Source organism: Anolis carolinensis, unplaced genomic scaffold, assembly GCF_035594765.1.
Source record: "Anolis carolinensis isolate JA03-04 unplaced genomic scaffold, rAnoCar3.1.pri scaffold_15, whole genome shotgun sequence".
Lineage (NCBI taxonomy): Eukaryota > Metazoa > Chordata > Lepidosauria > Squamata > Dactyloidae > Anolis > Anolis carolinensis.
Window position 1 is genome coordinate 4658117 of NW_026943826.1, and position 72089 is coordinate 4730205.

The 72089-nt window shown below is 41.3% G+C and overlaps 2 protein-coding genes across 6 annotated transcripts; one reads left to right on the forward strand and one right to left on the reverse strand.

Annotated features, from left to right (window-relative positions):
* The first annotated feature begins 2877 nt into the window (after positions 1-2877).
* On the forward strand, positions 2878-37316 carry masp2 (MBL associated serine protease 2). 3 transcript variants are annotated; one of them, XM_062966033.1, is made up of 11 exons: positions 2886-3281; positions 4907-5129; positions 6403-6580; positions 9658-9789; positions 24339-24535; positions 25282-25429; positions 28588-28706; positions 29079-29157; positions 29308-29445; positions 31567-31641; positions 35825-37316. In XM_062966033.1, exons 1-11 carry the CDS (start codon positions 3277-3279, stop codon positions 36598-36600), a joined length of 2070 nt encoding a protein of 689 aa, XP_062822103.1. In that variant the 5' UTR covers positions 2886-3276; the 3' UTR covers positions 36601-37316. The 3 variants fall into 3 exon arrangements, with proteins under 3 accessions (XP_062822101.1, XP_062822103.1, XP_062822104.1); XM_062966031.1 differs by having other exon boundaries at positions 2878-3281; positions 29079-29445; XM_062966034.1 differs by lacking the exons at positions 24339-24535; positions 25282-25429; positions 28588-28706; ... (2 more) ...; positions 31567-31641; positions 35825-37316 and adding an exon at positions 11886-12071 and having other exon boundaries at positions 2913-3281.
* On the reverse strand, positions 25071-50113 carry tardbp (TAR DNA binding protein). Of its 3 annotated transcripts, none has more exons than XM_062966036.1 (7): positions 49955-50113; positions 46291-46544; positions 44460-44623; positions 43837-43977; positions 43302-43472; positions 41623-41740; positions 25071-25655 (listed from the first exon to the last, which is right to left on the reverse strand). In XM_062966036.1, exons 2-7 carry the CDS (start codon positions 46526-46528, stop codon positions 25600-25602), a joined length of 888 nt encoding a protein of 295 aa, XP_062822106.1. In that variant the 5' UTR covers positions 46529-46544; positions 49955-50113; the 3' UTR covers positions 25071-25599. The 3 variants fall into 3 exon arrangements, with proteins under 3 accessions (XP_062822106.1, XP_062822107.1, XP_062822105.1); XM_062966037.1 differs by lacking the exon at positions 25071-25655 and adding an exon at positions 39600-40642; XM_062966035.1 differs by lacking the exon at positions 25071-25655 and having other exon boundaries at positions 39600-41740.
* Between the last annotated feature and the right edge of the window lie 21976 nt (positions 50114-72089).

The window sequence follows — 72089 nt, forward strand, 5'->3', positions numbered from 1 at the left end:
GTGTGTAATGTGCATAAGTCCCATAGAGTAAACAACAAAACCACTGGACCAAATCACACCAAATTTGGCCACAAAAGACATCAGTCATCCAATCAGTCTGCATGCGACAGCGTGTCAGCAAAAATGGCTAGGCGTGTCAGTGCTGACACGCGTGTCATAGTTTGGCCATCACTGGACTAGAATATTCTCCCAAGGTGTTTTTCACTTTCTTCATCTCAGCAGCCGGTTCTTAAATATATTTTTTTTTCTGGGATTTTTTTTTTAAGGCATCAATTTGATTTTTGGAATTGAACGGCTGGCACGACAGCGAGGGATTTGCCAGTGACAAGACACCTCCGCAGATAACAAGACCTGACTGTGATATGATGGCAGAGTAATTACAGGACGGCGGGATCCAATCCGGCTTGGATCCCCGGTGCAAAGAGGCGGAAGATGATGTCCGAGTAATGAGAAATTCTCTCTCGGCAAATAAGAAAAGATGCCAGCCCACCAAATAAGGACCCCACAAAGGGAAAAGCCCTGTCGCTTGACTTAGGAAGAAACAATGAAGGGGCCCAAAGTGCTGTTGCCTTGCAAAGCCCCCCAAAGAGGGGCTCAAGCAAACCTCAAGATCTGGCTGAGCTCCCATGAAATGATCTGACACAATTACCTTAGGAATTGGCAATCAGAAGTTTCAATATTATTCAATTGGAAGAAATTGAGCTCTCGTGGCAGGCCAATTCGGATGATGTTTAAATAACGAGGCTTAAAATACAGTCTCACTTATCCAAGCTAAACGGGCCGGCAGAACCTTGGATAAGCTAATATCTTGGATAATAAGGAGGGATTTAGGAAAAGCCTATTAAACATCAAATTGGGTTATGATTTTACTAATTAAGCACCAAAACATCATGTTGTACAACACATTTGACAGAAAAAGTAGTTCAATACGCAGTAATGTTATATTGTAATTACTGAATTTACAAATTTAGTGCCAAAATATCACAATATATTGGAAACTTTGACTACAAAAATGCCTTGGATAATCCAGAACGTTGGATAAGCGAGTCTTGGATAAGTGAGATAGTTTTCAATATGTATTGGTTGTAGCAACACAACATGATGCATCTACTATTCTATCATTTTTATTGAGTCTGTTGTTAATCTTTGGTTTGATTCATCACTTGTTGTTTTGCCACTGAATGTTTGCCTTTGTGTTTATTTTGTTGAAAACCGCCTTGAGTCCCTTCTGGGAGATAGAGCAGTCTACAATTAACCTATTATTATTATTATTATTATTATTATTATTATTATTATTATTATTATTATTATTATTATTAGACATGCTGGATTTCATATCACAAAATCACAAGTCGAACACTTCCCAAGTATCTAGGACTGTGTGATGTATTTTCGGATGATGCACGCAGATCCCAGTTGGGTGGCCTTTTGCAGTTGGCAGATCGTAATTTTGTCAATGTCTATTGTTTCCAAATGCCGGTTGAGATCTTTTGGCATGACACCCAGTGTGCCCATCACCACCGGGACCACCTGCACTGGTTTCTGCCAGAGCCTTTGAAGTTCAATCTTGAGGTCCTGAGTTTTTCCAGTTGTTTTTCGTCAATGCGACTGTCACCTGGGATGGCGACATCAATGATCCAAACCTTTTTCTTTTCCACAACTGTGATGTCTGGTGTGTTGTGTTCCAGAACTTTGTCAGTCTGGATTCAGAAGTCCCACAGTATCTTTGCGTGCTCATTTTCCAATACTTTTGCAGGTTTGTGATCCCACCAGTTCTTTGCTGCTGGGAGGTGGTACTTGAGGCATAAGTTCCCATGAATCATTTGGGCCACATAGTTGTGCCTCTGTTTGTAGTCTGTCTGTGCAATTTTCTTACAGCAGCTGATGATATGATCCATGGTTTCATCAGTTTCCTTGCACAGTCTGCATTTTGGGTCATCAGCTAATTTTTCGATCTTGGCCTTAATTGCATTTGTTCTGATGGCTTATTATTATTATTATTATTATTATTATTATTATTATTATTATTTGTGCCAAGTTGAGTCCATGTCTATCATCAGTGGAGGTCACAGTTTCCCTGGTAGTAGGTGAACTACAACTCCCAGAAAGGAAGTTCACCCGCCCCCAAAAAGACACCCCCCCCCCCCAGGTAATCAAATTGTGGCATACCAGGTCTGTGTGCCAAGTTTGGTCCAGATCCATCAGTGTTTGGTTTCACAGTGTTCTCTGGATGTAGGTGAACTACAACTCCCCCAAATCAAGGTGAATTTTCCCCAAAGACCTCCAGTATTTTTTACTGCTCATCGAGGCTCTGTGTGCCAAGTTTGGTCCAATTCCATTTTTGATGGAGTTCAGAGTGCTCATTGATTGCAGGTGAACTATAAATCCCAGTACTTACAACTCCAAAATGTCCAGGCCAATTCCCCTCAAAACCCACCAGTATTCAAATTTGGGAATATCGGGTCTGCATGCCAAGTCTGGTCCAGATCCATCATTGCTTGGGTTCATAGTGCGCTCTGGATTTAGATGAACTATAACTCCTATAAATCCCTCCAAAGACCTCCAGTATTTTTATTGGTCAACCACAGAGAAAAATAATGGAAAAGGGTCACATTGAAGGCTAAATGGGAATTCAACGTGACCTTTTTCCATTATTTTTCTCTGTGGTTGACCAATAAAAGTACTGGAGGTCTTTGGAGGGATTTATAGGAGTTATAGTTCACCTACATCCAGAATTCAAGTCATGTTGTCTAGAGTCAAACTATAGCTGACACACATTTCTCCTCTGTTTTTCCTCCTGACTTCAGTATGGAAGCCTGGCTTCTCGGTCTGTTTACTCACGTTGCACAAGAACGGGGAAGACCCAGCTGACAAAAGCAAACCAATATTGCCACACTCGCTTTTTACAGAAAATAATCCTGCATTTCCCTGAACAACCCCCTGCTTTTATCAGCCCGACTTTGCTCTCCTTTCCAACACAAACATTTCTCTGTTGCTTAAACTTCCTTGAAATGCTTTAGAATTCACACACAAACCTAAAGGTGTGGCAAACGGAACCGTTCGGTGTCAGAAGAGAGAAAAGGAAACAGCTTGGGAGTGGGATCGATTGTGTTTTACTTTTTGGTCTGACCCAGTGGAAAGGAAGAGATAAGGATCAGAGTTCAACATTCAGGCAAATACGGCTGAACCTGGAGAACTGCGAATCCCCGGCAGTGTCAATAGTCCAGGAAGAGACTGCAAAACAAATCCGTCAACCTCAAGAAGCGCTTTGCAGAGATGAGGTAGGTTCTCCTTAAAATGCTTCTTCAGGGATGTTCTCTCTATGAATGTTTTCAATCCATGTGAACACGGAGAGCTCAATGTACCCTCCAAGTGCCCCAATTTGGCCAAGAAAACGGATCATAGTTTCATCACAGGCAAGAAATGACTTGAAGGCACACAACAACAAAGCATAGTTGGAGTAAGATTTAGGAGGCCTAGGTTCAAGTCTCCACTTACTTCTGAAGCTCTTGGGTGACATTGGACCAACCCTTCTTTCTCCACCTGACTTATTTCACAAGATTGTCATGGAAATAAATGGAGAAAAGGAAGAAGAGGAGAGCCAAGTATGCTACCTGAGCTCATTGGAGAAAAAGATAACTTTCATAGAATCATAGAATAGTAGAGTTGGAAAAGACCTCATGGCCATCCAGTCCAACCCCCTGCTAAGAAGCAGGAAATCGCATTCAAAGCACCCCCGACAGATGGCCATCCATCCTTTAACCAGATGATGATCATAAAATGCCATAATCACAAGGATCTAATTCATCTAGTCCAATGGTTCCCAACCTTTTTTTTTTTTACCAGGGACCACTTTGACCAAAGCCCACCTTGTCTGGGGACCACCTTGACTGGGGACCACTTTGACCAGGGACCACTTTGACCAGGGACCACTTTGACCAGGGACCACCTTGACCAGGGACCACTTTGACCAGGGACCACTTTGAACAGGGACCACTTTGACCAGGGACCACTTTGACCAGGGACCACTTTGAACAGGGACCACTTTGACCAGGGACCACCTTGACCAGGGACCACTTTGACCAGGGACCACTTTGAACAGGGACCACTTTGACCAGGGACCACCTTGACCAGGGACCACTTTGACCAGGGACCACTTTGAACAGGGACTACTTTGACCAGGGATCACCTTGACCAGGGACCATTTTGACCAGGGACCACCTTGACCAGGGACCACTTTGAACAGGGACTACTTTGACCAGGGACCACCTTGACCAGGGACTACTTTGACCAGGGACCACCTTGACCAGTGACCACCTTGACCAAGGACCACTTTGAACAGGGACTACTTTGACCAAGGACCACCTTGACCAGGAACCATTTTGACCAAGAACCACCTTGACCAGGGACCACTCTCCAACATTAATACCAAAAGGGTTACGAATCAGTTTTGTTCAACTTTAGATTCAGTTTGGTTATTTAGGGTGCTGATTCAGAAAATTGCATTAGATAGACCACATCAGTTCTAGTTTCTGATCCAGAACATAGGCCATCCAGTAGTCGCTATCTGTTCACCCACAGAAAACCATCTTTAATATTCTAGAGCTGATGTGGACTATCCAGTGCAATGTTCTGAATCAGCACCCCAAATAACCCCAAGAACAGGCCAAAAAACACCACGGCTCCCCCGCTTCCAGGCGCCACATGAAAAGGCTCCCCTTAGGGGACGAAGGAGGAGGAGAAGCAGCAGACAGGAGCCTTGTTGTTGCCGACTCCGTTCTCCTACATCCCTTCAAATATTTAAAGAAGGTTCTCATGCCACCTCTCGATCCAATACATGACGATGTTGGTGAAAGGAGAAAATTCACCCAGTCTTCAGTTTCTAACTTTCTCCATCCTTCCATAGATCTTGCCTCTTCTTGGTCGTCCTTTGCCATGGGGTGCTTGGAGATGTCCTTCAGCTGGAGAGGATGTATGGAAGGATCGCATCCCCGGATTTCCCCAACATCTATCCAAACAGCAAGGAGAGGACTTGGAACATCACGGTCCCGCGGGGCTACGCCATCCGACTCTACTTCACCCACTTCAACCTGGAGTTGTCCTATCTGTGTGAATATGACTATGTGAAAGTAGGTGAAAGTAGAAACATGGGAGGCTGTTGTAATATGATTCTTCGTCATAGTATACCAGTGATTCCCAAAGTAGGTGTTACCGCCCCTTGGCGGGTGCTGCAGCGATCCAGGGGGGTGGTGATGGCACCTATTAGGACACGGGGGCGGGGCCAGAGGAGGGGCGGGGCCTCTTCCCCAGTGCCAGAGACAGGGCTGAGCATCTGAGGTGCCTGTTAGGACATGAGGGCGGAGCTAGAGGAGTGGGTGTGGCTTCTTCCCAAGAGCCTGAGACAGGGCTGAGGATCTATACCTCTCCTGAGGCGCTTGTTGGGACACAAGAGGGCGGAACTAGGGAAGGGGGCGGGGCCTCCTTCCAAGAGCCTGAGACAGGGCTGAGCCTCTATACCTCTCCTGAGAGGCCTTTTAGGACTAAGGGGCGGGGCTAGGGTGGGGCCTCTTCCCAAGAGTGAGAGACAGGGCTGAGCCTCTGTATACGTTCCCTGAGGCGCTTGTTAGAACACGGGGGTGGGGTATAGAGGTTCAGTCCCATCAGGCACTTGGGAAGAGGCCCCGCCTCCTCCTCTAGCCCAGCCCCCTGTGTCCAGGACAGGGATAGGAGCTCAGCCCTGCCTCAGAGCTCCTAACTCCACCTATTCCAGTCCTGGCTGCCCATTTGTGGCTCCACCCACCTCCTCCTCCCCCTCCCAGCCCTGCATCTTGGACTAGGGGAGAGGCTCCACCCCACCCTCTTGAGCAGGAGCCACGCCCACCCCTCTAAGCCACGCCCACTTTCTCAGGGGGCTCTGAGTAATATTTTTTCTGGAAAGGGAGTGGTAGGCCAAATAAGTTTGCGAACCACTGTAGTATACAGTAGAGGGGTTATGGGGCTCACAGTCCTCAGGAAAATTCCTGCCTGGGGGAATCCTTTGTTGGGAGGTGTTATCTGGTTCTGATTATTTCCTGTCTGGAATTCTTCTGTTTATTGTGTGTTGCTATTACTGACCTGTTTTAGAGTTTTTTTAATACTAATAGCCACTGAAGTACACAAGCATGTGGAAAATTTCAACAGAAAGGAGGAAACCATGAAAATGAACAAAATCTGGCTAAAATTTAGCAAAAGCAAACCACTGTGGCCTTTCCAAGCTAGCCTTCCTTATTAATAGCTCTTGCCATCTGACAACTCTGACATCTGACAACTAGTTTTCATTCATGAAATGTTGAGGGGGTCCGCCAAAGTTGCCAATATGCTGTTGTTCTTCCCTCGCCACCCATAACACTTGCCATTTCCCAGTTGCGTTCAGGAGGAAAGGTCTTGGCCACTCTGTGTGGGCACCAGAGCACCGACACCGAGGAAGCCCCAGGGGACAAGACCTACCACTCGCTGGACAACAACCTGGCAGTGACCTTCCGCTCGGACTACTCCAACGAGAAGGAATTCACCGGCTTTGAGGCCTTCTATGCTGCCGAAGGTGAGAGCGGGAAGTCAGTATGTTGGAGACTAGCCTGGAGGGAAAATAAAGGAGAATTCCAGGAGAGCAATGAAACAAGCCTTTTATTATTATCACAGCTGATGATAAGGCGAAACAGCCGTAGGTACCAATTTGTGTGTCCGTACTATGCAAATGGCCGTCGCAACATGTGCGTAGCAAACAAAGAATTTATATCTCTTGGCTTATCTAGAATTGACCAATGGCTGAGGATCTTCCCCACCTTCCACACCTACTTTGGCACAAGTGATACCAATGACCTAACTTGTTTACTCTGAGCTTTCTTCTCTCTCTGGATCTTCCTGAAGAAAGGCACCAACTCATAGGAAGGGAGGGGCACAGGCCCTGTGTTGCACATACTACTTTGGTTCATACAAAGTGCTTATATTGTCTATATCAGGGGTCCCCAAACTAAGGCCCGGGGGCCACATGCGGCCCTCCAAGGTCATTTATCTGGCCTGCGCCCTCGGTTTTAGACTTAGGCTCGCCCTAAGTCTGAAATGACTTGAAGGTACACAACAACATCAACAACATTAACAACAACATCAACAACCATTCTAATTAACTTGACTATCTCATCAGCAGGAAGCAGGCCCACACTTCCCATTGAAATCCTGGTAGGTTTATGTGGGTTAAAATTGTTCTTATTTTAAAATATTCTATTGTTCTTTTGTGTTGCGCATTGTAGATGGTAAATGGAAGCTCTTACTTGTGCCCATGAGCCTGCAGAACAATCACGCACCACTCAGATTTGCAGAACAAATAATCCAAAGAACAATGGTATTCACAATGGTCCCTCTGATTGCTTACAGAAACCCAGCAGTCATAAACGGTCCTTTTTCAGTCCATAAATCTGCTTCAGTGAAGAATACAGTCCTGGTTCTTCATCCTCTTTTCCCAGTAGCAAACAAGGCCTCAGAAATAGCAAGGACTCTCTGAGTACAGAGTCATCTTCCCCAGGCAGTACTCAGTCACCACACAGACTCACACTGAACAAAAACTTGTTCAAACCGGTTCTCCAGCAGCAGAACAGAAACAGTTTCAAATCAAATTACAGGTCTTTGCAGGTTCAGCCAATCGGCTTCATGCACTTCATTTTCGAGTTAACACACAAATATAGCACAGTGCCTTTGCAAACAATAACATTTCGTTGGCCTTTTTTTTTTTTTTTGCACTACAAATAAGACATATGCAGTGTGCATAGGAATTTGTTCATATTTGTTTTTAAACTATAGTCTGGCCCCCCAACACTCTGAGGGACCGTGGACTGGCCCTCTGCTTAAAACGTTTGAGGATCCCTGGTCTATATAAACGCTATATGATATATGCAGTAGCAATGCTATGTTAGGCAAAAGTTCTGGCTTATGGTCCCTACAAGCAGAGCCAGAAAATGGACTGGATGAGGGCTAACAAGCTGAAGCTTAATCCAGACAAGACAGAGGTCCTCCTGGTCAGTTGTAGGGCCAATCGGAGTATAGGGTGGCAGCCTGGGCTCAATGGCGTTGAGGACACAGAGTCATGAGGGGGGTTCAGAGGGGTCGCCAAAGACCAGTATTTTCTATTGGTCATGTCGGTTCTGTGTGGGAAGTTTGGCCCAATTCTATCGTAGGTAGGGTTTAGGGGTTCCTTGATGGTAGGTGAACTATAAATCCCAGCAACTACAACTCCCAAATGTCAAGGTCTGTTTTCCCCAAACTCCCGTAGTGTTAACATTATTTTCCACCATAATTTGCAAATAAATTCGTGAAAAATCAAACAAGGCGATTTTCTGGATGTGTTTTCTCATGTTGTCTCTCATAGTTGAGGTCTACCTATGATGTCAATTACAGGCCTCTCTCATCTTTTTAAGTGGGAGAACTTGTACAATTGGTATCTGACTAAATACTTTTCCCCCCCACTGTAGATAGTAGACATGTCCAAAAAATCGTTTTGAATCGTATATCAGAATTATTTCGGATTGTTCTCGCTTTTTGATACGCATTCCGAGACATTGTCTCACAGCGCAATCAGCAATGTAATTCAAACCATTGTTGACCCATTCTCTAATTGACTTTTAATGTTTCGTTAATTCCCCCCCCCCCCCAATTTTTTAAAATATATTTAAAAAAATTGTTTCTGCAACCTATCTTGAATGGGAGCTTAGCGCAGCCTAACATGGCTGCCACTCCCCGGCCAATCAGAAGCTTCCACGATGGATGCAAAGGTGGGGGCTAACATCCTCTGCGTCCACATGGAAGATTGCCATACAAGCCTGGTGTGTAGCGATTGCGCATGCGCGTCTGCCATTTTAGAAACATTTAGAATCGTTACGAATTTTCGGAAATATCCAAAAATTTTGGGTGAAAAAATCAGAAATACTTTCTATATCGAAGCGCCAGAGCCCCCTACTTTAGAAACGAGAATTGAAACATTTTTTTCATCGATCGGACATGCCTAGTAGATAGATAGATAGATAGAGATATATAGGTACATAAGGATTGCAAAATCTTGCAAGGGGTTAATGCCTATATATCTGTAGGAGAGTTTAACAAATATTTCAGGGGGAAATGCTTCCATAAGATTAATGAATATATATTTTTTCTTCTTCCTGACTTGCAAGGGCGTCTTTCCCTTTTCAAAGCATTCCCTTGATTAAGAGCGAGGGAGGCTTTGGAAAAGAAAACACACTATTAAGGGAGGGTAAGAGAGAAATATATCATATATTGCAAGCAATAGCCTGTTGGCTCCTTTGCCGGCCTTGACCCCATTATAAGCCCAGGGAGACTTTTTCAGCTTAAAAAAAGGCTGAAAAACTCAGCTTATCTTCGAGTATATATGGTATTAAAAATAGGGAAAATTGGAGGGGCTTGTCAAACTATCCCATAGCATTGAACCATAGCAGTTCAAGTGGGGTCAAACTGCATTAATGCTACAGTGCAGATGCATGCACCCATGGGTTTTTTCATGAGGATGAGTTATTTTATGGCTACTTGGACATCTGTTTAAAATAATTCCATCCTTCCTGGAGCGAGTCACATTTTAGCTGCTCTTTATCTCTCTCTCCCTTCTTACCGCTCCAGACATTGATGAGTGTGAACAGCAGCTCGACGGTGAGCCGATTTGTGATCATCACTGCCATAATCACCTGGGCGGCTTTTACTGCAGCTGCCAGGTTGGATACCTGCTCCACAGAGACAAGAAGACCTGCACCGGTGAGTGGCCACCAAAAAGGGAGATACGGAGAAACAACACACAAAAAATGGGGATAGTTTCTTCCATCACAACACAGAAGTTTTTTGGGTTGCTGTGAGTTTTCCGGGCTGTATGGCCATGTTCCAGAAGCATTCTCTCCTGACATTTTGCCCACATCTATGTCAGGCATCACTGGGTTGTTGTGAGTTTTCAGGGCTGTCTGGCCATGTCCCAGAAGCATTCTCTCCTGACGTTTCGCCCACATCTATGGCAGGCATCTTCAGAGGTTGTGTGAGGTCTGTTGGAAATTAGGCAAGTGGGGTTTATATATTTATGGAATGCTATCCCGGGTGGGAGAAGAAACAATCAGGGCCAGCTAACATCTCCCAACAAAGGATTTCCCCAGGCAGGAAGCAGCCAGGCTTTGAAGCTGACTATTAGCTACTGCTTGAGTATGTTTTAATGCAGTGTGGTCAAACCTTTAGTAACCCGAGGGCCAATCAAACTTTAGTATAGGAAGAGTGAGGCTTCAATATGGCTATTATATGGCTGTTTCTTAAGAAGGGTAAACGTTTTTTTTTTCTAAATGTTAAATTAAAATATTTTTCCAGTAAGTAGGGCAAGGGCCAACAAAAATGAATTGGTGGGCCGCATGTGGCCCGCGGGCCGTAGGTTGGACCTCACTGTTTTAATGTATTATATGTTTTATGTTTATATGTTTCAAATGTATTTATGTGATTGTATTATATTGTGTATTGGTGGGCATGGTCCTCGTGTGAGCCGCGCCGAGTCCCTTTGGGGAGATGGGGTCGGATATAAGAATAAAATTATTATTATTATTATTATTATTATTATTATTATTATTGACACAAAGACATAGTCTGACACAGCAAATGAGATACATATGCTGGACTTCATATCACAAAATCACAGGTCGAACACTTCCCAAACATTTAGGACTGTGTGATTTATTATTATTATTATTATTATTATTATTATTATTATTATTATTATTATTATTATTATTTTCAGATGATGCGTGCAGATCCCAGAAGATGTGCACAGATCATAATTTTGTCAATGTTTATTGTTTCCAAATGCCAGCTGAGATCTTTTGGCAAGGCACCCAGTGTGCCCATCACCACCGGGACCACATGTACTGGTTTATGCCAGAGGCTTTGCATTATTATTATTATTATTAGTAGTAGTAGTAGTAGTAGTAGTAGTAGTAGTAGTAGTAGTAGTATTATAAGCTTTAAGGCTTTTCAATGCTAATCAAGGTGGCCAACTGCAACATTCACACTTGCCTCAAACAGACAAGCTTTTTTACTCCCACCCTGGACATCATTCCACAGATATATAAACCCCACTTGCCTAGTTTCCTAGTTTCACAACCTCTGAGGATGCCTGCCATAGATGTGGGTGAAACATCAGGAAAGAATGCTTCTGTAACATGGCCATGCAGCCCGGAAAACTCACAGCAACCCACTGATTCCGGCCATGAATGTCTTCTACAACAAAATAAGGTTTTTTTTTCTTATCCAAACCTAATTGTATGCACATGTGAAATGAAAACAACTAGGTTGTACGAGTAAACAACGAAAAATTGAAATGAAAACAACTAGGTTATATGAATAAACAACAAAAAATGAAATGAAAACTAGGTTGTATGAGTAAACAACAAAAAATTGAAATGAAAACAACTAGGTTGTATGCGTAAACCACAAGAAATTGAATCTTATAGACAGCTTTTTCTAAAAGGCATCCTCTTTCGTTATGATTTCTACATTTGTGATCAAACTTACAGATCTTTGCTTAACTGGCGAGGCAGGATTGGCTTTTCCCTTTTCCTCTCTGTCCTGCTATTCACCCATGTAATGGTTTTTAAGTTCCTTCTGATCAATTTGTGTCCTTTGTCCTGCTTCGGTTATTGACACAACGCAAACATCATCCCTCCCAAGACCTTCCAATGCAACAAATAAAATAAATCAAATACGCTGTTATTAAGAAGGAAAAAATTAAGAATGAAAATGGCATTCTGCTCAGGAGGGTTGTATTTACCAGCCTCTTTTCTCTCCTGCCCCCCTCTCTCTCTCCTCCCTTCTTTCTTTTCCAGCATGAAATAACTAAATCTGCTTCTTCGGGACTTAGGCGGAGACGGAGATAAGATGTACGGAGAGGTTCCCTCCTGAACCGCCTGCAAACATGCCAAGCCTTGGGCTCAATCTGGGACTAGCTTGGGTCTCTTTCCTTTCCTTCCGCCTAGGCCTGCTCCCCTGCTGTTAATAAAGACATGACTTTCCTTTGCGCCTTCTGAACTTGCTCAAGGCTTAATGCCTCCCTCGGGGACTCCAAAAGTGAGCTGCTGATAAGGAACACAAGCGGATCAAAGAACTGTCTTAAGGGAAAGTTGGTGGCGTGGGGACCCAAAATGTAATGTTGGATGGAAAGGAAAGGAATTCTAGCCATTTGACACCACCTTAACTCCCTTGACTCCATCCACTCGGAATTGTAATTTCATAGGATTCTCTACTCAATAGTTCTGGGTGTTGATGTGTTGTCAAAGCCAGCTTTCATGGCCGGAATCTGTGAGTTTTCCAGGCTGTCTGACCATGTTCCAGAAGCATTCTCTCCTGACATTGAACCCACATCTATGGCAGGCATCCTCAGAGGTTGTGAGGTCTGTTGGAAACTATATATATATATATATATATATATATATATATATATATATATATAAAGAGTAATGGCATCAGGGCAGCGGACAAAACAACAAAACTACAGGCCCCCCAACCTCGAAATTTGACAACACAACCCATCATTCACGGCTCTAGGTTGATACAACAAAAAGAAAAGAAAAAATAAAGTCCTAATTACAGGGAAAGGAATACAGTAGAGTCTCACTTATCCAACACTCGCTTATCCAACGTTCTGGATTATCCAACGCATTTTTGGAGTCAATGTTTTCAATATATCGTGATATTTTGGTTCTAAATTCTTAACTATAGTAATTACTACATAGCATTACTGCATATTGAATTACTTTTTCTGCCAAATTTGTTGTCTAACATGATGTTTTGGTGCTTCATTTGTAAAATCATAACCTAATTTGATATTTAATAGGCTTTTCCTTAATGCCTCCTTATTATCCAACATATTCGCTTATCCAACATTCTGCCGGCCCATTTATGTTGGATAAGTGAGACTCTACTGTAATAGGTTTTATCCAATTGCTGCCAGTTTGAAGGCTAAGCTCCGCCCACTTGGTCTCCTAGCAACCTACTCAGCCCAGGGGACAGGCACAGTTAGGCCTCACTTAGGCCTCTTCCACAGATTATCAGATTTTAACTGGATTATATGGCAGTGTAGACTCAAGGCCCTTCCACACAGCTATATAACCCATTTATCTATATATATAAAAAAGAGTGATGGCATCACGGCAATTCACAAAACAACAAAAGTACAGGCCCCCCAACCTCAAAATTTGACAACACAACCCATCATCCACGCCTCAAGGTTGATACAACAAAAAGAAAAGAAAAATAAAGTCCTAATTAGAGGGAGAGCAATAATTTTTTTATCCAATTGCTGCCAGTTTAGAGGGCTAATCTCTGCCCACTTGGTTGCCTAGCAACCAAGGGACAGCCAGGTTTCAGTTAGGGGACAGGCAGGTTTAGGCCTCACTTAGACTTCTTCCACAGATTATCTAATTTGCACTGGATTATATGGCAGTGTAGACTCAAGGCCCTTCCACACAGCTATATAACCCATTTATAATCTTATATTATCTGCTTTGCACTGGATTATCTTGACTCCACACTACCATATAATCCACTTCAGTGTGCATTTTATACAGCTGTGAAGAAGGGGCCTCATATAATCCAGTTCTGAGCAGATAATATAAGATGAGAAATATACAGTAGAGTCTCACTTATCCAACATAAACAGGCCGGCAGGATAAGTGAATATGTTGGATAATAAGAAGGGATTCAGGAAAAGCCGATTAAACATCAAATTAGGTAATCGTTATACAAATTAAGCACCAAAACATCATATTATACAACAAATTTGACAGAAAAAGTAGTTCCATGCGCAGTAATGCTATGTAGTATTTACAGTAGAGTCTCACTTATCCAACACTCGCTTATCCAACGTTCTGGATTATCCAACGCATTTTTGTAGTCAATACTTTCAATATATCGTGATATTTTGGTGCTAAATTCATAAATACAGTAATTACTATATAGCATTACTGTGTACTGAACTACTTTTTCTGACAAATTTGTTGTCTAACATGATGTTTTGGTGCTTAATTTGTAAAATCATAACTTAATTTGATGTTTAATAGGGTTATCCTTAATTCCTCATTATCCAACATATTCGCTTATCCAACGTTCTGCCGGCCCGTTTATGTTGGATGAGTGAGACTCTACTGTACTGTATTTACAAATTTACCACTAAAATATCACAATGAATTTAAAACACTGACTACAAAAACATTGATTATGAAAAGGCAGACTGCGTTGGATAATCCAGAACATTGTATAAGCGAATGTTGGATAAGTGAGATTCTTCTTTAATATGAAATAATTACTGGGATAGAATAATGCAGAACAATATAATCTCTAAAACCAGGACAGTAAATAAACAGGGGAATTCCACACAGGAAACAATCAGGGCCAGCTAACACCTCCCAACAAAGTATTCCCATCATCAAAGTCTGGAAAATCCTCTGTTTTCTCAGGGCCACAGACAGTAGAAGCACATAAAATATCGCAAACAACACCACTCTGAAAACAAGGGAATTCCAGACAGGAAACAATCAGGGCCAGCTAACACCTCCCAACAAAAAAATCACTCAGGGAGGAAACAGCCAGGCTTTAAAGCTGCAAGGCCATTACATCCTAATCATCTTTCCTAATTGCAGCATTCATACTTGCCTCCAACAAACAAAAAAAAACCAATCAGAAATATTGTATATTCACAACCTTTAGGAAATAATATCCCCTGATGGCGCAGCGTGTTAAAGCGCTGAGCTGCTGAACTTCTGGACCGAAAGGCCACAGGTTTGAATTGGGGGAGCGGAGAGAGCCCCCACTGTTAGCCCCAGCTTCTGCCAACCCAGAAGTTCGAAAACATGCAAATGTGAGTGCATCAATAGGTACTGCTCCGGCGGGAAGGTAACGCCGCTCCATGTAGTCATCCCACATGACCTTGGAGGAGTCTACGGACAACGCCGGCTCTTCGGCTTAGAAATGGAGATGAGCACCAACCCCCAGAGTCTGACACGACTGGACTTAATGTCTGGGGAAAACCTTTACCCTTGACCTTAACTACCACCAATTCCTCAATACTTTATTTCCCAGACCACCAGACTTCGCCACAGCAACGCGTGGCCGGGCACAGCTAGTAATCTTATATTATCTGCTTTGAACTGGATTATCTTGACTCCACACTGCCATATAATCCACTTCAGTGTGCATACTAAACATAAAGACAACCATACAACAGACATTCAATACCACCACTACCTCAACAATTTCTCACCAACACCACCAGACTTCGCCACAGCAACGCGTGGCCGGGCACAGCTAATATATATATACACACACACACACACACACACACACACACACACTAGCTGTGCCCAGCCACACGTTGCTGTGGCGAAGTCTGGTGGTATGGGAAATAAAGTATTGAGGAATTGGTGGTAGTTAAGGTCAAGGGTGAAGGTTTTCTCCTGACATTAAGTCCAGTTGTGTCCGACTGCACACTGAAGTGGATTATATGGCAGTGTGGAGTTCAAAGCAGATAATATAAGATTACAAATGTGTTATATAGCTGTGTGGAAGGGCTTTGAGTCTACACTGCCATATAATCCAGTTAAAATCAGATAATCTGTTTTTTATAGGCAGTGGGGAAGAGGCCTAAGTGAGGCCTAACTCTGCCTGTCCCCAAGGCTGTGTGGGTTGCTAGGAGACCAAGTGGGCGAAGCTTAGCCTTTTAACTGGCAGCAATTGGATAAAAACAATTATTCCTCTCCCTCTAATTAGGACTTTATTTTTCTTTTCTTTTTGTTGTATGAACATAGAGGCATGGATGAGGGGTTGTGCTGCCAAGTTTAGTGTTTCTGGGATGTGTGGTTTTGTTGTTTTGTCCTAGGCCGAAATTTCATTACCCTTTTATATATATAGATATATATATACTAGCTTGGGGACCCAGCAATGTCCAGGTTATTTGAAAAAGACATGAATTGTATTCTGTTTGGAGTGGGTGAACTACAATTCCCAGAATCGTACTAAAACAACCACAAAATTGTGTTGGCACGGATGTGGGATAACTGGCTCATATATTCATATGTGGTGGGAATGTGATAAAGTGCAAAATTTTTATAACAAGGTAAAGAAGGAAATTGAAGATTTAACATAAATTGATTTTGAAAAATAAAGAATTCTTCATCCAGAAATTAGATAAGAACAAAATTACTAAGGACTGGGGGGAAATTATAAAATACATGTTAGGTGCCGCTCAAGCAACAGTTGCCCTGGGTTGGAAAGAGCAAACAAAGTGGGAAGTTAAAAAATGGTATGAATACCTAGCTGATTTTATGCTTCAGGATTACATCCTTGAAAGGAGAACTACCGTAAATATATATCAGGCCGAATAAAAAAGAATTGGAAGCTGAAAAGGGGAAGATTGATAGATAAAGTCAAAGGACAAAGAAAATATAAAGAATTGAATCATTCTCTACTTACGATTGATCAATTAAAATAATATCTGAATGGAAGAAAGTACTGTTCCCAGAGGGAGGGGGAGGGGTGAAACTACTTGACATAAATGGGAGATAAAAGTGGAACTAGCAAGTGTAATGTTACTGAGAATATGTGATTGTATGTGTATGTTAATAGATTTTGTTGTTGTTTCACTGGTATCTACAATAAAAAACATATTAAAAAAATTCCCAGAATCGTGGGTCAATTCTCCCCAAACCCTGCCAGTATTCAAAGTTGGCCATGTTGGGTCTGTGTACCAAGTGTGGTCCAGATCCGTCGTTGGCTGGGTTCATTGCTCTTTGGATGAGGATGAACTACAACTCCCAGAATCAAGGCCCATTCCCACAAACCCCTGCAGTATGTTCAGTTGGTCATGACGTTTCTCTGTGCAAAGTGTGGTCCCGGTCCATTGTCGGTGTGGGCCAGTTTCTCTGGATGCAGGTGAACTATAACTCCCTTTTCCCTAAACTTATCCAATATGTTCTATTGGTTATGGGGGCTCTGTGTGCCAAGTTTGGTCCTGGTTCAAAATGGGTGGGGTTCAAAGTGCTCATTCGTTGCAGGTAAACTATAAATCCCAGTACCTACTACTCCCAAATGCTCAGGCCAATTCCCCTCCAAACCCACCAGTATTCAAATCTGGGCATATCAGGTATGCATGGCAAGTTTGGCTCAGAACCATCATTGTTTGGGTTCATAGTGTTCTGGGTGTAGGTGAACTTTTTTGTGTGTGTGTCAGGAGCAACAGATATAAAAATCCCACTTGCCTAGTTTCCAACAAACCTCACAACTTCTTAAGATGCCTGCTATATATGTGGGCGAAACGTCAGGAGAGAATGCTTTTGGAACATGACCAGACAACCTGGAAAACTCACAGCAACCTTACTGCTAGCTCTTCCAAGAGAAAAGAATCCATAGGTCTTGTTCCATGCAAGAGGATAGTTCTTGAGGATTAGTTTGCGATGATACACCAGGGATGGAGAAACGTCAGGAGAGGATGCTTCAGGAACATGGCCATGCAGCCCGGAAAACTCACAGCAACCCAGATCAAAGACCATTTACTGCTAACTCGTCCAAGAGAAAAGAATCCGTAGATCTTGTTCCAAGAAAGTGGATAGCTCTTGAGGACTAGTTTGCGATGATTCACCAGGGATGGAGAAATGTCAGGAGATAATGCTTCTGGAACGTGGCCATGCAGCCCAGAAAACTCACAGCAACCCAGATCAAAGACCATTTACTGCTAGCTCATCCAAGAGAAAAGAATCCGTAGGTCTTGTTCCATGCAAGAGGATAGCTCTTGAGGATTAGTTTGCGATGATTCACCAGGGATGGAGAAACGTCAGGAGAAAATGCTTCAGGAACATGGTCATGCAGCCCAGAAAACTCACAGCAACCCAGATCAAAGACCATTTACTGCTAACTCGTCCAAGAGGAAAGAATCCGTAGGTCTTGTCCCATGCAAGAGGATAGCTCTTGAGGATTAGTTTGCGATGATACACCAGGGATGGAGAAACATCAGGAGAAAATGCTTCAGGAACATGGTCATGCAGCCCAGAAAACTCACAGCAACCCAGATCAAAGACCATTTACTGCTAGCTCGTCCAAGAGGAAAGAATCCGTAGGTCTTGTTCCATGCAAGTGGATAGCTCTTGAGGATTAGTTTGCGATGATTCACCGGGGATGAAGAAATGTCAGGAGATAATGCTTCTGGAACGTGGCCATGCAGCCCAGAAAACTCACAGCAACCCAGATCAAAGACCATTTACTGCTAGCTCGTCCAAGAGAAAAAAATCCGAAGGTCTTCTTCCATGCAAGAGGATAGCTCTTGAGGATTAGTTTGCGATGATTCACCAGGGATGGAGAAATGTCAGGAGATAATGCTTCTGGAACGTGGCCATGCAGCCTGGAAAACTCACAGCAACCCAGATCAAAGACCATTTACTGCTAACTCGTCCAAGAGGAAAGAATATGTAGGTCTTGTTCCATGCAAGAGGATAGCTCTTGAGGATTAGTTTGCGATGATACACCAGGGATGGAGAAACATCAGGAGAAAATGCTTCAGGAACATGGTCATGCAGCCCAGAAAACTCACAGCAACCCAGATCAAAGACCATTTACTGCTAGCTCGTCCAAGAGGAAAGAATCCGTAGGTCTTGTTCCATGCAAGTGGATAGCTCTTGAGGATTAGTTTGCGATGATTCACCGGGGATGAAGAAATGTCAGGAGATAATGCTTCTGGAACGTGGCCATGCAGCCCAGAAAACTCACAGCAACCCAGATCAAAGACCATTTACTGCTAGCTCGTCCAAGAGAAAAAAATCCGAAGGTCTTCTTCCATGCAAGAGGATAGCTCTTGAGGATTAGTTTGCGATGATTCACCAGGGATGGAGAAATGTCAGGAGATAATGCTTCTGGAACGTGGCCATGCAGCCTGGAAAACTCACAGCAACCCAGATCAAAGACCATTTACTGCTAGCTCGTCCAAGAGGAAAGAATCCGTAGGTCTTGTTCCATGCAAGAGGATAGCTCTTGAGGATTAGTTTGCGATGATACACCAGGGATGGAGAAACGTCAGGAGAAAATGCTTCAGGAACATGGCCATGCAGCCCGGAAAACTCACAGCAACCCAGATCAAAGACCATTTACTGCTAGCTCGTCCAAGAGTAAAGAATCCGTAGGTCTTGTTCCATGCAAGTGGATAGCTCTTGAGGATTAGTTTGTGATGATTCACCAGGGATGGAGAAATGTTAGGAGAGAATGCTTCAGGAACATGGCCAGGCAGCCAGGAAAACTCACAGCAACCCAGATCAAAGACCATTTACTGCTAGCTCGTCCAAGAGTAAAGAATCCGTAGGTCTTGTTCCATGCAAGAGGATAGCTCTTGAGGATTAGTTTGTGATGATTCACCAGGGATGGAGAAGCGTCTGGAGAGAATGCTTCTGGAACATGGCCATGCAGCCCGGAAAACTCACAGAAACCCAGTTCTAGGTGTAATTTAAGTATATGACTTCCATATCCTTGCAAGCAATAAGTTTTGACTCCCCATCCCTTTCTCTCTGCCTCTTAAACTCCAAAGTCACCCATGCTGCCAATTCATTCCCCTCCACCACCTTCAGATTTTGCTATACTTTTTCAGTTGCTTGGTAATGTAATTTACAGCCCGTTGTTAATTCCGGACCTAATGATCCAGCCATCATGAGTTCACAAGTTGAGACAGGCCCGTTTCGCAGAGTTCAGATCTCTCGTGGGCCGTGCGGCGTATCTCTAATAAAAATATAGGCCTAAGTATAATTGAACGCTCTCCCGGCACCCCTAAAGCCTGGCTCGAGTTTATGGCCCAGGGCTAGGTGAAAAAGGACACCGTTCTTCTTGTGCAAGCCTTTATATACCTAGACAGAGACAGAGATAGATTTTTCACTCTTGCAGAAGTATGAAATCGTAAAAATACAGCCCTTCATCATAAAAGAAGCTCCCTGCAGCCCCATATAAAAAGGTATTAAACACAAAAAGAGGGCTAATTCTAAAATGTTTGGTTGTCAGGACTGGAAAGGGAACAAGATACTTGTCCTATTTAATAGCCATTTAATACATACTGGATAGCTGGGGAGTAAATACAGAGGGGCATAACCATTCCCGTGAAGACGCAAAATGTCAAGGCATAAACCCCTCATATTTGCTCATCTGTCGCCTCTGAATTCCTCAAAGGGACAGCCAGGGCTGAGGTGGGCGGAGTTACAAGCTCTGAGGCAGGGCTGAGCTTCTATCCCTGTTCTGCGGTGCCTGCCAGGACATATATACTCTATACTCCGCCCCCATGTTCTAACAAGTGCCTCAGGGGAGGTATACAGAAGCTCTTGGGAAGAGGCCCCGCCCCTAGCCCCGCCCTTTAGTCCTAAAAGGCCTCTCAGGAGAGGTATAGAGGCTCAGCCCTGTCTTGGGCTCTTGGGAAGAGGGCCCGCCCAAGCCCCGCCTTTTATTCCTAAAAGGCCTCTCAGGAGAGGTATAGAGGCTCAGCCCTGTCTCGGGCTCTTGGGAAGAGGCCCCGCCCCTAGCCCCGCCCTTTAGTCCTAAAAGGCCTCTCAGGAGAGGTATAGAGGCTCAGCCCTGTCTCGGGCTCTTGGGAAGAGGGCCCGCCCAAGCCCCGCCTTTTATTCCTAAAAGGCCTCTCAGGAGAGGTATAGAGGCTCAGCCCTGTCTCGGGCTCTTGGGAAGAGGGCCCGCCCAAGCCCCGCCTTTTATTCCTAAAAGGCCTCTCAGGAGAGGTATAGAGGCTCAGCCCTGTCTCGGGCTCTTGGGAAGAGGCCCCGCCCCCTTCCCTAGCTCCACCCTCTGTGTCCCAACAAGAGCCTCAGGGGCTCAGCCCTGTCTCGGGCACTTGGGAAGAGGCCCCTCCCCTCCCCTGGCCCCGCCCCTGTGTCCTAATAGGTGCCATCACTGCCCCCCTGGATCGCTGCAGCGCCCACCAGGGGGCGGTAGCGCCCAGTTTGGGAATCACTGCTTTAATGGAATGTTATAGTACAGTCTGTTGCTAACTATCATCAAGTTAGCATCAAATGATAGTAATCGTATCACAGAATCCTAGAGTTGGAAGAGACCACGTGGGCCATCCAGTCCAATCTCCTGCCAAGAAGCAGGAAAATCACATTTAAAGCACTCCCAAGAGATGGCCATCCAGCCTCTGTTTCAAAGCCTCCAAAGAAGGAGCCTCTACCACACTCCGGGATAGCTCTCTCTCAAAGTTAGGAAGTTCTTCCTCAGGTTCAGGTGGAATCTCCTTTCTTTCCTGTAGTTTGAAGCCATTGTTCCGTGTCTCTCCAGGGCAGCTTGCTCCCTCCTCATGACTTCCTCTCACATCTTGAGCCATGGCCCTCACCATGTCTCCTCTCAGCCTTCTCTTCTGTAGGCTAAACATGCCCAGTTCTTTCAGCCGCTCGTCGTAGGGCTTGTTCTCCAGACCCTTGAGGCTTTGAGTCACCCTCCTCTGGACATCTTCCAGCTTGTCAACATCTCCCTTCAACTGCGGTGCCCAGAATTGGACACTGTGATTCCAGGTGTGGTCTGATCAAGGCAGAATAGATGGGTAGCATGACTTTCCTGGATCTAGATAAGGTAAAGGTAAAGGTTTCCCCTGACGTTAAGTCCAGTCATGTCTGACTCTGGGGGTCGGTGCTCATCTCCATTTCTAAGCCGAAGAGCCAGTGTTGTCCATAGACATCTCCAAGGTCATGTGGCTGGTGTGACTACATGGAGCGCCATTACCTTCCCAACGGAGCAGTACCTATTGATCTACTCACATTGGCATGTTTTCAAACTGCTAGGTTGGCAGAAGCTGGAGCTAAGAGTGGGCGCTTACTTCGCTCCCGGGATTTGACCCTGGGACCTTTCGTTCTGCAAGTTCAGCAGCTCAGCGCTTTAACACACTTCGCCACCGGGGCTCCAGATCTAGATACTATACTATTTATGCAGGTCGAAATCTCATTGGCTTTTTAAGCTGCCACATCACATTGTTGGCTCATGTTTAACTTGTTGTCCACGAAGACTCCAAGTATCAACACCTGCTCAGGTCTTACAAATTCAGGGAAGATGTGGCTTCCTTGACGGAGTTTATCTTTTGAAAATGAGATCTTCATCACGGCCAACTTTCTCTCTTAAAAGTTTAGACTGGAAAGAAGGGTTAGACGTGACTTGGGGTGAAGAACAACGGGTGAAAGGCTTGATAGCTTGAATGCTCATTTTGCGTCATCTCCAGCGCTTTACCGCTGTGACAAGAAAAAGCTTCCCAGCATACGTGTCAACCCTTGCTCCATCCACCTCCATAAACCGGTTGGCAGGGAGCTCTTGCCAGCAGCAAGTGGCAGCATTGACAGCATCATTGCTGGACCCCAGGAAGCACCATGCGCTGTCAGGAAGCCACGTCCCCTCCGGCGCTTGCTAACGGATCTGTCCTGCGTTGCCCTCCCCAGCAGGAGACCTTTGTGGCCTCAAGCATGCCAGCAAGGGTTGCCACTGGATGCTTCCAAGCAAAAATCATTTCCACTCCTACTCCTACATAAGCAGCAACCGAGAGCAGCAGCGTGTGTGGGGGAGAGTTTGGGAAGGAAAGCAGCAGGTCGCTGTGATCCAAATATGTAAAGCAGAAGCAGAGAATGAAACACAGATACTTCTTTTCTTGTTGTGATCTCCTTTTCTTTGTCTCCTTCGCCGGCGGTTTTTCTATCCCTTGCTCATTCCATTGTCCCATTTGCAACTCCTTCCCCACTAAATTCTGCCGCTTGCTTCCTCAACCACTTGTTTCCAACAATGGGGGCTTGGCTGGCAGCTGCAGGAAGGGGTGACCGGCTGATTGAGGACACAAGCGGCAGAATTTAGTGGGGAAGAAGTTGCAAAGCTCATTCATCGCTATGGTAAGTGCCTAGATTTGAATGGCGACTATGTGAGATGTGGTATTTAGTTGTGGCTTTCAACTGCATATGGTAACTGTTTTCTCCTATACTTTGTTCATTTTTAATTCCAAAATGTAACCTACTTTCTGGATAACCCTCGTATATACAGTAGAGTCTCACTTATCCAACACTCGTTTATCCAACATTCTGGATTATCCAACGCATTTTTGTAGTCAATGTTTTCAATACATCGTGATATTTTGGTGCTAAATTCGTAAATACAGTAATTACTACATAGCATTACTGTGTATTGAACTACTTTTTCTGTCAAATTTGTTGTATAACATGATGTTTGGGTGCTTAATTTGTAAAATCATAACCTAATTTGATGTTTAATAGGCTTTTCCTTAATCCCTCTTTATTATCCAACATATTCGCTTATCCAACATTCTGCTGGCCCGTTTATGTTGGATAAGTGAGACTCTACTGTATGTGTGTGTGTGTGTATGTGTGTGTGTATATATATATATATATATATATATAGAGAGAGAGAGAGAGTTACCATACATTTGTATTGATCGGAATACAAGAACCTAGCACTACTGCCTCTCTCTCTCTCTCTCTCTCTCTCTCTCTCTATATATATATATATATATATATATATATAGGGGCAGTAGTGCTATCAATACAAATGTATGGTAACTTTAGCCACTGTGTGTCGTGACATATTCTTTCCAGTGAAGACTAAACCCATAGCAACAGGTTTGGAGCAAAGAACCCCTACATCTTGGATCAACCATATCAAAGTCAACCCCATCACAGCATCACCCTAAATCAGCTTTAAGGCACATAACAAAAAATCATATTGGGGAAGACTGAGACAAGCAAATATTAGTGTTCACAACAATGAACGTTAAAGCAGAGCTTGGCAACAGGGAGCTTTGGAGCCGAATCATACCCAAAGATCATATAAACGGCAGTTAAACTGATCAACAAGTTGGAGCATCACCCTCAGAAGATAAAGCCAATGTGATTAGGAGGTTTTTGGCATTTAGAGAAACATCAAACAAAGATAGATAACCAAGTCGTTTATACAGTTATGAACAAAGCAGAGGGTGAAAAGTTATGGACACACAACGGAATCGATAGGCAATTCCATACTCCATGTGGTACATCTTGTAATGTCCACAACATGCAACAGGAGTGACTATTTATGTAGCTGGAGGTAGCAAGCGAATTCATTGGTATATTAAAGCTGGTGAAGATATCTTTGATTTAAAACTCAATGGGATTCTTTAAAGACATTTATATGCACCCCTAGAAGCACCATTACTGTTTTGATATTAAAGCAAAAACATATACGGTTAAATTATTTCAAGAATCCCTCCTTTTCCCTTGCTCTCTTCTCTGCAGCTGACTGCCAAAGTAGGGTGCTGACAACAAGGATGGGAGAGTTTACCAGCCCAAATTATCCCAACCCGTATCCCAAACTCTCTCAGTGCCATTACGGTATCCGCGTGGAAGAAGGATTTATGGTCATCCTGGAATTTGTGGAAACCTTTGACGTGGAAAGCCATCCAGAAGTGCCGTGTCCCTATGACATCCTTAAGGTCGGTTGTTCTACACAAGATTTCTAGATTAGCTGTAGTAAGCTCTTGAAGCGCAATGATGAATTTTGAACCTTAAAAACGGTATATTACAATTGTGTTTCTGTACACTGCAGTCCACTAGCGTTATCCCAAGGTTTTATATAAAATCAACAAAATCCCCAAAGTAGAAGGAACTCTGGACAATTATGTTAAACGTACATGTGTATGAACTCAGTACAGTCACCATTCTCAAACTAGTGCCGAAAATGTCAAAAATATTATTGCACGGGTAAGCTATTTTCTCTCTTTACAGAAATAAAGAAACACTTATTCTAATTTAAACCATAGGTGAGAAAACGTAACTTCAGTGATTTCACGCCAGTTTCTCTTTGCCTTTGAAGTTCATTTGTTCCATAATGACCAATGTAGTATGTGGAAACATGTCCTGGGGGAGATAAATCTACTATTCTCAGTAGATTTGAAACAGTAGACTGCCCAAAACATCTGAATTCAAAATGCATTTTCCCCCCTGTAGCAAAATTTTGTCCTGGGCCAGTTGCATTAAAAATCCGTTTTTATTTTATTTATTCTTTTTTTTAAAAATCCACATGGAAACAGAAAAAAGGGCAAATAAGGATTGTGGGAAAGGGAGAAAAGAGACAGCATCTTCATAATGCGGGGACAGAAAGGCACAGGTTTGCCGACACACGGACGGACGCTGAAGACAGGCTTAGCTGAGTAGTGAAGTTTCCTTTTCCCTGTTCCAGATAAAAACACCCAAGGAAGAGTTTGGCCCGTTCTGTGGAGACACCCTTCCTTCACAAATCGAAACTCGCAGCCACATTGTGGATATCCAGTTCGCCACAGACCGCTCCGGAGTTCACACCGGGTGGAAGCTCAGATATAACACAACAGGTAGGTTATTTTGTTTAAACAGAAGGTGGGCACTGGAGGAGGTTGGTGGGCATATCTACGTTGAATGTCCTGCTCATGGGATTCTGCTTGGCCACTACGGGTGCCTTCCGTCCGGTCCAGCAGGGCTCTTCGGGCACACTTTGCCTTCTCACGATGGCCGGCTCCTAGCGCTACCAATCAAAAGGCATTGTGAAGCCGTTCTGTCTTTCTCTCCTTAATGGGTTTTCTGTGGCGAGAAAAAAAAAGATGGAAGAAGCAGTGGGAAAACACAGGAGGAATGGACCAAAATGACTGTAGGGCCCTAGATGAGTGTTCAATACATAGTGCCCCCTCCTCAATGTTTTGCAGTGGAGTTGGCAAGCATGGGGTTGGCCTCATCAAACATCTGGCTGTCAGTCCTTGGAAGCTATAGGACACAATGAATGCTCACACAGGTAGTTCCGTGGAAACACTTTATTGAAATCCTTCTTGCCAAGACGAGCACAAAGCTGCTACTAATCTACTTCCGCCTGGACCCTAGCATATCAAACTACTACTTCCCGCCAGCCTCCCTTCCACATTCACGTATCTATTGATAGTCCTTTCCCAGGCTTGAAAATCAGATCATGGCCATAACTCAATCCTCCTAGCTAGATGGCCCCTTATCATTTAGGCTATCTCCACCCCAATTGCTTATGGCAGGATGGGAATAGTTCAGCTAGTGTGAATGCTGGGCGATCACATCCTGACACTGGCAAGGCCCAATACCCAGGATGGCTGGGGGTTTCTAGGAATTATAGTCCAAGAACATATTTCCAGGCTCTGCCCAGAACTCAACTCGAATCCTGCTGCCAACACTCCTGCCTCTTATTTATTTACAGTAATTATATTCCGCCCTTCTCACCCTAAAGGGCGCATCACAAAACATACATATGCAGCAAACAATCAATGCCGTTTATACACTGACATAGAAAGAGATATATATGGCTTTCCCATCTTTGGCATCTTGGAGGCTTGTGCTCAGTTCTGGCCACGAGGTGGGAGTGCTGTTGCTCCATCTCCCTGCCGAAGAGTTTTGTTTGTGAACTTCCTCCATGGTCGAATCGCTGGCATTTTTCTGGCATTTCCTTATGGGTGCCTTAAAATACCTCCCTGCTCTTAAGCAGTATCTTTTTACCCACTCGCATTTTGCTTTTGAATTGCTAGGTAGGCGGAAGCTGGGCTAAGGCTGGGAGCTCACCCTGACCCAGGCTTCGAACTATCAACCTTTTGATTGACAAGATAGGAGCCCCCGGTGGCGTAAAGGGGTAAAGCCTTGTAACTTGAAGGCTGGGTTGCTGACTTGAAGGCTGCCAGGTTCGAATCCCACATGGGGAGAGCGCGGATGAGCTCGCTCTATCAGCTCCAGCTCCATGCGGGGACATGAGAGAAGCCTCCCACAAGGATGGTAAAAACATCAAAACATCCAGGCGTCCCCTGGGCAACGTCCTTGCAGACGGCCAATTCTCTCACTCCAGAAGCGACTCAGGTTGCTCCTGACACAAAAAAACATGACAAGATTTACTACAGCTGGTGGTTTAACCTGCTGTGCTAAAGCACAGAGTTCTACTGCTCTGTGATATTTACTTGTAAGGTAGAGTCTCACTTATCCAAGCAAAACGGGCCGGCAGAAGCTTGGATAAGCGAATATCTTGGATAATAAGGAAGGATTAAGGAAAAGCCTATTAAACATCAAATTAGGTTATGATTTTACAAATTAAGCACCAAAACATCATGTTATACAACAAATTTGACAGAAAAAGTAGTTCAATATGCAATAATGTTATGTTGTAATTACTGTATTTACGAATTTAGCACCAAAATATCATGATATATTGAAAACATTGACTACAAAAATGCCTTGGATAATCCAGAACCTTGAATAAGCGAGTCTTGCATACATGAGACTCTACTGTACTTCCTAATCAAATAAACAGAGACAAGGTTCAGTTGACAGCCCCAGTCTTTTGAACTTGAACGCCTATCTGTATTTTATAATGCGTTTTCTGAATGTCTGATGCAAGTTAATTTTTAACTGATTTATAGTGTATTGTACAATTTTTATATATGCGTTTTATTGTAAGCCGCCCTGAGTCCCCTGTTGGGTGAGAAGGGCAGGATAAAAATATTTTAATAAATAATAAATAATAAGGCTCCCATCTCTTTCTTTGGATTGGGAAAGAGTAGGCCCAGAGGGACATGATGATGAAAGAATTGGCTAAAGGTTTTCCCCTGACATTAAGTCCAGTCGTGACCAACTCTGGGGGTTGGTGCTCATCTCCATTTCTAAACTAAAGAGCCGGCGTTGTCTGTAGACACCTCCAAGGTCATGTGGCCAGAATGATTGCATGGAGCGCCGTTACCTTCCCGACGGAACGGTACCTATTGATCTACTCACATTTCCATGTTTTCGAACTGCTAGGTTGGCAGCCCCGGTGGCAAAGTGTGTTAAAGCACTGAGCTGGAGACCGAAAGGTCCCAGGTTCAAACCCCGGGAGCGGCGTGAGCGGCCGCTATTAGCTCCAGCTCTTGCCAACCTAGCAGTTCGAAAACATGCCAATGTGAGTAGATCAATAGGTACCGCTCCGGCGGGAAGGTAATGGCGCTCCATGCAGTCATGCCGGCCACATGACATTGGAGGTGTCTACAGACAACGCCGGCTCATTGGCTTAGAAATGGAGATGAGCACCAAACCACAGAGTCAGACATGACTGGACTTAACGTCAGGGGAAAAACCTTTACCTTAGGTTGGCAGGAGCTGGGGCTGACAGCGGGCGCTCATTCTGCTCCCGGGATTTGAACCTGGCACCTTTTGGTCCGCAAGTTCAGCAGCTCAGCGCTTTAACACACTGTGCCACCAGGAATATTGGGCATTCAAGGAACGTGCCCAAATCAATGAATGATTTCAGACTAAACTTTGCACTAAACATGGCAGGATGTCCAACGGGAAAGCGTGATGGGAGGCAAAGCCCAAAATGCCTTGAAGGCCAGAAGGTGAAAACTAGGACTGAGCAATCTCAAAGGAGTTTTCTGGCAGGTGACCAGAAAGAAAAGGCTCAAACAGTTAGAATTGAAATGGTGGGTTGACCAGGGCTGTATCTGAAGGATTGTGAAAGGTTTCTTTTTTTATCTTTCTGCAGCTCTGCCATGTCCCAACCCTGAAGCACCACCCAATGGCCACATCTCTCCAGTGCAAGCACAATATATTATGAAAGACTCCTACCAACTCCTCTGTGATATGGGCTACGAAGTCTTGGAAGTAGGTAAAACCGTTGTGGCTGCTGTGTTTTTGTTACAAAAGTGTGTGTAACTTGCAGAACACGTTCCATTGCACTTCATATTCCTTTCACACAGATCAATCTGTACCATCATCTCTACTGTTTACATATTTTAAAGTCTTCTGTATATTATACAGAGAACAGCATTTCAAATTTGGGAGCGGGAGGAAAAACAGAAGCAAAAATTAAGAGCAAGAAAAAACACACACCAGATTTTACCTCAATATCATCACCGCGATAGCTAACAACAAACACATTCTCTAAACACAAGGGAAAACATCCATATGAGATGTCACAGATATCTTTTTTTCAAGGAAAAAATGCATTGATTTATACTTTTCTCTCCATCCCAGAATGAGAAGATTATGGAATCCTTCACAGCGATATGTCAAAAGGATGGTTCCTGGGACAAACCAATGGCTCAATGCACCAGTATGTCAACATCAAGGGGTGGGGAGAGGGTCTTTGGATTTGCATTCAAATCCAACACTTCAGTGTCCACAGATAGTGTTGTCACAGGAAGGTTTCTTTTGGATTCCCATCTCTCAGGAGAATTTTTAAATATAATTTTCCATTTTTCAGTTGTTGACTGTGGCCCAGCTGTAGACGCAGCAAATGGGACCCTCGTCTACACCACTGGGCCTGATGTTACCACGTACCTGGCGGAGATCAAGTACACCTGCGAGAGCCCCTACTATGCTCTGAAACCAGGACATTCTGGTAAGAGAAATCAGAGCCTGTGCGTCGCAGTGAACTGAAACTACAAATACGTGTCTCACTGTTACTTTTAACAAATATTGGTGTTGGTCAATTGAAACCCTATTCCTCCCATTCAGTCCTTTTTCTCATTTTACAGCTTCAATTCTCTTAGTGAGTCCCAAGTGAAGTAAGCACATTAAGTCAATGGGGCTTCCCTAAAGGTTGATTCACAATTATATGATAATAATAATTTTATTATTATTATTACCATTATTATCATTATTCGCCGATACATCACACAGTCCTAGACACTTGGGAAGTGTCCAATGTGTGATCCAAGACGACAGCCAGCAGAGTGTCTGCTGTGGACTCATCTTGTTGTGTTTCTAATAATAATAATAATAACAACAACAACAACACAACACAACACACCAGACATCACAGTTGTGGAAAAGAAAAAGGTTTGGATCATTGATGTCGCCATCCCAGGTGACAGTCGCATTGACGAAAAACAACAGGAAAAACTCAGCCGCTATCAGGACCTCAAGATTGAACTTCAAAGACTCTGGCAGAAACCAGTGCAGGTGGTCCCGGTGGTGATGGGCACACTGGGTGCCATTCCAAAAGATCTCAGCCGGCATTTGGAAACAAGAGACATTGACAAAATTACGATCTGTCAACTGCAAAAGGCCACCCAACTGGGATCGCGCATCATCCGAAAATACATCACATAGTCCTAGACACTTGGGAAGTGTTCGACTTGTGATTTTGTTATATGAAATCCAGCATGCCTATCTTGTTTGCTGTGTCATACAATAAAATAATAATAATAATAATAATAATAATAATAATAATAATAATAATAATACTACAGTAGAGTTTCGCTTATCCAACATAAATGGGCTGGCAGAACGTTGGATAAGCAAAAATGTTGGCTAATAAGGAGGGATTAAAGAAAAGCCGATTAAACATCAATTTATGTTATGATTTTACAAATTAGGCACCAAAACATCATGTTTTACAACAAATCGACAGAAAAAACCAGTTCAATACACAGTAACCTTATGTAGTAATTACGGTACAGTAGAGTCTCACTTATCCAAGCTAAACGGGCCAGCAGAACCTTGGATAAGCGAATATGTTGGATAATAAGGAGGGATTAAGGAAAAGCCTATTAAACATAAAATTAGGTTATGATTTTACAAATTAAGCACCAAAACATCATGTTATACAACAAATTTGACAGAAAAAGTAGTTCAATATGCAATAATGTTATGTTGTAATTACTGTATTTATGAATTTAGCACCAAAATATCACGATATATTGAAAACATTGACTACAAAAATGCCTTGGATAATCCAGACCCTTGGATAAGCTAGTCTTGGATAAGTGAGACTCTACTGTATTTCCGAATTTAGCACCAAAACATCGCAATGTATTGAAAACATTGACTACAAAAACATTGATTACTGAAAGGCAAACTGTGCTGGATAATACAGAATGTTGGATAAGTGAAGGTTGGATAAGCGAGACTCTGCTGTACTTTGTTTTTCTATCCCACCACCATCTCCCCAAAGGGACTCGGGGCGGCTAACATGGGGCCAAGCCCAAAACACAAACAAAGTATGACAAATTAAAACCAGTATCAATAAATAAAAACAGTGTCAACACAACAATCAAATAAAATAAACAATTAAAACACAGAATACAATATAACACCATAGTGACCATATAAAAATGAGGTAATAAAACAAGCATCACCACTAATGGATAAAATGAGGGCGGTCATACAAAAAGTGCATAATTTCAAGACCATTTAATAAAATGCATGGACAAGTGTCAGAGTTGCCTGAGATAGTTTGGGATAGGAATTCCAACTGATTCAGCGGATATATGCTTGTCGAAACTAGCTAACGGGACTGAAGTTCCTCAACCATAATGTGTTAACCTTTCCACCTAGAACCCTTCCAAAGATAAAAACTAATATTGCATTGATCCTAGAAATTGTAGCTGTTTGGAGGGGAAGAGAGGAAACTTTCTATGTGCAACAAGGGGGCTGACAACAGCAAAGAAATGTTTTCACAATGATTTGAGGAGCTGTTTCTTGAAAGGTCATTGAAAGTGCTTTAATTTTTATTTAGGCGACTACCAATGTGCCCCTGATGGCTACTGGAGAGATGCCAGGGGAAGGAAAGCACCTCCCGTCTGTGAGCCAGGTAATGTGAGAAGTAGCGACATACAAATGTGTTTAAGGGTTTTGCATGATGCATTTTGTCGGCAACAAATGAAATGTATAGATCGACTAGTGTGATCAGCATTGAGGCTGTTTAGAACATGACAAAACAAAACAAAAAGTATTCTGGAAGCAATTCAATTAGCAAGCAGCAACTAATGAATTTTTGGGTTGCTGTGAGTTTTCCAGGCTGCTAACTCACCACAACCCAGTGATTCCGGCCAAGAAAGCCTTCGACAACATAATGAATTGATAAACATGTAACACCAATTAGCTGTCAGAATATCATACAAAAGATACTAGTATTCCCATCAACATATCCCCATGAAACAGAAATTCAAGATTTCTTTGTTAAGTATTGTGTTTTGACCAGATGCATCCTTCAAACCAGATGATGGAGCATCTACCGTATATACAGTAGAATCTCACTTATCCAAGCTAAACGGGCCGGCAAAAGCTTGGATAAGCAAATATCTTGGATAATAAGGAGGGATTAAGGAAAAACCTATTAAACATCAAATTAGGTTATGATTTTACAAATTAAGCATCAAAACATCATGTTATACAACAAATTTGACAGAAAAAACAGTTCAATACGCAGTAATGTTATGTTGTAATTACTGTATTTACAAATTTAGCAGCAAAATATCACGATATATTGAAAACATTGACTACAAAAATGGCTTGGATTATCCAGAGGCTTGGATAAGCGAGTCTTGGATAAGTGAGACTCTACTGTATTCGAGTATAAGCCGACCCAAATATAAGCCGAGACACCTAATTTTACCACAAAAAAAACTGGGAAAACATTGACTCCAGTATAAGCCGAGATACTAATAAAATTACATTAATTGAGGCATCAGTAGTTTAAATGTTTTTGAAACATCAAACTGTAATTTAAGATATGACTGTTCAGCTCTGATTAAATCATTATTTTCATCTTCTTCCATATAAATGTGCTTATGTATCCTTTTAATAATAATAGAGTAAAATAATACATGTAATAATAATAATAATAAATGCAGTAAAATAATAAATGTAATAATCAATAGAGTAAAATAATACATGTAATAATAATAAAAATAGAGTAAAATAAATGTAAAAGTAACAATAGAGTAAAATAATAAATGTAATAATAATAATTAATAGAGTAAAATAATAAATGTAACAATACCAATAATAATAGATTTTAATCATGTTTTATATTTTTATATTGTTTTAATTGGATTTTCATTGCTGTTTTAATTATGTGAAGGCATCGAATTGTTGCCAATTTTGTACGCAGTCCCGAGTCCCTTCGGGTGAGAAGGGCAGGATATAAATGTTGGAAATAAATAAATAAATAATAGAGAAAAATAATAAATATACCATAGATATATGGTATAAGCCGACCTGAATATAAGCCCACCAGGACCCTCACCCAAATATAAGCCGAGGAGGGGTTTTTTCAGTCCTAAAAAAGGGCTGAAAAACTAGGCTGGCACTCGAGTATATACAGTAATTAAAACTCATAAATGATTTCCTGACTCTGTTAAAAGGTCCAACATTTACTGTGTGGGGGACCAGGTCAGGCCAGTGTTTCTTTATAGAAGAGACAACCTTTACTAAGTATTGTTTTTCTAGTTTCCATCAATATCTTTACAAGAAACCTGTAGCAGCAAAACCATCAGATTAAACATTTAAAAAGCAGACAACCAACTAGAAATGAATCATTCTGAGATTATTTAACTTAAGCCATATTTTGGGCAAAGGTTCGCAATGGCTCCATAAGGACACAATCCCGCCAATATTTTGGTCAGAACAATGTTTTGGTCACAGATGGGAAGTTAACTCTGTTTGATAGAAGAGATTTCGCAAAGCCAGAATGCATAAAACAGCCAATATCCAGTGTTAAAACCCCACTTCATTACAGCCAAGACAATAAATTTCATTTTGTGTTCAGGGGGAGAAATACACAGCACTTTATGCTTTGCTAGTTGGCGATATATCCAAGTTAAGAGTGTCCTGAATATTTCATCTGTCATGTTCTGATTTAGAACAAATGCAATTGGACTTTCTCCTCACATTTTCCAAACACAGCTATGGGAACACAGGCAGCTGCTTTATGCATTAAGCCAGACCATTATTCCATCTAGGTTTATGCCAAGGATGAAGTTTTGATCCTACAAATGTTTGGACTACCACTTCCTGATCATCCAGTTGGTACAAACATTGAAACTGGTGCTTTAGAATATCTTAGAAGGCCAAAGTCTACCCAACAGTTCTGGATAGGAATCCTCCAAGACCTAACAGGAATTGCATTTAAATAATAATAATAATCATCATCATCTTTATATTTAATACAAAACTTACATACAAAGCTTGTGCTCTAGCAGAGCAACACCTCTTTGCCATTTTACAGCCATTCCATCTCAGAGCTGTACATGGTGAAATAGATGTTTCTTAAGAGAAAATAATTCCCTTTTAAGTCCTTTTATGTTGGTAGTGTGTGACTTGCGTAACGTCATCCAGTTTCTAGTCCTGAGCTCTGGCCTCCAGAGTCATATTCAAACCATTACACCATACTGGCTCATGATATTATATAGGAAACATTAATGAAAACAGATGCAAAACAATGAGTTGGTTTTTTTTACAGTAGTGCAGGGGCTTGGGACCTTGTGATAGGAGGAGGAAAATACAAATCTCTGCAGTGACCAAAAAGATACACATTAACATTGTGTCTTAAAATTGGATTGTATTTAAATACGTTTTTATGTATGCTTATTTTAATCTTAATGCAACTTTTTATGTTTTATATTTAGGCACTATGTAGTGCCGTTTGTAAGCCGCCTTGAGTCCACCCAGGGGTTGAAAAAGGGGGATATAAATATGGTAAACAATAATAATAATAATAATTATTATTATTATTATTGAACTTCAAAGACTCTGGCAGAAACCAGGACAGGTGGTCCAGGCACACTGGGTGCCGTGCCAAAAGATCTCAGCCGGCATTTGGAAACAATAGATATTGACAAAATCACGATCTGCCAACTGCAAAAGGCCACCCTACTGGGATCTGCGCACATCATCCGAAAATACATCACACAGTCCTAGACACTTGGGAAGTGTTCGACTTGTGATTTTGTGATACGAAATCCAGCATATCTATCTTGTTTGCTGTGTCATACTATGTCGTTGTGTCAATAATAATAATATATATGTTTAATACAAAGCTTACATACAAAGCTTGTGCTCTAGCAGAGCTACATCTCTTTGCCATTTTACAGGCATCCCACCTCAGAGCTGTACAAGGTGAAATTAAGATGTTTCTTAAGAGAAAATAATTCCCTTTTAAGTCCTTTTATGTTGGTAGTGTGTGACTTGCCTAACGTCATCCAGTGTTTCTAGTTCTGAGCTCTGGCCTCCAGAGTCATATTTAAACCACCACACCATACTGGCTCATCTATATATATAAAAGGGTAATGAAATTTCGGCCTAGGACAAAACAACAAAACTACACATCCCAGAAACACTAAACTTGGCAGCACAACCCCTCATCCATGCCTCTATGTTCATACAACAAAAAGAAAAGAAAAATTAGAGATGAATAATTGTTTTTATCCAATTGCTGCCAGTTAGAAGGCTAAGCTCCGCCCACTTCGTCTCCAAGCAACCCACTCTACCCAGGGGACAGGCAGAGGTAGGCCTCACTTAGGCCTCTTCCACACTGCCTATAAAATACAGATTATCTGATTTGAACTGGATTATATGGCAGTGTAGACTCAAGGCCCTTCCACACAGCTATATAACCCATTTATAATGGACTTAATGTCAGAGGAAAACCTTTACCCTTTACCTTAACTACCACCAATTCCTCAATACTTTATTTCCCATACCACCAAACTTCGCCACAGCAACGCGTGGCCGGGCACAGCTAGTGATATTATATAGGAAACATTAATGAAAACAGATGCACTGAGAATAGGGAATGTTTGTCCCTTCAAATGTGGGCTTCCAGTTCTCCTACTACTGACCATCCCAACCTGGGCTTCTGGGAGTTAAAAGTCAACATTTCTTGAAAGCGAAAGGCATCCCATGGCTGATAAACGCTAACTACATCTATGACAATCAAGTTTCAGTTCTCATAATGAAAGCCTAACTTACGGATACTCTTTTTCTCCTGCCAGTTTGTGGAGTCCAAACGGCAAACGCCCTGCAGCGCATATTTGGTGGCAAAAAGGCACGGCCTGGCCAATTCCCTTGGCAGGTCCTGATCACCGATGCGCAAGGAGCAACAGGTGGTGGAGCTCTTTTACACGACAACTGGATCTTAACAGCTGCCCACGTCCTCACAAATCCCGCAGACGCATCCTCCCTGACGCTGAAACTGGGGCTTTTGAACAAGCGCTCCCCCTATTACCACTCAGTCTGGGCCGAATCTGCTTTTGTCCATTCGGATTTTGCCAACAACGGCATCAACTTCGACAACGACATAGCTCTGATTAAACTCAAGCACAAAGTCCCTATCAATGCAAACATCACCCCCATTTGTTTGCCGGGAAGAAGCAGCAGATTCCACGTGAACACAAGCGACATCGGAGTAGTGGCGGGGTGGGGAAAAACTGAGAAAAGGAGGCAGTCTCCTTTCTTGTTATATACTGAACTACCTGTTGTGGATCCCAAGAAGTGCAAAGCTGCCTACGCCGGCCATAGCTTGGATGGGAAGCCACTAGTCCTGACGGAAAATATGCTTTGTGCTGGATATGACCATGGAGGAAATGATTCTTGTAGCGGAGATAGCGGTGGCTCATTAGTATTTTTTGATTTGGACACCAGGACGTGGTTTGTTGGTGGCATTGTATCCTGGGGGTTGGAGTGTGGGGCTGCAGGGCTGTATGGTGTGTACACTAAAGTCATGAATTACATCTCATGGATTGAAGACGTCATTGTGCACAATTCTTAAGAATTATGTCAATTGCTTTATTCCAATAAAAAACCCAAAAAACCTCATTTATTGAGATGTAAGTAATAGAAATGCTACAATTCTACATATACCTACTTGGGAACAAGTCCTATCAAGCTGCTTTGGGTTAATATTTAAGTAAAGCAGTAGCACCAATTCATGTTATAACAACTTTTAGCGTTTGATTTACACTTCAGTCAGAATATGTTTGAACAAATTAAAAGGATACTCTCAAGTCTAGTTATAATGAGGCTATTTGCAACCCCTAGCTTTGTGCATACTGTATTTCTTCCATTCTAAGACACATCCTTTTCCTCATATATATATTTCTAAAAACATGGAGTGTCTTAGAATCATAGGTCTTATGTATTTTTTGTTTTGCTGATACAGTAGTCTCACTTATCCAATGTTCTGTATTATCCAACGCAATCTGCCTTTTAATAGTCAATGTTTTTGTAGTAAATGTTTGGTGCTAAATTCATAAATACAGTAATTACTACATAACATTACTGTGTATTGAACTGTCAATTTGTTGTAAAACATGGTGTTTTGGTGCTTAAATTGTAAAACCATAATGTAATTTTATGTTTAATAGGCTTTTTTCTTAATCCCTCCTTATTATCCAACATTTTCGCTTATCCAATGTTCTGCTGGCCCGTTTATCTTGGATAAGTGAGACTCTACTGTATTGAAATTAAAGTGTGTCTTACAACCGACAGCATCTCAGAAGAGAGAAATATGGGCTTCTTCCTTTCTATCCCTGTGGGAAACATCACAAAACACACAGAGAGTCACAGGGCAAATATCAGCAAATCATATTTTATAGTTCTTCCCCCAAAGGTGGGCTTGTGCTCTTCCTTCTAGTGGAAAATCTCAACAGTATACTATTCGTATATTTCAGGAATCATATTCATCATCAAGTAAGGATTCTCTCATCCACAAAAAAGGGATTTCAGTGCTTATAAGGAGGCAGTACTGACAGCCAGAATCAGATGTACAAAGAAAGCCCAGATGTTTACAGCTCAGAAGAACAGGACAAGACCCCCCCAGAAGCGCTGTTCAGTCAAGCTGCAACATTATACTTGCAACTGCTGAGATCAATGTGCTCCGAGATTCAATTCACACCCACACAAATTTGGACAGTAAGAGGAAATCGTCAACATTACATCTATTTGAGTAGCAAAGCCTCCGTAATTAAGAGACGCTCAGCAGGTAACCAAAACACACATTTGCTCACACAGGGCCTTGGTTAAATTACTATGCTGTTTATTACTAAATGAAGCTCATTAGCAAGATTATCCTTCTAATAGTGGTAAACTGACTGTGTTCCTTATTTATTCACTTTAAATTGCATTAGTGCCATAGATGCAGGCCTACGGAAAGCTAACGCAAAACAAGACTCCAGACAATCAAGTTATGACAATGCCTTTTATTAGCTCACTTTAAACACTAATGAAAGAAATGAAGTTATGAATAATGTTTGAAAACATTTCTAATATACTCAAGGATGTGAGGTAGGGGAGAGTAGAACCCTCAGCATACTTAACAGAATTAAGATATCACGTTTCCCTTTCTGCTTAGAGTTGGCCATACACAAGAAAGAAAAAATGAAACAAATTACTGAAACCATGCTGGTGATGTGTACAACTTACCCTCATGATCCTTCCTGGGATGACACAGTTAAGCCTTGGAAGATCCGAGAATACCATACTAAGTGTTACTCTGTAGCAGTAGCAGGGATTAGTGCAAATGCTAAAATGCAAAATTCAGATGGCAATGAATCCAGTTTGGCAATGGATCTGATTTAGGTGCAGAAAAGGCTAAGCAATTGATTAAAGAGTATTTCTTCTCAGGAATATCCAGAGATTGGTTTTACACAGTGAGCCAGGGTTCTGGATGTCGTAACTGGATGTGAGCAGTAAACACCCAATATAAGCACACAATAATACATTGCAAGCTTTTCATTATTTGGCAAGGAAATAATTTAAGTACTACCGTTTCCCCGAAAATAAGACATCCCCTGAAAGTAAGACCTAGTAGAGGTTTTGCTGAATTGTTAAATATAAGGCCTCCCCGCAAAAAATAAGACCTAGCAAAGATTGTGTTTGGAAGCATGCCCGCCAAACAGAACACCAGAGAATGCACGATTGGTAAATGTACGTACCATAGATTGTTGTACATGGAAATAATGGTAGTAACAAGAAATTCTTGTTAGGATTCAGAGTTTTGTCTGGTTATGCTGATTTATGATGACAACTACTGTACAGTATATAATAAATGTGAATTCTTCTTCATGAAAAAAAAAGACATTCCCTAAAAAAAAAAGACCCAGCTCATCTTTGGTAGCAAAAATTAATATAAGACACTGTCTTATTTTCGGGGAAACACGGTATAAGGCAGCGAAAAAACGGAAAGCTAGCCAAAATTTACAAGTAATAGCAGGACCATACGAGTTTAAGGAACTCTGTTTACTGCTTCCCATTTGCCAAGTGGAAACATTCATGTTTTCACAAAATATTTCTTTGACTCTAGCAGTTTAACAATTATTTAGAGTTTACTAAGTCCATGATCTTGCAGGCCCTGATCATAAACACAGGAAAACTTAACACTCCTTTTGGCTTTGGTTAAAGACTTGTTTTCCATACCTAAATGAGCTGAGACACCCACTCAAGTGTGCTACCCATTCAGTGACCTAGAGGTTCTATAATGGAGGCCTTGAGACAGTATGGATTCTCCACCTCCTAGCACCCTAAATGGAATTGCTCAACAGAAAATGGGTTCCTCATTTGGGAGAACCAGTTTTCAGATGTGTGTTTCACAAAAACGCTATGAAGATGGGACTGGATCTGAACTACTAAGTATCAAGTACACCAATGAAAGAGGCAAACTTAAAAACAACGAAATGTTTACAGCAGTTTTCACCCAATAAAAAGATGCATTTTTTTCAGCTATGAACTCATTGCACTTTGGGGGTGGGGGCTGTCAAACACACACACATATTACTTAAATCAGTTTTATTTAAGAATTTCCTACATTGACAAATCTTATAAAAGCATCCAAACACAGAACTGCAGCAAACAGCATTCATATGGATATCTTACAGACAGAGAAACTTCCACCCACAAGGGAACCTCTGAGCTCAGGAGAGCGCTTTGCTACAAGGTCCGCAAAGCACCCCGCCGAGCCAGACGTCCCCATCCAAAAAGCCCCACCGTCAAGTCACATTACCACACTTACAGGATCATTGAACAGAAAGGAACACACACCATACAGCATTCACAGCAGAGTTGACATAAAGGAGAAAAAAATTACAGATATTCTTGTCACTTAACACATTCAACTAATTGGTTAACTAAGTAAAAAGCCCCCCGCCCCCTAAGTTCTTCCAGATTGGGATGTCCGTCTGAATGCCAAGAGAAAAAACAAAACACTCGTACGTCCGCTCCCATTGCTCTCCGCACACTCTCTCACCAAAGCCACAGGATCGAGGGACATCGTGCCAAGGGGAAAAAAATACTTTTTAAAGAATATCCCATAATGCATCACCAAGTCTCTCTCTGCATGCGCCTCCTCCTTTTTCTCGCACATACCATGCCCTCTCATTCCTCGGCACCACCAATCCAAGCCCACACAAGGTTTCCAAAAGTTCAGACAAGCCTTCCGGTTTCCATCTCACAGCCTTGCGTTCATAGCGTTGAATACGACTCTCCATGAAATAAAAAAAGAGTAGCGGATAAAAATGGAACACCCACCGTCTTAAGACGTAGTAGCATGTGCAGCATGATGAAGGGAGTCTTGAATGAGGAAAGCATGGAGGCAGGAGTATTCCTAAGGCAGGCTTTTGGTTTTTTTGAGTGTGTTTTGATTTTTTTGAATTTTACTGCACTGCTTTTTTTTTCTCTCTCAATGAAGTGCTTCTTCCAAACATTTTTTTTTGAAATGAGATGAACTGCAAGGATTAAATGAGGTCTTCATACCGTACTTTAGTATGAGGAGGGGAGACAGTGTTAAAAGGAAAAAAAGCCGACACCAACATTGCATTCTCCACACAGGACATTTGGGGGAATGGGAAGGGAGAGAAAGAGAGAGAGAAATTCTTATGGCGGGGGATCAAATTAATTTTTTTTAAAAAAAAGAAAAGAAAAAAAGCTAACAAGGACAAAGGATGCAGTTTCTGAAAAATGGCTTGCATTTTTGAAACATGCAAAAATCTCAGCTGACTAGGAAATGAGGAATTTAGATATTTTTGTGTGTCATTTTTTTTTTTTACAAATTCCTATCAAATTGCAGCGCGTCTGTTTACCAAATCAGGCAAAACAGCAGTTCACTTTCAAACCACTCCATATCCCAACTCATGTATTCCAACTCATGGTAACAAAACCTATAAAATTCCATTTAATCTTTTCTTTTTTTTCCCCTCCTTACAAAAGAAAAAAATGTGTCAAAAATACTGTTGAAATATACTACACGCTGAACAAATTGATTTGGATCCCCCCACTCCCGTCTTTTTTTTTTTTTTAGTATATGCATGTCATTATATACTTACCAGGAGCTCTAGGGGGAGGGGGGAATCTGATTTCCCGCCACAGAATCAGTGTTACGTTGTCTACATGCCCCAGCCAGATGATTTGGAATCCATGCTTGAGCCAAAACCGCCATTAAACCCGCTGCCAGAGCCTGTGTTTGATGAGCCCCACCCTATTGCTGCGCCTGAGTTGGAGCTCCCATAGGAATTGCTCCCTGAACTGAACCCCTGATTCTGCTCTCTCTGCATATTGCCTTGGGGCTGGTTGTTCCCAGATGGCCCGGACTGGTTTTGCTGGCTAGCTAGCATGCCCATCATCCCCCAGCTGCTCTGGAGCGCCGCCTGAGCCGCCGCCATCATGGCAGGGTTGATGCTAAACGTCCCAAAGTTCATCCCACCCCCCATGTTACTTCCCTGGTTGTTTCCCAACCCGCCTCCTCCGCCGCCTCCCCCCCGGTTAGGAAATCCCCCCTGATTCCCAAAGCCTCCTGGATTACCACCAAATCTTCCACCTCTTTCTAGTTGTCTACTGTTATTATGCTTAGGTTCAGCATTGGATATATGGACGCTGATTCCTTTTATGATCAAGTCCTCGCCACAAAGGGACTGGGCAACCTATAAGAAACAAGGTAGGAAGACTGAGTAACTTTATAAACAGGAGAGAGAAAAGAATTACATGTGCAAAGAACTTTAAAACAGCAACTATTAAGTCTACAGGGCTTAATTTTAAGAACGCAATAACTACCTCCCAAGTAATAATGTTCCCCTCACAATAATGGGGAATTTGCTTCTCCTAAAAATTGGAGCAATGGAATAATCTTCATTTCAAAGGCACAGTACCTCATACTGTTCCTGCTTCATACAAGCAGCCATTTAGTCCCTTTAGAAACTCTCTGCTTTACATAAGCTGCAGTTAAAATTTCTATGCTTATCTCAACTGCAATTAACACAGCTTCTCGCTCAGCTGGGTTACTATGATGCAGAGATTTTGTAAACAAACCATTGCTTGGCGGCCCAGGGCAAGAACAGAATACTTTACAGGAGTAAAGCACAAGGTTCTAGATCCAGAGAACTAGCTTTCCCTAACGTAATTCCCCCGAGCCTCCTTTCAACAGTCAAATGTCCCATAAGGGATGAGCAAACATGCTTCAGCAATCAGCATATTGGCAAATAACATGCCTGGATTTATTTACTAGGCTTGCTTTATGATTCTGTTTACACAATTGCAATTAAAAGTGCTTTAAGTGCCACCAAGCTGGAAATACCTGATATACTAGGGTTCACCATTCTTGGTTTAGAATAAAGTGAATACAATTATTAATATAAGAGACGTAACAGCAACAGGACTGCCATTTGTCTTAATTTATCAATGGAAAAATAAGAACCACCTTAGATCAGCGCAAAGGCCTGCTTTCAAAAGGTACAAAACTTGTGGCCCTTCGGATGTTTGAACCTCCATCTCCCAAGAGCTCAGCTAGCTTGTCCAATGGCAAGGAATTCTGGAATCTGAAGTCCAAAGTACCTGGAGAGCCACATGTTTGACACCACTGGCCTAGACCGTCATTCTTTTTTCACCAACTAGATGACCTCAGGAAACCCAAGGAATGAGAGGAGCGCAATAATACAGCTTTCCTTGCAACTGGGCCTGAAAGGCATGCAGACTTGTATACAGGAAGTCAGAAATAAATATGACTAGTCTTCATCTTCAATAGTGGTGAAATGGGTTAAACCCTTGTGCTGGCAGAATCTGGGGAGAGCAGTGAGCTCCCTCTGTTAGCTCCAGCTCCCCATGTGGGGACATGAGAGAAGCCTCCCACAAGGATGACAAAACATCAAAACATTCGGGCATCCCCTGGGCAACGTCCTTGCAGACGGCCAATTCTCTCACACCGGAAGCGACCTGCAGTTCCTAACATAAGAGAAAAAAACTAATCATCTGATCTTCCAAAAATCTGCTAAACAGTACTTATAGACAGCAAACTTGTTAGCCATCCCATTAGAAAATCCCATGAGTTAGTTATGAGGTATGTGAAATATATCCCATAACTAAATCATGGAATTTACTACTATGAAATGGAGAGAAAAACTTCTCCCAGCCCACTTTCCACAAGCCATGCACACTCAATGACAAATTATCAGTAAACAGGGGAATAGCCAGGGCACTTTGGACAAATACCTGATCATCAGCAAATGTAACAAAGGCAAAAGCTCTGAAAGGTTTGGGAATGAAGACATCGACCACTTCTCCATACTGCGAAAAAAACTGACGGAGCTCATCTGCAGTCATGTCGTCGGTGCAACGCCCAACAAACACCTTCCTGCTACGCAAAGGTTCGTCTGGACTTTGCTGGGACCAATGCAGAACAAAATACGTACATTAATATTAAGCTCCTACTCTGTAATAACTCACACACTGAGGCCAAGGTTAGGCATAGGAACACATAACATAATAGGTAGAAAATAAAATTTCAAAACTAAGCAGGAGGTAACTAACTATAGAAATCATATACCAGTTCTGGAAATGTTTTCTAAGGTTTAAGGTATTTTGGTTGAATTCATAGACATTTCCTTCAAAGCTCCATGAGGCATTAGGATCTAATGTCAACACAGGACTTTGGATCACAAACCAACTGCAGATAATCTAACTTTCTGGGACACTATATAACTACAACTACATACTCAAGTAGCTGAGAAAAAGCTATATAAAATACCTTAGAATTTGGGAGTTTACAGTCACACCATCTTCCATCTATCATGTGGCGCTGAGACATGACTTTCACCTGGGTTTCATAGTCTGTGAATCTTACAAAACCAAAGCCCTTTGAGTGGCCAGTTTTGATGTCTTTCTTTACCTAGGATTGGAAGAAGGTAATTGAAATTATTTAATGAACTCCACACTAATGGTCCATACTTCAATTAAAGAGCGCTAGTATTCAAATGTTCTCATCACACTTTGCATCTTCTAGCAAATTGTTGCTGCTTAGAGACCAACTCCCATCAAACGTCACCTATCAAGAGCCATTACATCTGACTATTAGAGGTAAGGGAAAATATTTCTTTGTACTGGACTGGGAGGCTGATTAGTTCAGTAGGATATTAAGGGTGCAAATTGTGCATGCTTAAGACGCTATAATCAACTACCAATAACTGCTGCTTGAATGTCTGGCTAATTAAATCCCTGGAAAGAATTATTATTTCTCCAAATTAAATGCAAACAAAAGTATTTCAATGCTTCATGCCCAGGAATAACATCCAAATTTTTATGAAGGAGAGATCATACTCTGAAAGATTAGAATCATAAACCTTAACTCCAGAAACACAAAAAGATAAATACCTGCACCATGAGAACCTCTCCAAATGTGCTGAAATATTCCTTCAAATCCTGTTCTGTTGTCTTCCAGGGAAGGCCCAACACAATCAGATCAGAAGTTTTCTGAACGGCTCGTTTCACTTTGACAGCTGATGAGGCATCTGTCTCATCCATTTTCCTCTTGTTGTCTAAAGGGATATAACCATCGGCAGGTACAAGCCAATGATACTTTGCTCCCAACATCTGGTTAAGGCATTTCTATGCAAACAAGGATTTTCCTTACTAAATTATCAGCAACTGAAATTTCTAGGAAGAGAAACTTGGGGTCTAGGAGCATTTGGATAGCTCTGCCTCTGACTCAATGATTTATTTATTTATTTATTTATTTTTCGAACTTATATGCCGCCACTCCCCTAGGGCTCGGAGCGGCTATTACATGATGCATGTAATAGTGTGGTATCTCATTCTGGAGACCTGCGAAAAGTCAGGGAATTGAAGAGTGCTCCAATGAACTTTATTCTTCTTACATGGTGGGCATCAGTTCACAGAACCCAGTTGTACTGGTTAGACTCCAATGTGACACAAAGGCTATCTCTATCTAGAACAGGGGTCCCCAAACTTTTTAAGCAGAGGGCCAGTCCACAATCTTTCAGACTGTTGAGGGGCCGGATTATCATTTGAAAAAAAAATACAAACAAATTCCTATGCATACTGCACATGTCTTATTTGTAGTGCAACAACAACAACAACAACAACAACAACGAAAGAACAATACAATATTTAAAAATGAAAACAATTTTAACCAACATAAACCTATTAGGATTGCAATGGAAAGTGTGGGTCTGCTTCTGGTCAATGAGATAGTCAAGTTAATTAGGATTGTTGTTGTTGTTGTTGTTGTTGTGTGCCTTCAAGTCATGTCAGACTTTGGCCGAGCCAAAGTCTAAAATTAATTATTTATTTACTGCATTTATATCCCGCCCTTCTCACCCCAAAGGGGACTCAGAGCAGCTGTATGTACATACAATATATTATATTATTAGCATAACACAATATTAGCATTACATATTACTATATTGAACTATACCACTATACTATTATATAATATGTAATATATAACATATAATTAATATTATATGGTATTCCTATTAGTATTATATTGTATAACATAAGATTATTATCAATATTATATGTATATACAATATATTATATTATTAAAACTGATATAAAAATATTATATTATAAAACTGAGGGCGGGGGCCAGGTAAATGACCTTGGAGGGCCGCATCCGGCCCCCGGGCCTTAGTTTGGGGACCCCTGATCTAGAATATTATTAGGTCCAATAAACTAGCAATTCCAACAGTTTAATCAAACAAATCATCTGACTGGCTGCCAAAGTTTTTAAGCTAGAAGTTTAAAACTGGTCAAAGAAAGGGACAGGAATCATGTGGCCTTGAAGGACTGACAGAGTAGCAAATAGGCATCAAACATTCAATTCTTGCCCGGAAAAAAAAACACACACACAATTGTGGCTTAATTTCTATTTCCTGGAAACTTCAAAAGTTGCAACAACACTTGGTGATAAAAGTTTCAGTGCAGACTCCTTTCCCCCACTTTAATAATAATACATTTTATTTATTACTTGCCTCTCCTGATGGCTCAAGGCAGGGTACAACAAATTCAAAAGCAAATGAACATAAAAATACAATAAATTACTGAATTATATAGATAAAACCACACTTACACATATGAAAACTTATACCAAAGACAGCTATAGAACTGACATATATTGGTAACAGAATGTAAATCAAAACTCATGACTGCATCAACCGACAGGAAACCTCTGAGCACACACCTTTGGGATAATTCACAACGTAGACGAGATTTCCCCAGCCATTATCTGGGGCGTGTAGAATGCCTTCCACCAATCGGACTCCTCTCATGCACTGCGACACGGGGTTCCTGTAGCGCAGGCCACATGCTCCTGGAAACTGAGCCGTGACCGTAGAGAGAAGCACCGTCCCATCGTCTTCGGATGGGATCTCGATGGGCTCCTCGCTCTCGTCTTCCGTCACCCGGATGTACTCCGACATCTCCGCCGTGATGATGCTTCCGGATGTAAAAGATGAAAAGGTGCAATTAATTATTATTATGTTTATTTATGTCCCGCCTTCTCGCTTCACATGGAGACTCAAAGCAGCTCACAATTAGAAGTGTTACAATAGAACTTAAAATATACAATGTACAAATATTAAAACAGTATTACACATCATTACAAACAATTCAAGATAAAACCATAAAAGCATATAAAACTACAGCCCCCCCCCCCCCCCGACTTAAACACCTTCATCTTTAAATGCCTGCCTGAATAAAAAGATTTTAGCCTGCCACCGGAAAGACAGCAGGAAATAGGTTATTCTGGTTTCCCTGAAAAGAAGGGAGTTCCAGAGTCAAGTGGCAGCCAACGAGAAGGCCTGCTCTCTTGTTCCCACCAACCAAGCTTGAGATGGAGGTGAGACCAAGAGAAGGGCCTCTCCTGAAGATCTCAGGGCAGGTTTGTACAAGGTGGTCAACTAAATAGCCTGGACCTGAATTGTCTAGGGCTTTAAAGGTTATAATCAGCACTTTGAATTGTCCTGGAAACAGACTGGCAGCCAGTGTAGCTGCCTCAACAGGGGGGGTTCACCGCTCCCTGTAGCCAGCCCCAATTAGCAACCTAGTTGCCATTCTTTGCACCAGCTAAAATTTCTAAGTACTCTCCAGAAGCAGTCCTACATAGAGTGCATAACAGTGATCCAGATGGGATGAAACTAAGGCATGTACCACCGTGACCAGATTTGGCTTCTCAAGGAAACGGGTGCAGTTGACACACAAGTTTTAATGGTGCAAAAGCCCTCTCGGCCACCACACACACTTGGGCCTCCAGGTTCAGAGCCGAGTCCGGTAGGATCCCCAAACTGTGGACCTGTGTCTTCAGGAGGAGTGTAATCCCATACAGCACAGGCTGGATCCCTATTCCTTAATCTGCTTTCGACTGAGCAGGAGCACCTCTATCTTGTCTGGATTAAACTTAAATTTAACTGGAGGCACTGTGCCGCAGTGGTTCCGGTCATACCGTTGTAGGTACTGAGATTTATAGTTTAACTGCAATCAAAGAGCACCCTGGCCCCCACCAACGATGGCCCTGGATCTAACTTAGCACATAGAACCCCCATGACCAACAAAACATACTGGAGGTCTTTGGGGAAAATTACCTTGATTTGGGAGAGTTGTAGTTCAACTACATCCAGAGAGCATTGTGAACCCAAACACCGATGGATCTCGACACAACTTGGCACACAGACCTGATATGTCACAATTTGATTACTGGAGGTGTTTGGAGGGAACTGACTTTCCTTTCTGGGAGTTGTAATTCACCCACAACCTGAGAAACTGTACCCTCCACCTATGATGGACCTGGACCAAACACGGCACACAGAACCCCCATGACTAACTCCACCTACTGGAGGGGTTTGAGGGGACTGACTCACCATAGTGGGAGTTGTAGTTTACCCTACAGCCAGAAGGCACAGTGAACCCCACCCATGATGCATGCAGAGCAAACTTGCCCAGCATAACAAACTTTAAGTACTAATACAATGGATTTGGGAACCGCTTTAGACCTTGCCTTTGGATGACATATCTCATATTGGAATGTATTTTAATTATGTTTTATGTCTGTTTTAATTTTTATAATTCTATTTTATGTCTGTTTTCTATGCCCATGTGGGCCACCTTGAGTCCCCATCAGGGTAGAGAAAGACGGGATATAAACATGGTAAATAATTAATAAATAAATAATGGAGTTTTTTTTTTGGGGGGGGGGGGGGTTAACCTGACATGATGTGAGTTGTAGTTCACCCACAACCTTATGCATTTTGTACAATCACAAAAATTGATTTTTTTTTCAAATAACCCGGGCAACATCGGGTACCCAAGCTAGTAAATAAACAATACTCAATGCACAAACACAGAAGTAACTGAATGGAGTCGGGTTATATGCCCCTTTTGGGTATCTGTAGGGTTCTATGCACAGTGATGCGTGGGTGGAAATTACTGCTAAGTATGAAAAACAAAACATCAACACTGACATATACACTTGTCTGCTAAGCCAGAACAATAATAAGATGATGAAACACAGTAAAGTCTCACTTATCCAACATAAACGGGTTGGCAGAACATTGGACATGCGAATATGTTGGATAATATGGAGGGATCAAGGAAAAGTCTATTAAACATCAAATTAGGTTATGATTTTACAAATTAAGCACCAAAACATCATGTTATACAACAAAGTTCACAGAAAAAGTAGTTCAATACGCAGTAATGCCATGTAGTAATTACTGTATTTATGAATTTAGTGCCAAAATATAATAATAGTAATAATAACTTTATTTTTATACCCCGCCTCTATCTCCCCAAAGGGGACTCAGGGCGGCTTACATGGGGCCAAGCTAATATTCATTTAGAACACTATTTGACTATTCCAGATAAGTTACCTTTAAGAAGAATATATACCAGGGCCAGGTTTGAACAACTCGGTATTATGATGCAAACTGGTTGCTACTGTAACATCCCAAGAAATGAGAGATTTTGTGTCTGGAGAGAACAAATAGTGGAAGATATCGAACATTTTGTGATTGACTGCCCAGCATATGCTGAACTTCGACACAGATATTTACATCAATTACTATCCAATTTTAGGTCCCCCAACAGAAATGATCTTCTGACAGTCCTCTTGCAAGGACAAGAAAGATCCACCATAATCAGAGTAAGCCTTTTTATCCTGAAAGCTATCAAGAAAAGAGCACATTTCCTGAAAGAATAATCAGGAAAATAAGATTTTGACGGCAAACAGAAGGTCAGCTACTGTCCTCCCATCCTTTTTGCCTCGTTTTTATTTATGTTGCACTTTGAAATGGTCATATGACTGGTCAAACAAATAAATTATTATTATTATTATTACACGGGGCCAAGCCCGAATAAAAACAATAACAATATAAAACACAACAATAGACAAGAGACATGCACAATTATAAAAATTTAAACATTTCCCAATTAAAATAAATGGTAAAAACTAATAAAAGCATGGATTAAAACGAAGAGGTTGTGAAAGTAGATTGGGTAAAATGCACCATATAAATATTGTAAACACGAGGCGACTGATAAAGTGTTGCAAATTCTTGGAAGTACAAATTGGGATGGGAGTAGACCCTGTCTATATCAAGTTCACAAAGGTAAAAAGTATTGAAAGCATTGACTACAAAAATACGTTGGATAATCCAGAACGTTGGATAAGCGAATGTTGGATAAGTGAGACTCTATTATAGTAGGGCAAAATCTGTACAGCAATAGTCTGAACCCAAGCCACACAAGGTAGGCCTCACTACAAGCAAGCTAGGCCTCAAAGCCTTCTTGCGGCCTACTACTATCACTCCGCCGGGCCCAACCATTCGAAAACCCCGAAAACTCTCGCTCACCAGCGGCCCGAGGCCAGAAAGAGACGATAAATAACCGACGGCGACGTTGAGAGAATCCAGAAACGCTTCCTCCGGACCCAGGCCCCCGTTTCCTCTCCTGCCGACAAAATGGCGTCAAGAAGCGTCAAGATGAAGCGTCGGGCCCGGAATGAACCACACTGAGATCGAATAGGGGGCGACCTTTCCTAAACCCGTTAGTACTGATGAAGAATAGTCCGCTTTAAGAACTGAAGAGTAATAAATAAAATATTCTTTACTTTCCACACATATATGGTGGGTGAGGCTTTTCCGCGTCCCGTCTCGAAAGCGCTTGCAATCTGAAACGCTCCCCCCTATATTTTTTAAGAGTGGTACGGTCCACTGGGCGGTTGAACGCGCAGGCGCAAAAGGGATGATGAGCTAAGAAAGAGGAGGAGTCCGAGAGCGAAAGCTGGCCGGGGAGGTTCGGCAGAGGATGCGCATGCGCAATGGAGCACAAGTGGGTCGAGAAAGCTGAAGAAAAGAGCGGGAAAACAGGTTTGGGCTGTGAGGCGAAGTCCGGCTCGCGCGCATGCGCAGCGTTAGGAAGGGCTCCTGAGGCGATTTGTAACACTTGAATGTTACAAATGCTGCGTGATTTCAAACAAAGCAGGATATAAATACATATTATGATAATAATAATAAGAGGAAAAGATGGGAAATAATGGAAGGGAGAAGGAAGGAACAGAAAAGAAGGAAGAGAAGGGAGAGGAGGAAACAGGAAGAAAGGAAGAGAATGGAAAGAAGAAGAAAGTGAATAATAATGTAATAATAATAATACACGATTATAATTGTATATTTATATTACATGTAATATTACTAATAATATTGTAATATAGTCGTATTGAACAATTTAATAATATATATTGCTTATATAGTGCTTACATTGTGCTATACTAATAATATGATTTATTGTATACAGTAGAGTCTCATTTATCCAACATTCGCTTATCCAACGTTCTGGATTATCCAACGCAGTCTGCCTTTTAATAGTCAATGTTATTGTAGTCAATGTTTTCAATACATTGTGATATTTTGGTGCTGAATTCGTAAATACAGTAATTACAACATAAAATTGCTGCATATTGAACTACAGTAGAGTCTCACTTAGCCAACATAAACGGGCTGGCAGAATGTTGGATAAGCGAATATGTTGGATAATAAGGAGAGATTAAGGAGAAGCCTATTAAACATCAAATTAGGTTATGATTTTACAAATTAAGCACCAAAACATCATGTTATACAACAAATTTGACAGAAAAATTAGTTCAATATGCAGTAAGGCTACATAGTAATTATTGTATTTACGAATTTAGCACCAAAATATCATGATGTATTGAAAACATTGACTACAAAAATGCATTGGATAATCCAGAACGTTGGATAAGCGAGTGTTGGATAAGTGAGACTACTGTACTTTTTCTATCAAATTTGTTGTATAACATGAGGTTTTGGTGCTTAATTTGTAAAACCATAGCCTAATTTGATGTTTAATAGGTTTTTCCTTAATCTCTCCTTATTATCCAACATATTTGCTTATCCAACATTCTGCTGGCCCATTTACATTGGATAAGCGAGACTCTACTGTAATAATATATATTGCTTATACAGTGCTTATATTGTGCTATACTAATAATATGATTTATTGTATGTACAGTATATATATAAGTTGTAAGAGGTGAGAAGGGCGGGATATAAATGTCGCTAATAATAAATAAGGGAAGAGGAAGGAAGGGAGAAAATAGAGAGGATCGAAGGAAGAGAAAGGAAAGAGGGAAGAAGAGAAAAAGAAGGGAAAGACTGGAAGAGAGAGAGGAAGAAAGATAGGATGGAAGGAAGAGAAAGGAAAGGGTAAGAAAGAAAAAGAAGGGAAGGGGAAAGAAGGAAGAGAAAAAGAAGAAGGTTGTTGTATGTTTTCCGGGCTGTACGGCCATGTTCCAGAAGCATTCTCTCCTGACGTTTCACCCACATCTATGGCAGGCATTCTCAGAGGTTGTGATGTCTGTTGGAAACTAGGCAAGTGCATTTTATATATCTGTGGAATAATGTCTGGGATGGGAGAACGAACTCTGGAAATAATACTGGTAGCAAATGAACAAAATCTGGCCACCAGTATTTTTTAAAAAAACTGTAAAATCAGGACAGTAGATAAAGAACAACACTAAAAAAAGAGGGGAATTCCAGACAGGAAACAATCAGGGCCAGCTAACTGCTCCTAACAAAGGATTCCCCCGGGCTTTGAGGCAGCCAGGCTTTGAAGCTGCAAAGCTATTCAGTGCTAATCAAAGTGGCCAATTGAGGATGCCTGCCATAGATGTGGGCGAAATGTCAGGAGAGAATACTTCTGGAACATGGCCATACAGCCTGGAAAACATACAACAACCCTGTGATCCCGGCCATGAAAGCCTTTGATAACACAGAAAAAGAAGAGAAAGAATGGAGGGGAGATGGTAAGAAAAAATAGTGTTATGAATAACTTTTCAATAACTTTAAAGTTCATTTTATTGTCATTTTCAGTGAGATAGGGTACAGCAGAACCTTTACACAAAGGATGACATTAGACATACAGATTATTTATTTATTTACAGTACTTTTACCCCACCTTTCTCACCCAAGGGGACTCAAGGCGGCTTACAATAAATAGGCAAAAATTCAATGCCTGCAAACAATACACTAAACAACAGTTCATATAAAAACAACGTAACATTACAGAATAAAAACACATTATACAGTAGAGTCTCACTTATCCAACATAAACGGGCCGGCCAAATGTTGGATAAGCAAAAATGTTGGATAATAAGGAGGGATTAAGGAAAAGCCTATTAAATGTCAAATTAGGTCATGATTTTACAAATTAAGCAGCAAAACCATCATGTTTTACCAACAAATCGACAGAAAAAGCAGTCCAAAACATGGTAATGTTATGTAGTAATTACTGTATTTATGAATTTAGCACCAAAAACATTGCAATATATTGAAAACATTGATTGCAAAAACAGTGGCTACTAACAAATTGACTACAAATAAAGATAGAATTGCATAAAATGAACTTACAGTAGCAACTTTGTCGGAAATTAAATCCATAAAAAGTTCAATCCTTGCTGCCTAGAAAAACAGCTGTGGATCAGGGTGGGAGGAAAACTGTGTTGGATAATCCAGAATGTTGGATAAGCGGATGTTGGATAAGTGAGACTCTACTGTACAAAATTTAAAACATATCCATGTTAGAATCCATTCGTCCAAAATCCTCATATCCTAAATCTTAGTCCAGATTCTATGTCACTACATTGGATTCACAAACAACCTACGGTTACATTGGCTAACAACAAACAAAGGAGCGGTTACATTTTTGCTCCTGCTTTCTCATAGCAGATCTGACACATACACTGTCTCTCTCCTTTCCAGTGGAGCAGAGCATAGGGGGTGAACAGCGTCTCTGTCTGTCACATGTTCTGGATTGTTATAAGGTCACTAATATAGCAAAGTTGTAAATGAAAGACGTCTTCCATCCTGGCTCCATCTCAGTTTCCTTGACCAGATGTTGATTCATCTTGATTGGTATTTGCCTTGTGTTGACTTCCTTCTTAATGTTGTAAACATTTCCTTGTTGTTGTTCAGTCACTCAGTCGCTTCCAACTCCTTGTAACCTCATGGACCAGTCCACGCCAGAGCTTTTTGTCGGCCGTCGCCACCCCCAGTTCCTTCAAGGTCAAGCCAGTCTCCATCCATCCATCCATCTCGCCCTTGGTCGGCCTCTCTTCCTTTCTCCTTCCATTTTCCCCAGCATCGTGATCTTTTCCAAGCTTTCCTGTCTTCTCATGATGTGGCCAAAGTACCATATATACTCAGGTATAAGACGGCCGGAATATAAGCCAAGGCACCTAATTTTACCACAAAAAAACTGGGAAAACATTGACTCCAGTATAAGCCAAGGGTGGTAAATTTCAGAAATAAAAGTAGATACCAATAAAATTACATTAATTGAGGCATCAGTAGGTTAAATGCTTTTGAATATTTACATAAAGCTCAAATTTAAGATAAGACTGTCCAACTCTGATCAAATCATTCTTCTCATCTTCTTCAATGTAAATGTGCTTATGTATCTTTTTAATAATAATAGAGTAAAACAATACATGTAATTATTATTATTATTATTATTATTATTATTATTATTACAGGAAAATAATACATGTAATAATAAATAGAGTAAAATAATAAATGCAATAATAATAAAAATAGAGTAAAATAAATGTAATAGTAGCAGCAATATTAGAGAAAAATAATAAATGTAATAATACCAATAATAATTGAGAAAAATAATAAATGTACCATATATTTTCGAGTATAAGCTGACCGAAATATAAGCCAACCAGGACCCTCACCCGAGTATAAGCCAAGGGGGGCTTTTTCAGTCTTAAAAAAGGGGCTTAAAAACTAGGCTTATACTCGAGTATATACAGTCATCTTTGCCTCTAGTATCCTTCCCTCCAGTGACCAGTTGGGAGGATGGACTAGTTGGATCTTCTTGCGGTCCAAGGCACTCTCGGGATTTTCCTCCAGGACCAAAGTTCAAAAGCATCTATCTTCCTTCGCTCAGCCTTCCTTATGGTCCAGCTCTCGCATCCATAGGTTACTATGGGGAATACATTTCCTTAATTTGATGTAAACATTTCTCTTATCATTGTCACAGTTCTTAATCACAGTTAGCTAGGCAGGTCAACTATTTCAGAGTGGTGTCTTTAAAATTTAGCTCTCATTCCTTCCTTCCTTCCATTTATACCCACACATATCAAATCCACATTTATCAAACCTGCACATCATATTTTTGTAACAATAGGGTGGAAGAAGGGAAGAGAGAGGGGGAAGAAAGAAAAAGAAGGAAAGAGGAATGAAAGGAATTGAAGAAGGAAGGAAGGGGAAAAAGAAAGAATTAGGAAGAGAAAGGAAAGGGGAGAGATGGAAAGAAAGAAAGGAAGAGGAAGAAAGGAAGGGGAAAAGAAGGGAGGGGGAAGAAAGAAATACAGTAGAGTCTCACTTATCCAAGACTTGCTTATCCAAGGTTCTGGATTATCCAAGGCATTTTTGTAGTCAATGTTTTCAATATATCATGATATTTTGATGCTAAATTAGTAAATACAGTAATTACAACATCGAAGTCAGAAGGCGGGTCAGGGTGTGTTGGATGGGGTCACATTCCCACTGAAGACACAAGTGTGCAGTCTGGGGGTGATCCTGGACTCTTCGCTGACCCTGAAACCCCAAGTGTCAGCAGTGGTCAGGAGCGCCTTTGCACAATTAAAACTTGACACACCAGATCTGGCCATGGTAGTCCACACCTTAAGTCACATTCCGTTTGGACTACTGCAATGCTCTACATGGGGCTGCCTTTGAAGATAGTTCAGAAGCTGCAGCTGGTCCGGAGATCAACAGCCAGGTTAGTAACTGGAGCGTTGTACAGGGAGAGAACCAGTCCCATGTTGCAGCAGTTCCACTGGCTGCCGGTCTGTTTACAGACTAAATACAAAGTGTTGGTCATTACCTTTAAAGCCCTAAATGGCTCAGGTCTGGGCTATTTGATGAATCTCATCTCCCACTATAGACCAACTTAGACACTGCTAATAGAGGAGGCCCTGCCCATGCCTGGTCTACACTAACCATATAATGCAGACTCAAATTGTATTATATAACAGTAGAAATCCAGTCTGAGGCACCTTCTGATGCAGGGCTGCCTTCTGGAGGTCATAAATCCTCTGGTTCTGTGCTTTATAATGATAACACTGTAAAACAATCAATTAAAAGCCTTTTCTTATTACTCTTTTTTTAATTAATCTTTTTAATGTTCCCAGATAACGGCCTTTCCATGTTATCAGTACATTATTATTGAAATAACAGGGTGGAGGATAATCTAAATCCCAACTCATCCATCATACTAGTCGTATTATTTGAAAGTCGCGTTTGAGAGCAACAGCGGTAAAGTGCATTCGGGTTTTTAGACCGCAAGTAGAAATTCTGTACAAGGTTTGTCATAGAAGTGGCTTTGAATCCATCCTACTAATTCTGAATTCTAAAACAGATTGAGCTACGGACAAACCGAAATAGTTTCTCTTTCCCAAATATGTGGGAACCGAGGCAAAGAAAAGGTTCTAGATGTGCACTTCCAACACATCTAGAATCCTTTCTCCCTAACTTGAATATTTCTTAAATTCTACTATTTGGCGGAATGAGGCTGCTATCTCAGGCTGCATATATTGGTTTCATATTAGTTTATTAGTTTATTACCATGTTTTGTATGTTATTTACTGCCAATACTTTTTTCCATTCACATGGCAAATTAACTCAAATGTAATCCGGATCATTACTTTGGGATACCGATTTGATTTCTGCTTTTCCTTCAAGTCCCAAAGCTTTGAAAAGACTTTAAAAAGGATGCCTTTTTAAGGACCCGAAGTTATATTTTCCATCTGTCTTATCCACATAGAATCAGATTGTTGAAGATTCTCTCTTTTCTTTTTTTGTCTAGAATATGTGCTTCAAGCAGCCTCGGAGATGACAGAGAACACTTTCAGACAGGTTAGTATTTTGCAAACAATTTGTATGCGAGTCGGATACTTCCAATCTGTAAAAACAGTAACAAAATAAAATAGTAGTTAATATGGAGGCTATTGTGACTTCAGACATGGACTATTCATGAACACAGTACAGGCAGTCCCCAAGTTATGAACATGATAGATTTTGTAGGTTTGTTCCTAAATTTATTTGTAAGTCATAACAGGGACCTGTTTAAAGTGTAATTCCACCCATATATATTGGCTGGAGTTATATATAGATATAGATATAAGTTATGAATAGCATAAATAAAACCCTGGGGGTTTCCTTTGCTGTCTGGGCCCCTGTTCAGAAGATTTCACTGCACTTTCTGTCCCTGTGATAATTGAGTTTTTAAAATTTTGGCTGTGGAAACAAGGATTGGTGAGAAAGCTTCAGTGGAAACCCCTTTCTCTCATAATAATAGCTCTTCTAGAAGTGAATTTCCCTTTCGAGGGATAGATTTCTCTAATTTCTCAGCCCCATTCTTAACTATTTGTAAGTTAGAAGTTCAGGGACCACCTGTACACTGGTTGCAATGGTTTAAACTAGAGGTCCCCAAACTACGGCCCGCAGGCCACATGTGGCCCATTGAAGCCATTTATCCGGCCCCCACAACACAAAGGCAGAAGGGGGTTGGGTTAAATGACCCAAGGGGTCTCTTCTTCTCTTCCAACCCTCTTTTATTATTATTATCATTATTATTATTATTATTATTATTATTATTATTATTATTATTATTATTATTAACATTGAGGCTGGGAGGCCATTTGTCAGGGGTGCTTTGCTTGTGATTTTGGTGCACAAAGGTAGAAGGGGGTTGGACTCAATGGCCCAAGGTGTCTCTTCCAACCATCTTTATTATTATTATTATTATTGCTGCTCGATGGCCAACTATAGTCTGGCCCTCCAACGGTCTGAGGGATTGTGAACTGGCCCCCTGTTTAAAAAGTTTGGGGACCCCTGGTTTAAACCCTTTAAACAATTGTTCCATGGCTATACTGATTGTCTTTTTCTGGCTTCTTCAACATACCTTGGACTACAATTTTCAATTCAGTAAGTAAGATGAAACATTTATCTCTAACCATCACCACTGGTAGCCACACAAATCTGTGCTTCACACCACGGTAAGAGAGTTTGGAAACCAAAGTGAGACTTGTGGTCACTTAAGTAACTGTATAATACCCTCTACAATGATGATTTGTTTCTCCAGGCTGAATGTATTTGCAGGAATAGTTGCTGGCTCTCCTAAAGGTGACAAAGGAGCGCAAATGGGCATTTAAATGTAGTTTTGTGCTAAGGTTAGCCACAGGTAGCTCCCCGGCATGACACCTTTGACTTTCCAGCCAGTCTTGGTTTTACTCCTGTGTCATGTTGAAATGCATGACATGCAGGGCTGACAGCTAGAAAGTAGCCATTAACAAGTTTGTGTTTGACCTAAATACCAAATTAAAGTATTGGTTTCATTTCACTTAGCCTTGTGTTCCTCTGTAAAATTAAAACTTTCTCCTTATTCACAATGGTGTCCGCATTTCTGCTTTTAGGAAAGGCTCTTACTTCACAATACTGGATGTATATGGAAGGAAAAGCTTTCCATTTTTCCAAGGCCCCATCTACAATAACCATTTAATGCACTTTCAAACCAGCATTGAAGCAAATGCTTTCACTATCCAGATTATTCTATAAGAGAGTTGTTGTATGTCTTTCGGGCTGTGTGGCTATGTTCCAGAAGTATTTTTTCCTGACGTTTCGCCCACATCTATGGCAGGCATCCTCAGAGGCTGTATTCATGCCACACAGCCTCTGAGGATGCCTGCCACAGATGTGGGCGAAACGTCAGGAGAGAATACTTCTGGAACATGGCCACACAGCCCGAAAGACATACAACAACCATGTGATCCCAGCCATGAAAGCCTTCGACAACACATATTCTATAAGAAATCCTGAAACCAGTTTGAGACCTGGATACTGGATAGTGACACTATGTAACACGATTTTTGTTCCTGGATTATAAAAGTCATTTCCTAAATGGTTCTATCCTAAAAAACATGGAAAAAGTTTATTAAAATGCAAAAAACATTGATTGCATTTGCAGACATCCTGCAGCACATTTTGCAATAGTTTTTCAGTGAATACCTCGAGTCTCAACCAATTCAACATAGTTTGTGAGAGCCACAAAAATGAAGTTTCTGGAGTATAACAACTACTTTCAAAGTAAGCACCAGACAATTAAACAGGAAATAACACTTTCAAGCCAGGATCAGAATTTTTTTCAAAATTTGTTACATAGCGTTATGCAAACTACAGAGGACTGGTGTACATTTCTTTTGCATGCTTTTGTTAAAGTTTGTTGTCTGACCACTGCAGTTTGAAACTAGCTTTGAACTCCATTAAATTGTCAGTGTAGATAGGGCCCATTGTGATATCTTCAAGTTCTGTAAAAGAAACCTGGCAAAATTACTGTATATACTCAAGTATAAGCCGACCCGAATAAGCCGAGGCACCTAATTTTACCACAAAAAAACTGGGAAAACATTTACTCCAGTACAAGCCGAGAGTGGTAAATTTCAGAAATAAAAATAGATACCAATACAGTTACATTAATTGAGGCATCAGTAGGTTAAATGTTTTTGAATATTTACATAAAGCTCAAATTTAAGATAAGACTGTCCAACTCTGATCAAATCATTATTCGCATCTTCTTCAATGTAAATGTGCTTATGTATCCTTTTAATAATAATAGAGTAAAAATACATGTAATACTACTAATAATAAATACAGGAAAATAATACATGTAATAATAAATACAGGAAAATAATAAATGCAATAATAATAATAATAATAATAATAATAATAATAATAATATCAGAGTAAAATAATAAATGTATTAATAATAATAAAAACAGAGTAAAATAAATGTAATAGTAGCAACAATAATAGAGAAAAATAATAAATGTAATAATACCAATAATAATAGAGAAAAATAATAAATGTACCATATACAGTAGAGTCTCACTTATCCAACATTTGCTTATCCAACATTCTGGATTATCCAACGCAATCTGCCTTTTAGTAGTCAATGTTTTTGTAGTCAATGTTGTGATAAATTCGTAAATACAGTAATTACTACATACCATTACTGCGTACTGAACTACTTTTTCTGTCAAATGTGTTGTGTAACATGATGTTTTGGTGCTTAATTTGTAAAATCATAACCTATTTTGATGTTTAATGGGGTTTTTCCTTAATCCCTCCTTATTATCCAACATATTCGCTTATCCAACATTCTGCCGGACCGTTTGTGTTGGATAAGTGAGACTCTACTGTATTCTCAAGTATAAGCTGACCCAAATATAAGCCAACCAGGACCCTCACCCGAGTATAAGCTGAGGGGGGCTTTTTCAGTCTTAAAAAAAGGGCTGAAAAACTAGGCTTATACTCGAGTATATACAGTACTCCTTTGTGAAGAAGTCCATCTGATAGTTGACTGCCGCAAAGTGCTTCATCCAGGGCCAGTGCAAAATATTAATTGCCTGAGACCGAGAACCAAAAGTGACCTGAGCAAGGCTTCCAATGGTGAAATGGGGGTCCGGCTAGCAAGCTATCTTTCTCCTGTGGTTACATGGATCTCCATTGTAAACCCTAATAGTACATCTTGTCCAACTTTGTCAAAAAAAAGTTACAAATGTAGATGTTTTATTTCAAGAAACAAAATAGATACAGTATTTGATTTCTATTTATTCCAAATAATGTATTAGTTGAGGTATATAGTCCCGAAAGCTAGCCAGATTGTTTAAGTAAATGACGACAAAAGGTCAGCATGTATCTCTTCCTTGTGGCAAAATAGGGTCATGATAACATAAACAAGTAACAATTCGTTGCCTTTGCATAATGTTACAAATCAGCTGCCTCAGGTGGCTGCTTAACTCTGCCTAATGATAAGGGCAGCTCTGGGCCTTTTAACCCAAGTGAACAAAGCAGATAGGGCAGGGCAGCAATATCCTGCAGGAGTCCATGTCAGCGAGGGGCACGCACTCGCTCTTGCTGGGCCTGCTGCAAATATACTGTCTCCCTCAGCCATTAGCTCCCTCAGCACAGCAAGATGTAAGCAGCTAAAAGATCCCGGTCTAAATAACATTGAGGAACTGGCAATTACCACAGCGGGAAGCGACAGTGGAGCCGCTACAGTGCAGCTGTTTTCTCATTAAAGCCAGAACGTCATTTGCACTCGGGGGCTGTCGGTAGCATTAGGCATAAATGTGTTTTAGCTTTCTCTACAAGGGGTGCGAAGGTGAAGTGCGGGAGTGATTATGTTGTAGAAGCTCTCTAACTGGTATTTAGACTGGTGATTACTGGAGAATTTTGAAAGGATCTGGCCTGAATATGGCATTGTTTTTCCCGTGAGAGACTGTCCTTCATACAGACTCTTTAAGTTTCAGAATCTGCAACAAGATCATCTTATTTTTATATAGCAGTGCATCTGTGCATGTGCAGAGAGACTTCCTATCATCCTAGAACACTCATAATATCGAGAGATTGCATGAGAGTAAGGTTATACTTGGCCAGTGGAGATGATGATGATGATGATGATTATGATAACAACAACAGCAGCAACAACAACAACAACTTACTTAGGCAATCCGTCATTGTCCGACTATGATGTAAGTGTAGTGTCTTGGCGGTGGATTTGTAGGTGACTGTAGTAGAGCCCTATTCTTGATGTCAAGGACAGAACGCCACCAGATAAGATTCAACAAAGTTTATTGGAGTTACAGAACCAAAAACGCCCGTAAAAGACAAGGGCTAGGCAACCATTGGCCTTTGAAGTGAAAAGATACTAAAAAACGTTCAAAAGATAAACCGGATTAAACCGGAGTTTAATCCGGGTTAAACCAAAAATGCTTACTTCAGCCTGGGACTTTAAACAAACAAAAGCTGGTGAACAAAGTTTCAAAGAAACACAAATAACTGGCAGCAGATACTTCTCTGCTACCAAAAGCTGTGATTTAGTAACTAAGAAGTTACTCCTCCACGCAGCAAACAATCTCCGGGTTCAAACACATCAATCAGGGGCAGCAGCGGTCAGCGAGGTCCCAATCCGGTCCGAAGGTCGACAGCCAGGTACAGATGTTTGTAGTTCACCAGTTCCAACGATAGCCACAGGAAGGATAGTCCGAGGTCGAAGTCAGTCAGTCAGTCAGTCAGTCAGTCCAGAGTAAACAATTGGCGTCCGTCAAGAAGACGACGGAGGTCCAAGCTATTAAGATTAAACACAGGTTGCACAACAAAAGCCCACACAGTTCCTCCCGCCGCCTATGCCCAGTGTCCTTGGTAACTTACGTATTCAGCAAACGAAACACACCCGTCTTCAGGAAATTCCCAGCAAGAGCCCAAGCGTTCGTCCAGATTACCTTGCCCAACGCAATTAGCCCTAGATTCTAAACCCCATTTTATGCCAGTTTACAACTCCTCATCGCTATCAGCTGTTACCCTAATTCCAGGTGCCTCATCATCATCCTCCTCATCAGAGCTGAAACACCTTTGACTACGCCCCACAGCATCCCCAGCTGTGGATCCCGTTCCATCCCTCCAGCTTGTCCACGGGTCTAATCCTGAAGGTCCCCAATCGCCTTCCATACTATCATTGCCGGTGGCACCCAAATCCTCCCTCACACGAGTCCATTCCATGTCATCCTCCTCTGAGCTAACCATCTCTTCCTCCATTCTCTCAGTAAAACCCTCAAAGGAGTCCTCGTCAGATGGTTCTGCAAATAAGTCCCGCAGCCGCTTCCTTTCTTGCTCCTCGAGAGTGTCTGACTCCCGAGGAGTCTTACGACCACGTCTCCCAGAATCAGAGCCATAAGGCTCAACCATAACACTTGACCCGCATGTTCTTCCACAATGAGGGCATCAGTTTCCAAGTAGAAGATGGTCCCAGTCAGTGTTGGCTTGATATGCCTTCCTCTTGGCACGTTTCTCCTTTTCACCCTCCATTTGTGTCTCTTAGAATTCCACAGCACTGCTGGTCACAGCTGACCTCCAGTTAGAGCATTCAAGGGCCAGGGCTTCCCAGTTCTCAGTGTCTATGCCACAGTTTTTAAGGTCAGCTTTAAGCCCATCTTTAAATCTCTTTTCCTCTCCACCAGCATTCCATTTCCCATTCTTGAGTTGGGAGTAGAGTAACTGCTTTGGGAAACGGTGATTGGGCATTTGGACAGTGTGGCCAGTCCAGTGGAGTTGATGGCGTAGGAGTATCGCTTCAATGCTGGTGGTCTTCGCTTCTTCCAGCACGCTGACATTTGTCCACCTGTCTTCCCAAGAGATTTACAGGATTTTTCGGAAGCAATCAGACAGATGGCAAGCTATTTAATCTCAGCAGACTGAAAGCCAAAACCAACAACATTTGTTATAGAACTCCAATATGTTGATAATAACATAGTCTGTGCACATTCAGAAGACCTACAAGCCACTCTAAACATCTTTGCAGAAGCATTAGAGAAGCTTGGCCTCTCATTGAACATCGAGAAAACCAAAGTGCTCTTCCAGCAGGCACCAGCCAATCCCTCTGCAATGCCAGAAATACAGCTCAATGGTGTAATGTTAAAAATGTTGACAATTTCCTCTCCCTTGGCAGCCACCTCTCCACAAAAGTCAAGATTGACACTCAAATACAACATCGCCTGAGCTCTGCGAGTGCAGCATTTTTCTGAATGAAGCAGAGAGTGTTTGAGGATCGGGATATCTGTAGGGATAACAATGTGCTTGTTTATAAATTTTATTGTCCTCCCAACACTGTTGTATGCCTGGGAAACATGGACTGTCTACAGACATCACACTCAATTCCTTGAATGATTCCATCAGTGTTGCCTCCAAAAAATCCTGCAAATCTCCCTTGGGAACAGTAATAATAATAATAATAATAATAATAATAATAATAATAATAATAATAATAATAATGTTTATGATATTATTAATATACCCATCAGCCGCATACATAGATCATCACTACCCTTTTGCCTAAGAAGCACGTCCATAATTCTTCCCAAGTGAGATATTCCTGTTTACTAACCTGTTGCTTCAGACCACTCTTTGCACAGCAATTGCAAAGAACTACTTATATACTCGAGTATAAGCCTAGTTTTTCAGCCTTTTTTTAGGACTGAAAAAGCCCCCCTCGCCTTATACTCGGGTGAGGATCCTGGTTGGCTTGTATTTGGGTCAGCTTATGCTCAAGTACAGTAGAGTCTCACTTATCCAACATAAACAGGCCGGCAGAACATTGGATAAGCGAATATGTTGGATAATAAGGAGAGATTAAGGAAAAGCCTAATAAACATCAAATTAGGTTATGATTTTACAAATTAATCACCAAAACATCATTTTATACAACAAATTTGACAGAAAAAGTAGTTCAATACACAGTAATGCTATGTAGTAATTACTGTATTTACAAATTTAGCACCAAAATATCACGATGTATTGAAAACATTGACTACAAAAATGTGTTGGATAATCCAGAATGTTGGATAAGTGAGACTCTACTGTATATATGGAACATTTATTATTTTTCTCTATTATTATTGGTATTATTACATTTATTATTTCACTGCGATATTATTATTGTTATTACATGTATTATTTTACTCTGTTATTACATTTATTACTTTAGTGTAATTATTATTATTACATTTATTAATTTTTCTCTATTATTTAAAGGATACATAAGCACATTTACATTGAAAAAGATGAGAGTGATGATTTAATCAGTGTTGGACAGTCTTATCTTAAATTACAGTTTTGTGTAAATATTCAAAAACATTTAACCTACCGATGCCTCAATTAATGTAATTTTATTGGTATCTATTTTTATTTCTGAAATTTACCACCCTCAGCTTATACTGGAGTAAATGTTTTCCCAGTTTTTTGTGGTAAAATTAGGTGCCTCGGCTTATATTTGGGTTGGCTTATACTCGAGTATATACAATAATTTCAGATTTTGCCTGAGAATCAAATTCCAGATGCCATTAAGTTTGGTTCTTTGTAAAGCAGTGTTACCCTCAGTCTCATTGAGAAGCAGAGTTTTTGGCTCTCCCCAAGCCAAGTTTAAAAGACTTGCAAAGAGACTTGCATCCATACAAAGAGCAAGTCTGACCTCTGGAGGGGAATTCCCGTGATGTGGCTAGAAATCCTTCCTGAAAGGGACTTCAACAAGGCTGGTGCATAACCCACATATTTAATTAGCCTTCCTCGCTATACTTTGTTGAGGATTTTTAAGAAATTAAGTCATCTCTTGACCCAAACACAAAAATAAATGCAATATTATATGTCACAAGATGACCATACATTTCTGGGCTTCTGTTGCATTCTACTGAAGACCGAAATTCTATAAATTACTTACCTTGAACTCAGTGAAACTTGTTTGTGAGGTATTCCTTGTGAATATTTACTTAGGGTAGGTTCCATCAAAGGAGCCCCTGGTGGTGCAGTGTGTTAAAGCGCTGAGCTACTGAACTTGCAGACTGAAAGGTCACAGGTTCGAATCCTGGGAACAGAGTGAGCACCCGCTGTTAGCTCCAGCTTCTGCCAACCTAGCAGTTCGAAAACATGCAAATGTGAGTAGATCAATAGGTACCGCTCCAGCGGGAAGGTAACGGCATTCCATGTAGTCATGCCAGCCACATAACCTTGGAGATGTTTATGGACAACGCCGGCTGTTTGGCTTAGAAATGGAGATGAGCACTAACCCCCAGAGTCAGACACGACTGGACTTAACGTCAGGGGAAACCTTTACCTTTACCTAGGTTCCATCACTTCTCTTGTGCCATGATGGCATTATGCATATGCATGGAATTCTCACACTGGACACGAGAGGGCAGTGTTATCTGCTTTATGTTCTACTTCTGGAAGAAATTGCTGTTGTGTTGGTTTTGTGGAAGGAATGCTCCCTTTCCTGTAGATATGGTGAAAGTTGATATAGTCTCCCATTGCAAAGGTGAAGAAAATGAGACTTAAATATCCCCATGGACTTTGAAAGGGCTGTGAGTCAGGCCCAAAATGGGTCATGATCAGCTCTTGCAGAAAAGGAAGACGATTGCTGTAGTTCTGAAAGCAGGGTTAGATTATTGCTGCATCACTGAGAGCTTCATAATATGTTTTAATGTTCACTGTGGGGACTATAAAGCATAAAGGAAGAGCATTTCCATATTTGAAAATGCCCTTGATTGGTATTAGCTCTGAAAGCTACTTGGCTTTAATACTACTGGACTGTGCATTTTCCTTTCTTTTTTTAAAGAGAGAAAAATAATTTTGCTTCCTTACAGTTTGCACATAGCTAATCATATTTTAATAAGTGTCTTAAAATCTGCCCAGATTTCCTTTAATATCCTAATGTTACAGAAAGTAATTGCTTGGAGACAGCAGGGGACAACAGAAGACACTGGCATTTACGAAAGGGAGAGTGGCAAAACCATTCATGTTATTTGCCATTGAGGTGACTTTGACTTATGACAACCCTATGAATGAGAGATCACCTAGAGACTCTTATTAGTAACCATGCTTGGGTCTTGCAAACTTAGGGCATAATTATATATGGCTAGGTAGGGATCCAGCAACTATACTGTTTGGATGTGTGGTCTGACTCTGGACCAGAGTTTGCATCCTTACCCAGTCATAAGTAGACAGACATACAGATAGATATATAACTAAATAGGCAGATATACGGATTAGATTCTAAATATTTTCACTTAGTTCCATACAAAACCAAGAGATGGGGATGTTTACGAATCATCCTCTTTCTCGCCAGTGGGCTGGGAGGCACATGTTCCCCTCCAAGTTCTGTGACGGAAGTAAATGTCCATCTATTTAGCCTTTTTCATGTGGTTCCTTTAATCCCCCAGATTGGATTACAGAGCCATTTTACAGTTTCAGTTTTACAAAGCAAAAACCTTCCTTTAATGTTGGCATTTTTGAAGAAAAAAGGCTTCAATCAAAACATGTGTGGCTGGGTTTTTTTTCCTTCCTCCTTTTTACGTTGGCCAGATGTGACATGTGGAGAAAGGAACAAGCCGAAATGTGGCATCCAGGTCCTGTCAAAGTGACGAGATAGAAATGTAGAAAATTACAGAAATTGTTGTTTCAGCCATTACTGTTATTAAAAAGATTTCAGTCCTATGCACATTGATTACTGTGGAAAGCAGTTGATTTAATGTTCACACTTTTGTCATAAATGTAGAAGAAAGATCGTGATATTTTAAAAAGAGCTATAGGGAAGAAAATTAAACTTAACTGGGTTGCTGTGAGTTTTTTTTAAAGAATTTTATTAATTTTTTTATATTACACCGAAAGAGTGAGAACAACCAAGGTATAGAAAAGTAGGGAAAAGAGAGAAAGGTAAAAGTCTACAATCTACAAAAATATACTGACACAAAAAAAGACTTCCATTACATCTTCTTGGATAATATTTTCTTATTATAATATTTTTTCTTGCTAAGAAAAAAAAATAGCAAAATTGTCTCCCATAAGGTTGCTGTGAGTTTTGTGGGCTGTCTGGCCATGTTCCAGAAGCATTCTCTCCTGACATTTCACCCGCATCTATGTCAGAGATTGTGAGGTCTCTTGGAAACTAGGCAAATAGGGTTTATATATCTGTAGAACAATGTCCAAGGTGGGAGAAATAACTTTTGTTTTTTTGGGGCAAGTGTGAATATTGCAATTGGTCACCTTGATTAGTATTGCATAACCTTGCAGCTTCAAAGCCTGGCTCCTTTCTGCCTGGGGAATCCTTTGTTGTGAGATTGTTTCCTGTCTGTAATTCTCCTGTTTTCTGAGTGACGTTCTTTATTTAGTGTCCAGATTTTAGAGTTTTTAAATGGTGGTAGCCAGATCTTGTTCATTTTCATGGTTTACTTCTTTCTGTTGAAATTGTCCACATGCTTGTGGATTTCAGTGGATTTTCTGTGTAGTCTGGCATGGTGGTTGTGAGAGTGGTCCAGCATTTCTGTGTTCTCTAACAATATGCTTTGTTCAGGTTGGTTCATCAAGTGGTCTGCTATGGCTGACTTCTCTGGTCCTTGATCCGTGTTTGGGCAATGCTGCTGCGTTTGGTGGTCCCTATGTAGACTTGTCCATAGCTGCATGATATATCGTAGACTCCTGCAGAGATGAGAGGATTCCTTATGTCCTTTGCTGAACGTAGCATTTGTTGGATTTTCTTAGTGGATCTGTAGATAGTTTGTAGATTGTGTTTCTTCATCAGCTTCCCTCTGCGGTCTTGATGTCTGGTAAGCACACTTTTCCTTTGGGTGGATCTTTGTCTTTACTCTCGTGGCTTGTTTTTGATCTTGCAGATCTTCTGATGTCTGTGTTGGAGTCTCCATTGGCCTGTAGAGCCCAGTTTAGATGGTTCAGTTCACCTTGGAGGTGGGCTTCGCAGATTCTTTCTGCACAGTCTGCCAAGTCTTTAATTGTGCTTCTTTTTTTGACTTGGATGATGATTGGAGTTTTTATGTAGGTATCTTTCCCTGTGTATAGGTTTTTCTGTAAACTGTGTGGCGCAACTGTTGATTGGATTTGCAGATGACTAGGATGTGTAGAAATTGCAATTTTCCTTCATGCTCTTTTTCCATGTTGAATGGGATGTTTGGGTGGATGCTCTTGAGGTGGTCCAGGAATTTGTTTAATTCTTCTTCTCCATGGCTCCAAATGAACAAGAGGAAGTCACAGAAAAAAGAAAAGCATAAAATAATTCCTAGTATAGATAATAGTTAACGGGATAATAGTCCCTGGTACCTACCTCTCTTCTAATCTGCATCGTACATTATTTGCACTTTTCTGGCCCACTCCTCTTTTAGGAGCCAACCCAGGTTTTTACCAAAATATTTTATTGTTTATTGGTATATGTGATTTTATCTGTTTTTGATTTGTTTTCTACTGTTGAGTTTTATATTGTTTGTTGCCTGGGCCTGGCCCCATGTAAGCCACCCCAAGTCCCTTCGGGGAGATGGGGCGGGGTATAAAAATAAAATTATTATTATTATTAGTATTAGTATTATAGTTCAACTTAATATGAAGCATCTTTTTTTGTTTCTGTGGCCAATGAAAGAAATTAATATTGTAATACAGGCTAGCATAAGTTTTGGGCTAATGCACCAGGGTCTGTCTGTACATATTCCGCTTATAGTGGTTGTTAACCTGCCATCACTTTGCCCCATTGTGCCCATTTACCTTCTTATCTTTACCATTAAGATTGCCAATCAATCCTGAAAAAGCATCATTTTAATAGGAGAAATCTACCTCCCATCCATAAATGTTATTGATTTCCTTGACCTAAAATGGTACCATCAGCAGAGGATACTGAGAAATAGTATTATAACTGTACATCCCATGAGCCCTTGCAATATATGTGCATGTAGAAGAGGCCCCTAGAATAAACAGGCTGTCTTTCCACACAATTTACAAGGAAATGATAGGAATGGATAGGATTTATGCACCAAACCAGAATCCTATCCCCCCTCATGTGTGTCATCTCTCTTTATGACAGCTCTGGAAAAATCTTGGGACTCGCTCCATTTTCTCATCTGTTTCAAAAGCAGAAGAAAGAGATGGTTTATCCCCCTTCTTGGGGCCTGTTGTGGTTTGAGGGCGGGAGGGGAATTGAAAATAAAAGTGACACCAATCTCTGTTGGGTCCCCATCTTGTCCGGTCTCCTTTACATCCACCCTTCCCTTTCTATTGCGTTTCCTTGAAGTCAGGCCTCCCCAGAGGAGGGAGAGATGGCAGAGTTTTGTGGCACTTGGAAGAAAAAGCAAAAGAGAATTGCAGCTGCAACGTTAAAAATAAGAAGCTAATCAAAGTCAGCCCAGGCGGGCATAGCTTTCATCTCCCATCTTCAAAGCGGCACAAACAAATATTGATTGTGTGCCATGCAACAGCCTTAGTGGCAGGGCTGGTGACAACCTCCCCTATCCTCTGTGGCATCCACTCCCTGCACATTTGCCCCACAGATACTACATCATACAGTTAGTCTGCATTAAAGATTTGTATCATTATACAGCATCATCGGTTTATATGGCATTTTATAGAACAATGAGAGAGAAGGAGCAAGGTTCAAGAGGAAAAGGCATTTTGGCATTCAAATGGGGCAGGAAGAGAAAATAGAGGACAGGGCAGCAACCAAAAAAGTGTGGAGAAGAATGGGAGAAGCAATAACTACAGTAGACAGATAAAACATAAACATAGTGAATGTGCATTTAAGCTGTGCTTCACTTATAAGGCTTATTTTGAAATAGGAGTTTTCCTTTTTATTTATTTACTAGCTTGGGTACCCGGCGATGCCTGGGTTATTTGAAAAGGGCCTTGTTTGTTTTTGGATGTTAGATAATATCCGTTTGGTCATATGTTATGTTATTTCTTAGAAAAAAACCTCAGTCTTTGCTTTTGTTTTTTATGAATGCTCCCATTAGAAAATGTATAAGGATGTGGGTGAACTACAATTCCCAAAAATTCCCAATATTCACAGTTGGCCATGTTGGGTCTGTATGCTAAATGTGGTCCAGATCCGTCACCTACTGGGTTCAGTGTCCTCTGGATAAGTGTGATCTACAACTCTCAGATTCCCAGGCAATCACCCCAAAACCGTGCCAGTATTCATAGTTGACCATGTTGGGTCTATCTACCAACTTTGGTCCAGATCTGACATTGGCTGGGTTCAGTTTTTTTTGAATACGGGTGAACTGTAACTCCTAGATGCCTATTTCAATCACCCTCAAACCTCGCCAGTATGCAGTGTTGGCCGTGTTGGGTCTGTGTGGCAAATTTGATCCAGATGCGTCATCGGCTGGGTTCAGTGCTCTTTGGATAAGGGTGGACTACAATTCCCAGGGCAATCTTCCTGAAACATCTGACAGGATTCACAGTTGGCCAAGTTGAGTCTGTGTGGCAAGTTTGGTCCAGGTCCGTCATCTGCTGGATTCAATATTCTCTGAATACGGGTGAACTATAACTCCTGGATGTCAAGGTCAATTGCTCCCAAACCCCAGCAGTTTGCAAATTTGGCCTTGTTGGGTCTGTGTGCCAAGTTAGTTTCAGGTCCATCGTTGGTGGGATTCAGAGTGCTCTTAAATTGCAGGTGGACTATACATCCCAGTCCCTACAACTCCTATAAATCATGATGAATTCTCCCCAAACCTTTCTTTAGTATATTCAGTTGCTGATTAATTCCTCTGTTTGCTTGTGTCATAGGAAATGGTAGGAAAGGGTTAAGGGAGAGGCAGTGGGCAGGGTGATGCAAATAGAAAGAGAAAGGAACTCTGGGATGTGCTTGCTGTAACCTGGGAGGGAGTGACGTGGTGGCTCCTTAGCACTGGGAATTATAACCTGTTTGTGGAGGCTGTCTGTGTGAGTGGACACTCGTGCCACATACACACATACAGATTTTCACTTTTATTATGTGTATAGATTGGTAGGGGAGCCGAATTTCAGTGTGGCTTGTCATAGTGTGTGGACAAACCCACTTTCCTTTTTGGATGGGGGCAGGAGATTGTTTCCCCTGCTCTGTGACCATATTTGTCTGTGTTGACAGTATCTGTGGGAGCCTTTCCCTGAAGCCGCAGAAGCTTCTAAAGGCCTGCTCAATTCAAACTGAGATCTGATCCATGTGCTGGCTTCTCTCTAATGATGAAAAACTGTGATAGCAATGGAAGAATTCAATTAAGAGACTGGAAGAGCTATTGATTGGAGATTGGTGAGGTGGTGGAATCAAATGCAGGCACAAGGATGTTTGAAACTGAGGAATGCAAAACGTGTTGTGTGGACATAGGGACACTCACTCAGAGCCACTGTACCATTTGTTCTGCCTTCAGCTCTCCTCACCAGTACGCAACAAAGCCTCAATTAGACCATAATATCCCAAGAAAACCACAGCGTTGGTCTCTCTTTAGCACGGACAGTAGCAGGAAACAGGCAGATTAGAACCAAATGCAGGCCTGACTCAAAACAGATGCAGCCCTTGCGTTGTGAGCAAAGAGGCCAGAGAACAGAAGAGGGAACAAAATTCTGAAAAGCTGACATTTGACTTTGATATATCCATTGGTGCTGGAAGGGAGCAGAATGTGGAAGGGGGTGTTAACAGTATGTCAAAGGCAAAGCTTGGAAGAGGCTATCATTAGTTCATTCCTCCAATAACTAAGATATTACTATTATTATGTTACTGGAGGCTTCCATGGCCGGAATCACAGGGTTATTGTGTGTTTTCTGGGCTGTATTACTATTATTCATTACAATGCTAATTTCAACAAGAATTACTGGGAGGGAGGGGTAACCTAATTTGTAGTTACTTACATTTAGTTGCCAAGTGGTAACCTCACCAAATCAAGGAAGATGAACAAATATAGTGCTGATTTGTACCATCCGTGTTTGAAACATGATGGTGATCCAGGGCCAGTCACTTTCTCTCTCAGCCTGATTTCTCACAGGGTTCTTCTGAAGATAAAGTGGGGGAGATGTATTTATACCCTTGTGCTCAATTGAGGAAAGG

Coding starts and splice junctions, on each gene's coding strand:
- masp2 (XM_062966031.1), top strand. Junction 5,130..6,402: donor GTGAATATGACTATGTGAAA/GTAGGTGAAAGT, acceptor GCCATTTCCCAG/TTGCGTTCAGGAGGAAAGGT. Junction 28,707..29,078: donor TGGGCTACGAAGTCTTGGAA/GTAGGTAAAACC, acceptor TCTCCATCCCAG/AATGAGAAGATTATGGAATC.
- tardbp (XM_062966035.1), bottom strand. CDS start 46,528: ATGTCGGAGTACATCCGGGTGACGGAAGACGAGAGCGAGGAGCCCATC. Junction 44,624..46,290: donor CGTTGTGAATTATCCCAAAG/GTGTGTGCTCAG, acceptor ATATCCCTTTAG/ACAACAAGAGGAAAATGGAT. Junction 43,473..43,836: donor GTAAACTCCCAAATTCTAAG/GTATTTTATATA, acceptor CATTGGTCCCAG/CAAAGTCCAGACGAACCTTT.